We start from the raw sequence: 72089 nt of genomic DNA, 5'->3' as shown, positions 1-72089 counted from the left end.
GCTTGCCATAAAAGGCGACTCAGCTTGTCGTAAGAGGCGACTAACGGGATCGGGTGGTCAGGCTCGCTGACTTGGTTGACACATGTCATCGGTTCCCAATTGCGCAGATCGATGCTCATGTTGTTGATCACTGGATTGTCTGGTCCAGACTCGATTATTTACAGACCGCTGCCATATAGCTGGAATATTGCTGAGTGCGGCGTAAAACTAAACTCACTCACTCACTCACTAAGATTTATCTCTGAAGCAGTGCCCCATGTTTGATGCTAATAGTATAATGAAGAAAACAATTTGTACAGCAAACACGATATTTTCATTATTACACTTGTATGTGGCCCTCAGTCTTTATGATGTATGTGACAATGTGGAGTATATGAGTGTCAGCCCTTGTAGGGTACGTTGCTGTCAAAATCAAGATCAAGATCATTGTGTGTCTCACAGAAACCTTCCTTAGTACAATACCACAGCATTGGTTTGCGGATTTCAATATGTGGTTTGCACCTGCTGTTAAACTGGCAAAATATGGTCGCTTGTGCGGTGGTGTATGCCTATGTATAAAGAAGACATTCAGTAAGCACTTTCAAAGAATTACTACGGGAGTGGATAACCTTGTTTGTATAAAGCTTAGTAAAATGTCTTTGACTTCACCAAGGATATTATACTCATATGTGTGTATATCCCTCCTAAGGGTTCTAGCTATTATCAAACAGTTACTTTCTCCTGTGCACTTGATAAGCTTGAGGAATTCCTATTTGAAAATATTTCTTTCTTTAGAAATTGTGCATTTCTTCTTTGTGGCGATATGAATGCTAGAACAGCAAGTGAGAATAATCCTTGTACACAAGAGGCTGATGCCGAGGCTGACGACATTATTGGTTCTCCCTTTATTGATGGGGATCACCATTCTGTCGGCGAGAGGAAATCCAGTGATGAGGTGATAAACGTTTTTGGCCGAAAATTGTTAAATATATGCTACACATATGGATTTTTCATTGTTAATGGAAGAGCACCTGGCAATGATAATGGTGAATTTACTTACACAAGTGCACTAGGAAGTAGCGTAAATGACTATTTTATCTCTTCAACTGAGGTTTTTGACATCATAGCTATGCTAAATGTTGGACAGCGTATTGAATCTGACCACCAGCTTATGGAACTTTTTTAGTAACTCCCCTAATTTGTCATACAACCAGGTATTGTACTTAATCTCATGGAAACGTACAAGTGGAACAGTGTTCTATTAGGCAACTTTATAACCTGCTTGAAGGATAAAGCTAAGACCTTTTTCTATAGTTTAACCGAATACATAGATATTAATATAGATGGTGCTCTTAACCAATTCGCAAGTCATATATTGGATGCAGCCAAATGCATGAAAGACCTGCAGCTAGATCCCAGATTTTAAGACGCCAACCTTTAAACGACGAGTGTAGGTCCGCAAAACGTGACGCGAGAAGGGCACTTAGGAAATTTAGACTTACACGAAACGACAACGATAGAAAGACTTTTTGTTCTTTGGGAAATAAATATAAAGAATCATGCAGAAAATATAAAAACCACAAAACAGATCTCCGACTGAAAATATTGAGCACTTTCACCCAACATTCTAGTAAGTTTTGGCGGGAGATCCGTTCCCTAAACAGTAAAGATAAGGTGGCCTGTTCTTTAACAACCGACCAGTGGGTGTCACACTTCCGTTCCGTCTTTTCACATTTTTCTGAAGATTCTGATTGTAATGATGCAGCTAGCTTGCTGGAAACTAAGGCTGATTCGGAGACCAGAGGTTATACTGAAGTTGATGCCGAAATCCTTGATTAAAAAATAACAGAAACCGAAATTGTTGATGCTATAGAAAATCTCAAAAGCGGAAAATCACCTGGTCCGGATAAGATTTTAGTTGAGATGCTAAAAGCCTCCCAAGACATAATATTGCCATTTCTACATAAATGTTTTAACTGTGTTTTTAAGACTGGATATTTTCCAAAATCCTGGGCACAGTCTATTATAGTACCTTTACACAAAAAGGGCGACATCAATAACCCTGATAATTACAGAGGCATATCTTTAACGAGTAGTATTGGTAAATTGTTTACATCTATCCTCAACAAAAGACTAAACATGTGGGCAAATATTAGAGACAAAATCCCTGAAACACAGGCTGGCTTCAGGAAAGGCTATTCCACATCTGATCATATTTTCACATTGCATGCAATTGTGCAAAAGTACTTAATAAGAAGAAAACGTAAACTGTATGTAGCATTTATCGACTTTAGGAAACCATTTGACTCGGTTAATCGACCAAAATTCTGGTCTTGTTTAAGGCGGACTGAATTAGAGGGGAAAATGTTATTTTTGTTACAAGGTATTTATGCCAGCGTAAAGGCTTGTGTGCGCAGCAATGTGGGGCTCACTGACTATTTTGAGTGCCCACTGGGTGTGAAGCAAGGACGTTTGTTAAGTCCTATTCTACTCTCCTTCTTCATTAGCGAATTAGAAAATGAAATAATCCATAAAGGGAAACATGGAGTACAACTATACCCTGATATGTTGGAGATTTTAATGCTGCTGTTTGCCGACGACGTGATATTAGTATCGGACACAGTGGTAGGTTTACAGAACCAACTAGACATTTTGGAGAACTACTCGAAAGTATGGAAATTAGATGTCTATCTAGACAAGTCAAATATTGTTGTATTAAGAAGGGGAGGGCATATCGCTTGTGGCGAAAAATGGTACTATAACGGTATTTCAATGCAAATAGTTCCTGAATACAAATATCTTGGAATACTTCTTAATCGTACATTGAATATGGGTAAAACTGCCGTTGCCCTATCGGTAAAAGCGAAATAGGCTCTGGTATATTTACTGTCATCACTCTATCCATTAGCGCCAATAACGCCAAAAATGTTTTTTAAAGTTTTCGATGCACAGATTCAACCAATGCTTTTGTATGGGGCAGAAATATGGGGTTTCCAGACTTTCGAACCGATTGAAAAAAATACATCTGCTAGCATGTAAGAAGTTCCTTAATGTCAATATTACAACACCAAACTATATGGTGTATGGGGAATGTGGAAGATACCCACTATACATAAAGCCTGTGTTGTGTATGTGTTCGCCAGTCTGTCTTTCTGTGTGATGTGTATGACCATCAATCTGTGTGGTGTGTGTGACCATCAGTCTATATGGTGTATGTGGGCATCAGTCTAAGTGGTGTGTTTGTGATTGTCAGTTTACAGCAAAACACGATATTTGTGTATGTGACCGTTAATCTGTGTAGTGTGTATAATCGTTAATTTGTGTAGTGCATGTGAACGTCAGTCTGTGTGGTATGTGTCACCGTCAATGTACATGGCCATCATTCTGTGTTGATGTATTGTATCGTCAGTCTGTGTGATGTATGAACGGCAGTCTGTGTGGTGTATGTGACCATCAATGTATGTGGTGTACGTGGCCTTCAGCTCATGTGTATGTGACTGTCAGTGTGCGTGGCGTATACAACCATAAGTGTATGTGTTGTAGATAGAGAGATAGATATTCTTTATTTCCTCCAGGTGAATGAAGATTACAGTGTGCAGTTATGATATATTATACGTTAAATGATTAAAATGGATTAGTGTTTTAGTCAGGAATGTTCATATACATACAAGTGTTCACCATTTATGTATAAAACGGCTTACAATAATTATTACTTTTGCTTACACATCCCTTTCTAGTTCCATAATACATTCTACTGCACATCCACCAAGTAGAAACGCAAAAATAACATCGTCTTGATCTCAAATCTTAACAAAAGTATGTACATCCAGAATATGACATGCAGTTAAAGAGTTTATTTCGGTCATTCATACTAATCGTACATGACAAAAACACGTGCTTTACACTATCAATGGCGACAGTTTTACAATAATAATCTCTGGAAACGATTTCAGATGATCCATACAATACAAGCCTTGCAATATCAATGAACTGGTAATTCTTCTCTGAGGCGTCAGTGGTTACGTTCTTGAGACGTGCAATATGTTGTGCACGTGCATTCCGGGAGAGAGAAACGGAGCAAATGCCACACAATACTGTCACTTTGGAAAGCTCAACCCCTGCCAATGCGAACGTTAGAAAATTAAACGGCTATTGAAACGCATAGCATACCAAGGTCAACGTCTGCACGGCGTCATGAGGCCATTGAGATGGTCCGTGGGGGAATGTCTGAACGACAAGTGGCTGCACATTTCCACTGTCACCGTAACACCAGTCCTGCGCTGGTGAGACGCCACCAGAACACAAATGACGTCATCGATCAGCCACGTTCTGGACGTCCACGAGTAACAACGCCGAGACAGGAAAGATGAATATGAGTGGCCCGTCTTCGCCACAGGTTTCAGACTGCAGTGATGACTGCCCGGACCATCCCAGGACTTCGCCGTATTCATCCGAACACAGTTCGAAAACGTTTACGTCATCACGGAATCAGACCACGACGTCCCACTATACGACCTATCCTGACACAATGGCATCGACAAGCTCGCCGAATGTGGTGCCGAAATCTTGTCCGCAGACCCCTGTTTTGGTGGAGAAATGTTGTTTTTACAGATGAGTCCAAGCTTAACAATTACCATAGTGATGGACGCCAACGAGGGAGAACCTTATGCACAGGCCTTTGTCTTGGAGATGAAGCGCTTAACTGGTGTGGGCTACAAGGATCAGATTCTTCGACCTGCGGCAATTCCTTTTTCTGCAACGTCAAAGCCCTGGGTTAACATCGGGACAATGCCGGTCCTCATACGACAAGGGTTTCTATGGATTTCTTGGAACACCACAACGCAGACTTACTGCCTTGGCCTGCAAATTCACCGGATCTCTGCCCGATAGAGCTTGTTTGGGACGCCGTCTTCCTCGTCCGCTAGATAACGTCCTTGACCTTGCAACAGAACTTGAGAGAATCCTTGCACATTTGATAGGCTCTATGCGTCGTCGATGCACTGCTGTTCTCAATGCCGATGGTGGACATACCCGTTATTCAGCTTGTGACATGGTCCTTTGATCCCTGTTGCGCTTGTGGGCTTGTGTCGTCGTTGTGATTGACTTTTCAAATAAAATTCTCCCGACATGTTATGGTCTCATGAGCCCTCCATTAACGTTTACATGTACCTTTGACACTGGTATCGTGCTTATCAACTGGGATAACATTTTAACAAAGCACAGTTTCTTTATATGTGGTTAGTATATTAATATATCTTTACATATTAAGTCTTGAGTTAACAGCAATATGTACGGCACTGGAACAGATTCTTTCATTAACAGACTGACTATTATTGACATAGTTAGCCAGTATATCGTTTACGTTATACTTATGTAGATGTAGCCGTGTGTTTATGTCTCGGTTTTATTGAAGCGAAGGATGAAGCTGTTGTTGAGCCACGCCTGAGAAAGGGAAAAGGTGTCTCCAGCTCAACGACAACAAGTAGAATCATACAAAATCAAGTAAATAATTTTAACTAATATTGGATAGTTTTAACATCACAGTAAAGAATGCTAAAATATGTTATCTAAGACATAATATTAATTCAAACACCAGGTTAAAGATATTGCAATTTGGACTACAGTTTAAACACATGGTTTCAGCCATGTTTAAAATTTACACCAGTTTTTCAACTAACACGTTTACTTAATTTATGTAATTGTCAATATTACAATGTAATTGTCAATTAAATATTAGTTTGATTGTTATACTTTTATTATTTTATGAACAATTTACACCTTTTTATAGAGAATAATGAAGTAAAGTGGCAGATGAAAACAGATTAGAAAAATGTCCGTACCTGAGAAAGGGAAAAGGTGTTTCCAGCTCAGCAACAGCAAGTGGAGTGAGGTGGAAAACATGTGGCCAAAGGAAGTAAGGGCAGAGGACACAATGGCCATATTCCTTTGATAAGGAAGTAGGTAACACATCAAAGGAAGTCTTTGATGTGACCTATAAATAGACAAGGGAAAATCCCAAAGAATGGGTTACCTGGCTAAGAATAGAGAGGAAGTTAAGGGAAATCCAGGAAACAGAAGAAAAAGGTGACGATGTATAGAGGCGGCATTCAACGACAAGACTCGGACAACATGGATCAAATGAACATTAACAAAAAATGATGTTTATGAAACATGATGTTTGTTAGGTTTGTGAATTATGATTGAACATATAGGTTACACTATGAATAAACACTGCTACATACAGGTTGCAGCAAATTATAATTTTCTACTACATGCGTTGCATGTAGAACTATCCGAACACATAAACTGACCATGGCGAACTAGCAACATTACTTTGAAATCATAGTTATGCTTTACATTACATAACTTCCCTAATAGGCAGAGGGATCTTTTGTCTATGTAGTACTGTAGTGGTATAATACTTATGGCATCCAGTACAACAATACTGGGAGTGCGTTTGTGTAGTCCCTGAACCTTTTTACACAATTGTCGTTGTTCAATTTCGAGCATTTTATACTCTTTAAGAGAAAGTTTGCCCCATACATTGCATCCATACAGGCCGCATGATAAGATTACCCTCTCCCAGATGCGTGGTGCAGATGGAAGATTAAGACCACAAAATACAATCCTTACTATGATTAGTGTTCATGAGTACTCGTAACGTTTCACAGATTTTGTACGTTCCAGTGATGATTTATCTGTACTTAGATATACGCCCGCATATTTAATAGATGTTCTGTGTGGAACATGCACATTACCAATTGATACATTATTGTTTTAACGTTTATCCTTTGAGCATTCAAAGTTAAGAACCGAAATCTTGCATACATTGTATTTTAGCTGCCCCATGTGAGCATAGTTTTAGGCGGCATCGAGAAGATTTTGCAGGCCTTTGGTAGAGGAACTCATCAAAGTAGTGTCGTCAGCAAGAAGTATTCCAGGGCAGTTACCACGTGACAGGTTTCAGTTTGAATTCCCAAGTTCATACAGGAGGTCATTATCAATAATGTGAAGAGCCAGGCGGACATCACTCTACTTCGGCCTACTCTTTGATTCACTGGGAATGCATCCGATATAAATCCCTCAAAGCGTACAAATGATTTCATGAAGCTATAGGAGAGTCTTAATATTTTCCATGGTTTACCCGTAATTTCAGTATCATACAGTTTAAGAAATAAACCATTAAGCCATACCCGATAAAAATGCCTTTTCGTTATCTAAGAATTCACAACATACAGACGTAATCCTTTCATTGTAATATGCAACATTTTCTTTTAACGTAAGTACGGCCGTTTCAGCACCGTAGTGACCCCTAAACGCAAATGCAGAGGATGGGGGAATTGAATCTTAGAATTTATCCAGGACTTTATTCTTTTAAGGAGAAATCTTTCAAAGAGTTTACTTAATACAGACGTCATGGTTATTCTCCTGTAATCGCCAGGGTCATGTTTTGGTTTACCGTGGCTCTTGTGTGTTGGAAGAATTTGACCTATAGAAAATGATTTCGGAATGTGAGACAATATGGTGCAGCAACGATCTACCAACCTTCCTTATGCGCTCATTCACAATACAGTCAGGACCAAGTGACATTGCAGTGGTGATCCAGCGTCGTTATGTATATCATCCATTGCTACAATAGTTCGCTTTTTCACATTCTGGGCATGTATACAGTCACATTTTACATCTGGGCAAGGGGTAGCTAGTGAATGAAAGTAGCGTCTAAACAGACTGCAAGTATCCTTTCCCTCGTAACAAGTTACCTTTGTAGCGTTTGTAACGTTTTGTAAGTTTGAAAATATCTACTTCTGCTGCTTCGTAGATTTCATCTAATCGGCCTTTAGATACCTGCCATTTTTATAACTATTTTTTTTCAGGAAACAGCCGTTTACTTTCCTCATATTTTGCATATGCAGCAGCGCTTTTGTTTTTCACTTTCCCATTTATAACCCACTGACGTCGACAATTTCGCATTTCGTTATGCAGATTATTTAGACCGTCTTCCTTCCAGTGAGGTTTAAGATAGGGTCTAAAGCGTGTGGATGGAATACTACATGCAGCAGAAGCATGTAAAGAGCCTATGATATGGTCACAATAGTACTCAATGTAATCTTCATTGTTATCGATGTGAGTAATGTTGATTTTGGTGCCAAGAAAGTAGTTTTCTGTTTCGTATAGATATAACGTTAGGTCAGTCTCACTTGTTATGGTCCATTTTAAGTTCTCTCCATGATAGTACCAAACATGCGCTGGAAGAAGTATTGGTAGATGGTCTGATGGAACAGAGGTGGCGTTCGGTAAGCACTCGTAATAAGCATCTAGCACTTATTAGTACCATGACTGGTGTCAGTATTAAAGTCTAATAGAAGGTAAGGTGGGTTTTCTTGAGACAGAATATCATAAAATTCCACACCATAGTACATTTGTTCATAGTACACGATGTCCAGAACATAACTCCGCTGGTGTTGGATAAAGTCACAACTGGATATAGAAAACATTAAAGTTGTCATGTAGTGTTTCCAGAGACTGTGATGTTTCGATGTCAAGTCAGCGCTCTGTATCCAGCGTGACGTCACGTATGTCGAGTTTATTGCATAGCTCAGTCGTTCTATGTTTGATACCATGAATGTGAGCATCAGTATTTGTGGTGTATGTGACCATCAGCCTATGTGGTGTATGTGACCGTCAGTTTGCTTTTTGTATGTGAGCTCCTGAAGCATTTGCTCGAATCGTGTCTGGAAACGTTGCTAAATATTTTTGATTCAATATGGACATCAGGGAATTTCCCACCTTCCCGGCTTAATGCCATTGTAGTCCCAATACCAAAACCTGGCCGGGATCATACAGATCCGCCGAATTACAGACCAATATCTCTCACTAGCTGTGTGTGTAAAACCATGGAACGTATGGTGAATAAAAGATTAGTTTGGTATCTTGAAACCAATAACCTTATCACAAATATGCAGTGTGGTTTCAGGAAAACTAGTACCATTGATCATCTGGTACGCCTAGAATCCTTATACACATGTCTGTAGAAAATACAAACCGCATAAAGACCCAGAATTGTTTTTAAATGGCGCTCCCATCAAAGTTTTTAAGGAGGCTAAGTGCTTGGGTCTGATTTTCCACTCTCATTTAACTCTCACTCTCAATCATTTCTACCTCATATCAAATTCCTAAAAACTAAATGCCTGAAGGCGCTGGATTTATTAAAAGTTTCTAATTTAAAGTGGGGAGGAGATCAAACTACCATCCTTCACCTATACAGATAATTGGTCCGTTTCAAACTTGTTTATGGCTACATCCTATATGGTGGAGCCTGCAAAAGCAACCTGAAACTACTAGATTCTGTCCACCACCACTTTGTCTAGAGTTCTTCAGAACGTCTCCTATAGACAGTCTCTGTGTTGAGGCAGATGAGCCATCTCTTACCCAAAGCCGTATACAATTATCCTTACAATATATTACAAAGTTATATTCTAACGAGTCTAATCCTGCATATAAATGTGTCTTCAATCCTCTCTATGAGGATTTGTATAACAAAAAGTCTTCTCTTGTTCCGCCTCTTGGGCTCAGAATTAAGCTATTTCTTGCTTCTAGCATTGAGCTGGAAAATATAGCTCCTTCCAGGCTTCTTTCCTCTCCTCCTTGGCAATCGGTTAGGTCACGAGTTGACCTAACATTGACCGCATTAAAAAATTCAGAAACTAATGAATTACAATATAGACAAGAATATAATCAATTAAAAACTAAATATAGCAATTACAAACCCTTATTTACAGATGGTTCCAAGGACGGTGGCGAAGTAGCTTGTGCCACTGTCACTGGATCGAGAACAATATCTTCTAGAATACCAGAAAACAGCTCTATTTTTACTGCAGAAGCAAACGTCATATTAACAGCACTTAAATATATTCAAAGACACCCTAAACATAAACAATACATAATCTTTTCTGACTCTCTTTCTTGTCTTCAGACTATTAAACACGTATCGTGTAAACATCTACTTTTAATAGACATTATTGAGCTTTATAATAATCTTGCGACTGGCCAATACGTCATCGTCTTCTGTTGGTCACCCTGCCATGTTGGTATCTCTGGTAGCACTTTGGCTGACCTTGCTTCTAAAGCAGCACTCAACAAATATGTGACACCACTTCTTATTCCTTGCACTGATTATAAAGCTACCATTAGATCTTACATCAGTGATCTGATGGAGAAGAAGTGGGACACCCAGGTAGGTATTAATAAATTACATGCAATCAGACCATATGTCGGTTACACCTACTTGGGTTGTCGGTCCAGATATGAAGAGGTCATTACACGACGGTGTCGTATTGGTCACATCAAGTATACGCATGAACATCTTTTGAAAGGCGAGGATCCTCCGGTCTGCATTCCTTGTGATGCAATAATCACGGTCAAGCATGTCTTGCTTGACTGTGTTGAATATTTCATCACAAGGGACAATTATTTCAAATCAAGAACTATGAAGGGCCTTTTTAGTAACGTAAGTTCTCATTTAATTATTGCATTTTAAAAAGAATTAGATTTGCTGTCTGACTTAAATAAATAAGTATTTTATGATTGAAAGTTGAATTAGAAACTGAGATTGTTAGTGGCTGTACAGTCGAGGGTGTTGAAGTACCGTAAAATTATTGTCCTGAGTCCCAAAACATTTGAAGTCATATTTAATCTTCCATTTTTTGTAGCCGTAGTATTTCTGTCATTTAAATTTGTGGCTAATCTTGCATTCAATCACCAGCAGCTGAGGGGATGGTGTAAATCCAGCTAGAGACCATGCAGCTAGCAGAAGTACTGCTAGGGCCTCTAGTGGCCTCTAGTATGGTGATCCACCTTCAGTTGTTGGCGATCTATAGTCTGTTTTTATATTTTATTGTCTGAATTGTGATATTAGTTTTAACTTTTCACGCTAGTTTTATTTCTTATTGTGATAATATAGTTGTTTTACTGTCCTTCGTCGACAGGTTTTTTACATCAATTCCTTTTTTCAAGAATGTTCTCGTCACGATGTGGCTGGAATACTTACGATGTGACGTTAATATTAACCCACTCCCTTTTGTATGTGACCATCAGTCTGTGTAGTGTATGTGACCGTCAGTCTATGTGGTGTATGTTGCCGTCGGGCTATGTGGTGTATGTGACCGTCAGCCTAGGTGGTGGATTTAACCGTCAGCCTTTATGATGTATGTGACCACCAGTCTATGTTGTGTTTGTGACAATCAGCTTGCTTGTTGTATGTGATCGTCAGTCTACTTGATGTATACGAGAATGTGAGCAAAAGCCGAAAAGAGAGCGACCGGCAGATATTGTTGAAAGTGACACAAATATCCTGTGTTCATTTGTAAGCGATCGATCGATGTGTGTCCCGGGAGCGATGGGTATACGACTCCTACCCAAAAGCGACACGGGTTGTATTCCTCTATGGAGTGTTGTAAGGAAGGCTGGTAATAGATGCCATCCCCTACACTCGCCCCCTCCCTCTGCGCTACCTCCATCCCCTCACCCTGCACTGTCCTACATAAGCGCTAAGCAAACAGACTCAGCTTGAACTCTATCCACCCCCTGCACCCCCACCTCCTCCCAACATACACACGAATGCGCTTCACCTCCCCGCCGCCCACCTCACAGGACTTCTCTGTGCTTATTCAACGCGCTAGTACGCATGATGATCCTGTTCAAGGAACTACTGAGGTTGCGGTGCTCTCTGAAACTGTTTTCCTTCATACAGTGATTAGTGTTTCGACGATGTACTCCGCCACATACTCCACACTCGATGTACAAGTCTCTGATGATCTGATCCGCTCGCTCACTTACGGACATAAATAACTCCGATGTGTGGCGTACCAATGGCTGTTGTGGCAGTCATTACACGAACTTCACAAACGTATCGCTTTCGTGTAATTGAGCTTCTACATGACACAAACATTATTTACCTAACTGCATATATAATATTGTCAATGTGTTTTAGTAACGATTTAGGAGTTCAGTTTCATTTACCAAATAGCATTTACAGGAGTCCAATAAATAATGGGTTAGCTCTGAAAGGCACATGTACATCAGTAAGCCATTTTGACTTTGTTGAAAGTCGTTTCCTGTTGGATTCAGCATTTGTTTCTGTTGTCAGTGATTCCTCGGCCGCTCCGCACCTTATATGGTGTTTGGCGACCCGCAGTTTTGTAACGTTCCAAGCGGTTGAAATAGATTCCAAGCTGACAATGATTTTTGTGTAAGCCTTTGTGAACAATTCGCGACAAGGAGCCAGCTCCTTCCTTCAACTGACATGATTCACTTATCTTTGCGCACGCAGCTACAATAGCTAACAAAAATGACGCGGATTAAGTCCAGATTTGCTCTCACTTGTATAAGCGAGCCCTGGGACCCTGCAACATGCTTTCCCCTTTCAAACCCTTTCATTCTAGCCGTGTGGTTCTTGTGTAGCGAGTGGAGAGAGAGTCGGGCACATATCAGACCCGCCGGGGTCTCTCAGTACTCACGCCCGGTCACCGAGTGTTGCGAGTTGAGCGCACTCACTCCCCCTTCTCAGTAACATGAAACCCAGCCAAAAAATGTCTTTTTCACTCCTTCAGTATGTGCAGAACCAGAGAGTAGCAAAACGACGAAAAGGTTCTGGTGCCAGTTTCCTTCAATACTGAATAAATGGCGTTTGAGTTTTGTGTTAGTATCCCCCAATAAATCTGTTCGAGCCACCTCAAACTCCATCGATCTCGCCCAACTGACAAGCGCAGTCGTCAACGAAAAGCTCCACCAGCGAGGTAGCGAGCTGGAGAGCAACGCGAAAGCGAGGCTGTGCACTGAGTAACCCACCTCGCCCCCCTCCGGTCACAAATGGTATGACTCCTGTACGCTGGGACGACTGTGTACAATATTCTCGTTGGTGTTACACGGCTTAGAATACACAACACTCAAAACGGCTCAAAATTCAAGAATGGTGGCTAACTTCCACCCCCGCCAGACAGAGAGCACGTTGAATGGACTGTACATCCCCAGTATAACCGGTAAGTGTTTGCTGACAACCCTTTGTTTTTCTTTAATGTTTACAAATTGCCGCTGTATTTACTCGTGCATTGAATTTTCTCATGCTTTCGCCTGACCTAATTTGAACAGTGCGAAAAGAGTGTGATTTTATTTGCTACATGCACACTTGACAGTTAGCATTAAACACTTTAAAAATACAAAACATAATTTGATGGGTGTAAATCCCCAAAGCCAATTACAGCAGACTGATGGAGGGCGAACCTGGTGGTCAGAGAGTTTTAGCTGGCAGATGTGTATACTTATTAGTGTGTTTAATTAATCACACTACTGTACTGCATTCCTCGTGTTCAGTAGATAGAAGTCACTTACATTAGTGTTAGATAAATGTTTCAAGTACGAAACGTTTCTCACTTTCTTTGAAGTTTGCAAATCACTTTTCATTTCCTCCCGACTTTAAAGCGACAACGTTAAAAGTTTACGCACTCGCCAAATTTCGAAAGGTTCGAAATAGTGACCATGCGGAAATATATCGTTTTGATAAAGTATACCGCTAATGAGAAACATAGCACCAGGAAGCTCATCCCTGTTTCAAGACTGTCAATATTTCATTATGGCCGTCACATTTTACACTACTTAACCCCTGAGGATGCAAATGATAGCAAGAAGGTATGATGTCATTATTGTGTTAACTCCTTTCCTTGTAACTGACATGTGCCCGCTAAATGGTACACTTTTGCATTTAACTATCTTGTATAGTAAAACTTTGGTGTAGGCGATAATATGTGGCAAAGGAAGTGCAGGAGTTGCGAGGGGAGGTAGTGGGGGAGGGGGTGTCAAGTAGGCCGGATGACGGGTAGAGTGCACAGCTCTCTCCTAGTTTTGTGTTTCCTCTCGCGGTCATGTAATAGATCTGCCGCCTGAAGGCTGCCTCCCTCTCAGCAACAATCGCTCGGTGACGGTGTGGTCGGTCGGTCGTTCGGCCTGCCTGGCGGGGGATGTACCAGATTCCCCTCTCATGTAACTAGTCTCACTTCAGTGACCGCTAACTTCCCGACTTACAACCTACAACTGTCTTTTCATTTACCAAACTACAGTTTTATGTCTGAAGGGCTCTCTTAACGTTCCATTTAATTACGAGACCGTTCAATCTAAACGTTCCTGGTAAATACACTCGACAGGGTTACATGGTATATGAATATGTATATTGAACTGCATATGCTATATATGCATGGAATAACTGCTTCACAATAATCTTCGGAAAAATAAGCACCTAGTTTATCGGTGGTAACTGGCACGGTAGCGTGGGTATAGGATACTTCGCTAAACCAGCCTCTTTAGATCCATGGTTAAAATACATGTAGATCACGCTAAAATATGTAAGCACATATAGTCTGGTTCGTATGTGAGAAATAATGGTATTATCATGAACATTCATCTGTTTCCAAGCTTTGGTTTTCACCAAATGTAAATGTTTTTGTTTGTTTTGTTTTTTTGCATGTCGTTTTCCCCGAGACCAGAGTGTCCATAAGCCTTCGGGATGTGAACTAAACTTTGACAGTGGAAACTTTCAATTCGGGAATGTTATTTGTCCGTGTTCGAGTTTCACCGTCCATGATTGATGTATTAGGAACAAGCCGTGTGCAGATGTTGGCTGCTGGTATAGAGGGTACACATAGGGTGGGCCGAGTATACACCCTATGTGTACACGTATGGCCAACACTCAAGGGCAAAGATGTAAGCAACGTGATCTGGGACGACTTCGTCAAATGAAGCATGTTACAGAAAACTATGCAAGAGTTACATATACCGGCCGGGTGTGCAGGTCACTGGCTCTACTTTGATTATGTAAACGTTTGAGTGATCAGCTATATTCTGATAGGATCAATGTGTAATGTCGTCCGTGTTGATTGATAACTTTGTCATAGACTGGTGTATTTAATGGATGGCCAACACGCAATAGCGGTTGTTCGTGAAGCTGTGGGGACGGGTCGTCCGAGTCCGCTAGCTTCAGCATTGCTCTCGCCGCTCTGTGCTGATACGGTAGACCGCACTGTGACCACAATGGCACAGATACAGTAGACCGCACTGTGACCACAATGGCACAGATACAGTAGACCGCACTGTGACCACGATGGCACAGATACAGTAGACCGCACTGTGACCACAATGGCACAGATACAGTAGACCGCACTGTGACCACAATGGCACCACAATGGCACAGATACAGTAGACCGCACTGTGACCACAATGGCACAGATACAGTAGACTGCACTGTGACCACAATGGTACAGATACAGTAGACTGCACTGTGACCACAATGGCACAGATACAATAGATACAATAGACCGCACTGTAACCACAATCGTACAGATACAATAGACCGCACTGTGACCACGTGGTGCAGATACAGTAAACCACACTGTGACCACAATGGTACAGATACAGTAGACTACACTGTGACTACAAAGGCACAGATACAGTAGACCGCACTATGACCACGGGGTGCAGATACAGTACACCAAACTGGGGCCACGTGGTACAGATACAGAACACCAAACTGGGGCAACGTGGTACGGATACAGTAAACCAAACTTGGACCTTGTGGTACAGATACAGTACACCAAACTGGGGCAACGTGGTACAGATACAGTACACCAAACTGGAGCAGCGTGGTACAGATACAGTACACCAAACTGGGGCCACGTGGTACAGATACAGTACACCAAACTGGGGCCACGTGGTACAGATACAGTACACCAAACTGGGGCAACGTGGTACAGATACAGTACACCAAACTGGAGCAGCGTGGTACAGATACAGTACACCAAACTGGGGCCACGTGGTACAGATACAGTACACTAAACTGGAGCAACGTGGTACAGATACAGTACACCAAACTGGAGCAACGTTGTACAGATACAGTACACCAAATTGAGACCATGTGGTACAGATACAGTACAGCTAACTGAGACCATGTGGTACAGATACACCACACCAAACGCAGACGCACACACACATGCACTAACGGGTCAAGTCAATATCGTAGTGTGTGAGAACTAACACGAGTTGGGGGAGTTTGATATTTGTATTTATCACGATACTTGTAACTGCTCAGTGCGTTTGAACAGAAAAGAAGTTTTACTCGGGATAGTGAAGTACTGTGGTGTCTTATCTTTTACCCGATTTCGTGCAGACACTGGTTGAGTAATCTGTGCATTTACACCAATAAATATCCGATATCCAGTTTGTGCTTTCTTCCCCAATACTAAAATGCTATACAGGAGGACCATTCCTATGATGATGGTAATTGTAATATTTCTTTCCTGGCGCCAATGTCCCTAACAGACCGATACGTATTTCCGATTCACGTCTCAGGCTCCGAAGAGACCTAAGCGTATTTCTGCTTCTCGTCTGATACCTTATGTATAGATCTAGACCTATTTCTGAAGCACGTTTGATGTTTCATGCACCGTATTTCTGTTTCTCGTGGATGCCTCATGTGCAGATCTAGACGTATTTGTTTGCTTCAGGTCTGATGCCTCATGCTCTGTATAGATCTGGACGTTACCAGGGCTTCATTACCGAAAGCCCTGCAAGGACAGTCACATTTACATGTAGCCATTACTTAACGCTACAGTGAGGATAATGTTTTGCGAGTACATAGCAACGTGGAGTAAGTACCCTGTGTGCCTGATACTGGGCAAGAGTTAAACTGTGTGATCCCGATGTTGATGGTGACCTTCCCGCTAGTGGAAAAATTAAAGAAGTACAACAAGCAATTACGCACAATTCCATCCAATCAAAGTCACGTATGTTGTACATTACTCCACAAAGTAGCAATTTCACAAATGTTGAACCGATCTGCGTGAAAACAGGGGAAGATGATATCGTATGGTTTGGCAATTGAGATCGCTTATCATACTCGACTGATCGCACATTGAATTGTGCCGTAGTGCGACTAGACCCTGCATGCTATCTAACTGATAGTTGTTCAACAAAGATTGTTGCCTTGAAATGGGCTCCACAGCTTTCCAATGGGAATTATTAAATAAATAGTCTTCAGTTGCCTGCACGACCGTAGGCGTGACCACAGTGTTTTGAGATCATCATTGGTGTAATCACGGGTTACTTTCATAATTCATAGACAGGTTACCATGACTCGCTCTCGACCAGTTCTGTTCTCTCAGCATCCTGAAAGTATCATCGCATTTGCAACTACATGACAACTATTCACTCGCCCCAAACCCAGACTGTATCCATCCACACAAGGAATCATGCGGTATCTATTACAACTACATGACAACTATTCACTCGCCCCAAATCCAGACTGTATCCATCCACACAAGGAATCATGCGGTATCTATTACTATTTTGCAATAATTTAAAACAGTATGTTAATGAAAATCGATGTGCCATTGCCCCACGAGTCCGATAGCTGTCCACCCACTTGGATGCCTAACTCGAAGTGACTGGAAACCGAACAGGATGTGACGTGCCTTGTACATTAAACTATTTCTACATAGTAGCTCCATACATCCTAACACACACACAGACACACACACTCTCTCTCTCTCTCTGTGTGTGTGTGTGTCGGTGTGTGTATGTGTGTTGAGGGGTGGCTGGCGGAGGGGATGTGTGCTTCGCTAAGATGACATCCTCATGCCTGTGGTATATGTTAGAAACTTTACGCTTGCTGGAACAAATGCAGGAACTTATCTTGGATTATTTATGGATTGAATGTCTGCTGTTCATGTGTTGAAGTTGATAAAATACTGCTGCAGTGGCATTATTGACCAGGATTTTTCATCCGATGTTCATGCTGAATTGTATCTACAATTAGCGAATGATGTTGTGGATAAATGTCGTGGTGTAAAATGTAGGGGAGGGAGAAAGGTGGCCATATTTCCGTGGTATTTATGTAAGAAAACGTTATTTTTATATATGAATAATTTGACTCGAAAGCGAGTGAAGAAATAAAAAGTGACGTCTGGAACGTTCTTCACGGAATATAACGGTGCCCTGTCGTCGCATCTTCTTTGGTGGTCGTCTGTAGGGGCCGAGAGTTTATATACTGAGGTCAAATGTAGAGACAAACATCTATTTATCATCGGGGTCATATGTTACTCTAAGACATTAGAAGCATGTATACTTTAAAATATGATAGTTACTGTTCTTCTCTTGTAGAGGACAATACTGTACAAGGTGATATAGTACGTTAGTACAATGTTGTTAATAATACTGGTAAGTGTTCTTACATGATTGGTTTATTCAATGGGATAGGTACGATTTAATGCGACTCAAGTTTATATGAGAGCGTGTCTCGATTAACCGTTTAATGAACATTACGTTAAAAATATTAATCTTCTTCAAATATTCTGTAATGAAACTGTTTCATATCATTGGGATGAAATCAGTCAAGGACGCTTGTTAGCTAAAACGTCCAGTTACAAGGGTGGCAAGGGGTAAAGAGCCACATCTACAAAATTAAAAACATAAAACTGAATTTGAAAAACCCCAAACAATTAAAAGAATAGGTCAAGTGCCATTGCGGTTGTTGTTACAGATTATTCTAGTTATTTGTTTACCTTGTTATGTACTGATGCACTTTTTCCTGTAATAGTTTACATCCCGCCAGATATATATTTAAGACAGATTTACTTCAATCACGAACGTGTTGAACGTAGGGACATTTGTGTTGCGAACGTTCAAAGGTTGTTATATTAAGTCGAATCAACCCGAAAATTGGGGACGTGTATGAAGAAAGATCAGTTCTTGCTGAGGACAATACTATGAGGTATATTTTTGTTAGAAAAAAAGAATTCCTAACATTCGAGCGGTGATCATTTATTATGTAGCCCATCCGTGGACATAAACTTTAAGATTCAGTCATTGCAAATAGAGCTAGGATGTGTCGTTTAATATATCCTCTGATCAAGATGTGACTATGTGTTGATCGTCTTGATAATAATAATGTTCCTTTTCACTCCACCACTTGCATCAAACTGTTCATCGGTCATTGCTAATGACATTGAGGAAATAACTGTTTACCAGTTGCGGATAATTTTGTGTTTTTCTAATTTCAACAAATAACCACACGTGGTAAACATGATTGTATAAATATTCACCAGAAGCAAGTTTTTCGTGTTTGACAATTTAAAAAATGATTAGCCAAATTTCCAGTAACAATTCCCGAGGCTACTTCTGACATTAGTAGATGCACATAATGAGAGTGAAAGTATTCATTAATCAGATTGTTTGTACTTCGTTCGTTACTACTCTGTGTGAAGTTGCAGCACTGTGTTTCTACTTCACTATCACTAGAGGGGCCTGTGGTGTCAGTGTTTGTGTGTTGTCACGCTCGACGTGACCGCGTTGTTGTCTGAAGATAACCAGTTAAACCACCACAACGAGGAAGCCTGGACGTTTTTGGCCAGTGCACTGGATCACCCCCCGGACGACGACATGGCCACCGCGACATATACTCTTACAATGGATTCCTTTTCTGCTTGTTGTGAAACGACCTCCATTCGACAAAATACGGATGAGTATTCGTTTCATAAGGTTTCTATTGACATCCCGGACTGCTACTGAATCTGACGAACAAGTGCCAAATGGATCTATCAGGTATCAACTGTAATTCGCCAACATTCAATAGTCGGTTAAGCAGTGCGTTTGGAGTATAGAGCTCCTTGACACCTAGACAGGTATTAATCTACCTCCTTTAGGTTAAACTTGTATGGAAGTATATAGCCACTACAATATTTGTTCCTTTTGCCACACGCACTATTGATTTTGATAGGTATCGATTATTGATTTTACTACCGGTGATTTGTTATCATGACATCATAAATCCACCGATGAAGCGATGCACTTGGTGGCGTTAGTGGTGATTGACACCTTCATTTACGTCAACAAGTTGTACATTTTGCAGCTGACTGCGGGATTAACCTGCTTCGGTGGCGAAGGTGAACATATTTGGGTTTGTGACCACTGCGAGTGACAGGATCCACGTGGACGTGAAAGGATCCATAGGGACATGCTACACGCCACCCCTACGAGTACAGGGTCCATATAGACGTATGCTACACGCCATCCCCACGAGCACAGGATCCAATATGGACATGCTACTCGTCATCCCTGTGGGTGACAGGATCCATATGCACATGCTACACGCCAAGCCCGAAGGTGACAGAATCCATATGAACAAGCTACGCGACATCCCCGAAGGGGGATGAACCAAATGGACATGCTACACGTACATTTAGTCCGGCATGGATTTGTGAACTATTCCATGGCAGATCAAACGCAGGTACATGTACTTCTTTGTCTGGCTGGGTAAGATGTCTGCGAATGACTCGTGTGTGCACGTGCGCACGCACTCACGCACGCACATACACTTTTGTGCGTTCAGGAACATAAGTGTGGTTAAAAATCCCATTGGGTTGACCTCGATGTCTTACCGACTTGAGATACCTATTTGCCATCCCTTAATCACTTTGCTGTTTGTGTGGTTTCCATTTCCACAGATGCGTGTTGACATATCGAGGCCATATTCGCACGAGTTGAGCCAAAATAACTGGGATGATTAAGAGGTATTCACGACCATTTCCTTGGACCATGCTGTGCGTCTGAGCTACCTAGAAATACTTTACTGTCTGACGGAATGTTTGTTGAACGGACACAAAAGTGTGCAACACTCATATGACGTATCTGCGATGGCCTAGACAAGCTGAACAGGCACCTGATTGTGTTTTCTACATAACAGTACCGACAAATACCTTGTCACGTGGCCGTGAATGTCTTTCATTTGGCAATATAGAAACATTCCCATTAATGTTGTGTTCGAACTCGAAACTTCGAACTTCGAAAGATATTCCGATTAACAAACCTATATTCTCAAAGCTGTATATTCTTAGAATCCAAATCTATATATAACCTAGTGGTCAATAACTTGTCATATTCAGAGAAAGATTTACTATGGAATGTCGGGAAAAGTAGATGTGACGTGTAAACTGTTGGACACACTAGTGGCCGGCAACTCGGGGATATGTCTGGACTGCAGTCTAGAAGAACAAACCGTCACAAGCTGGGATGTTGGAGTTTACCTACCTGGCTTGCAGTTCAGCTATTGGTTGACATCATGTAGTCAATACCTGTCAAGTCCCCAAGTTGTGCATCATGTTTCGTACTAGTATGTATACATATTTAGACAGGCTGCCTACGTGAACGAGTTGATAGACGGCAAAGGGTGCATGTACATTGTTAGGTAAAGCGTCAACGTGTCGCCACAATCGTACGGATTTAGGTTCCAGTGACAAATATTCATGTTAGAGATGCCAAAGTATGTTATGAATGGTTGATTGCAGAGTAATGCTACTTTACTTTTCGGTCATTAAGTCTCCATCCTGTGATCCTGTGTGTGTGTGTGTGTGTGTGTGTGTGTGTGAGAGAGAGAGAGAGAGAGAGAGAGAGAGAGAGAGAGAGAGAGTGATATTAACTTGCCACCAGTTTCAATACCAGCCTAACACTTGCGCCTATTGATCTTGATCTCGTATTATTTGCCGAGAGTGTCACACACAGCGGTCACTCTGCTAGTTTTAGCTACGGAATCTACGCCCGTCACCCCCTACACTGTCTTCTGTCTCCCTCATATCGACTGGCTTGTGCTCTGGGACGACTACCGCTCCTAACTAGTCCACAAGTACACTGTCTCGACAAATTGCGTGCGATGTGACGTTGTGTTCTAACGCAATGCATATTCCCATGCGCACATAAAATAATGCACTCGAAGTCTCACGGTTTGGTCTTCTTAGTATGCGGTGGCTCTTGCTAAAATATTCAGTTGCATTCCATCTGTGTACCGTTGTTATTTTACTCGACTGGATTGATGACAGGGATACTTTTTCGCATCGGTAGTCTGTTCAATACCGATGTTCATGTTCAAATACTGGTTTGCCATTGCCATTGTTTTCATAAGTTTTCGTCGTCGTCACACATGCCAAAAGTAGCCAGACTCAAGGGCATGCCGTCGCTCCCAGGTCCTAATGTAGCTCTGTAGTTAAATGGTGTCAAAAGCCACATAAAATGTGTGTTGAATCATGGGACCATAACGAAATGTTTGCAGACATCAGTGGAAGCAAAACATGTTTCAAAACGTGATTATACTCAATCTAGAAAATTCGATTTTGAAATGAATTTACAAATATTCTATGTTAATCCAAACAAAAGGTACTGTATTCTTTTTTAAAAGATAATTTTGAAGACAAAAATTAAATGCTCCAGTATATGCCTATGAAGTGTAGCTGGGATATTAACTATAGTAACTATAAAGGGCACTTTGGCATTGATTATTTATTCAAATTACTGGTAGAAGGGTCATCATTGGATTATAGGTTGGGGGTAGCTTGTGTAGATACCAACAACTGATCAATAATTTCCTCTCTTATAGCGCCTGATGATCACTCACTACTGTGACATTTCTCCAGTCTTGTGATGAATATGCATCGTGTGGGTAGTGAGACTGCATAGTTACCATCTTAGGAACGATAACATGGTTTAATGATGATAACGTTATTATACTATGATGAAACGTGTCTGTGGCGATATCGTATACCGTTGTCAAGCATGAATGAAGTATTACAGCACAAAAAAGACTTTTATACACAACCTGGATTAAGAACCAAAACAAAACAAAAATATAATGGATTAAGAACCTATACCGAAACATCATAATTTAAAGAACTTTTCACCAATAAAGTAGCTTACCTTTCTTATTATTTATCAACTTCTAAATTGCTCATCAAACAGAACAGCTGCCGTCGTATTTCCGTCTGTGCAACTGGTTCTTTTTTATAAGATGAGAGAAGTGTTACCGACACTCCTAGTTACTATTTGTGAGGGTCAGAATGTGGTTTCATTTGTCACTAGCTGTATACCAACAATCTACTTTGGAATTTGATGAACAGGCTACAGATGACACAGTAATACGATTCATTGCATAAAGACGCACTGTTTCGTCCAAGCTGTAGCTATGAGTAACAAGAGCGGGTGACGGCATCTTGACAGGATTGCCTTCTGCATAATGTACGACCTCTATTTATAAATCCTAATTGATTAGATACCATGGGAGAAGAGTTTGGTCTAGAGCGCAGTGGTCGTGCTTCCTAAATATCTCCTTACGTTTTTGGTGACTTACATCACAATCTCCGTAGTAATGTGAAAGACATTTACATGAGCCTTTCCGGTTTTGTGGAACCTATACCATTTGCTAACACATAGCGACCATTTGTATGTATCAGCCACTTTTGTAGAACAAAACCACCATGGAGTAACTCATATTGTGGAATGCTATAACACTGTGCTTGCAATAGTTGTAGGTCAACTCATGCACACTTGTCACAATCTTAAGCTGATCTCAAAAATTATTTTTCACGTATCATCAACAGGAGTCTCAAAAACCTCTTTGTATCCAGTGGTACATTCAATCCAACTCAAGCGTGTTCATGGATAGCGTTTGGGCTACAGAAAATTTCTTATCATTTTTGCAAATGTTAGCGAAAATTTAAATCATCCTAAGCTGAGATGGATGTACGACAGTTCAGATATATGAAGTGAGCATTTATAGATTACTCAAAGACTTTCGACAAACAATACACTGTCTTATTTTGTAATTCTTATGACATTTGTCACACAATGTTGTTCTCCATTTACCTTATCAGTTTTCATAAACGAAGAATTTGTCGCAGGTTTCAGGGGAATTATGTGCCGAATATATATGACCGAGAGTCAGGAAATCCCCATGAAATATAAGCTTTCTTATTGTAATATTTGGAAATTTAGATTATCCTTTAAAAGAATTTAGTAATTTGGCGGGGAGGGGTTAGCGGAACGTTTAATTTTTTAATTATATTGTATTTAAAAGAAGTTGTAAATAATTATCCTTATCTGGAGATTTGTTTTCACAAGAACAGATAAGCCCGTCCCCGCTGATAGACACGATGTGGAGATATTGTCTTTTCTTATAAATGGTCTAAATCACCTAATAGAAACAAATCACGTAGTGAACTTCTGGGCATAAAAACCTCCACTGCAGTATATTTTGTGAATTTGGAAGGTATCCAAACAATTCACTTTAAAGGAAAGAAGGTTTCTGAAACTTTCGAATCGAATTTCAGGGACATATCAAATATGTGTACAGTTCTGTCACAGTGTATCATGATAAAAATTTCACTGGTTATGCAAAAACCATTTAGAATTGTGTGTGGTCATATGGGATGTTATCAGTAATAACAAAACAATAGCTGATGTGTTTGAGTCATCCAGACCCACATCCAGACTTTGAGTCAACGACATCCTCGCGCGATTTTAATAAAAATGCTTGTTACTCAACCGCATAGACATTAATATGCATATTCAGTGCATTCAATGTATTTGCACCATCAAGGTGTGTCAGAGTGCTAAATAATTTTGATTGTATACACCTGGAAGACTGCTAATTCGATTGAAATAATCACCGAGCGATCTAGCTGCCGCCATGTTGGGATGCTGGTAAGGCACGTTACCAGCAAGTACAGTGATTGATGTCAGTGCGAACCGAACATCCAGCCTTAATCTACCAGCGGCGATAGGACCGTCGAAAGGTGGTATAACAGAAGAAAGACCTCGACAGTCATTCGTCCATCTATAACCGATTAATTTCACCATCCTTTTAAATGCAGAGCCTTTGCTAAATCCTTTGCTAGATCTCTGAACATACCCGGCATAGTGTAAAGTATGGAATGGATTTTGGAATGGAATTTGGATTGGAATGATGGAATGAAATTTGGAATGGAGTTTGGAGTGACACAAATTTGCTCTTTGTAAACACGTCTTCATTCAAATATGCTGAGACGGTTTATTAACAGTTGGTCACTGATAGGAGCTAGACGACATGAGTGTCAGCTTCTCTCTTCAGCCATGGCCCATCCACCACATGCTCGAAGGCACATGACAAGTTTAAATAATACTTTCCAGGTTAAGTAGATAATAAGAACAAGATGTCCAAAATTAAAATGGTTTACATATAGTGTATATAATTCCTATGTTAGGTTTTTAAGTGAACATAGTGGAAAATAAAACAGTTGAGGGACTGTGAGAAAGGCTGTTGCCACAACTCTGTTTGCCACTAGCCTTATCGTCCATCTGGAGGGGTGTAAGCGGGAGGGAAAGTGTCTCCTGAACTGTTTACTGTCAATTTAGTTTTGGTTTGGAGGCCGTTACAACTCTGGTTTGTTTAGTGTAAGATGAGTATATTCCATTTATTTCCATTCCAAATTTCATTCCATCATTCCAATCCAAACTCCATTCCAAAATCCATCCCATACTTTACACTGTGCCGAACATGCCCCCCTTTCTGTTGTAAATGGCCTTACATAGGTAAACTGTATCCATGACTGAACATGTGTGTCCGTTTATTTCAGTAGTGATAACACACTGTTCAATGTAAAATTTAATAGTTAGTATGATCATGTCAATTGTTATCATATATATATGAGTAAATATATGTTCTTGTACTACCTTTCAAGATTTTTGCTGATTGCTATGTGCATGTGGGTCTCAAGTGCTTTGGGCCAATCAGATTTCTTGATTGTAAATGTCATGTGTCGGTCTCTTAATTCAAATGTGTCTGCTGGCGTGGTTGTGTTGTTGTACGCTGGAGCCGTTGGTGTTGGTCCATAGGCGTCTGACCCGTCCAGCATGAGTAATGTGTCACTGTAATATGTTAATCTGCACTGGAGGCCTTCAACGAAACGGCATTCCTCATTTGCACTACCCATCGCCATGTGTAGTTTATTAGTTCTTTTCTGCGTCATGTCATGCCAACAATATAGGCTTTCATTTATCCACGTCATCGCTATTTGAAGTTCTGGGGTCAGTTTGAACGTCGCTTGCTATCCAGCATACAACAACCTTCGGTGAGATACAGTGTATGGCTGTGGGTTGTGTGCCGTGTCTTTACTGTACAGATGGTCTCCAGTCTGCGTCCTGGTCGTCCTGCATTGCTATCAGCAATTTTGATTTTTAACCATTTTGGGAGGCGGCGTTTCACAGGCCAACAGGCTTCCACCACCGCTGTGGAGGTGTGTCGGAGACGGGCATGAGGAGCCGCTGATATGTACATGCCATGGGGAATCTCTTTTTTTGTACATACAAGTTTAGGGTGGGGATGGGCGACTGAGGTCACTCTCATTGTGCATGTTTCTCCATAAGAATCACCATCACCCAACGAGCACCACCCTAGCCATAAAATGTAAACGCTTCCTTGATCTCTCATTGGACAGTTTTGTTATAAACAAATACGTCCATAACATATTTGAAAGGAGCCCCGCTGAGTTGGCGATTATGACCCTGAACTTAGCATGTCATAACTGGGTAAGCGGAAGGGACAATGATTGAGACAGTTCAGTAAAATGTCATTAATATTCACTGCCATAGTTTTGTTTAAAGTCTCCGGGAAGGCTATCGTAGTGATATCTGTATCGGGACTGTTGGGATAGTGGTGTATGTCGGTTGGCAAAACAGGATCACCGACGTCTATATGCATGTAGACGTTAAGATTGATAGGGTTGCTGATGTTTGACCGTAAGATAGATGGAGTTGGTTGATGTTTAGTGGTATGAGAGATGGAAATGTTTAACAGTAAAAATAGATTGGGATGGTGATTTTTAGTGACAAGATAGATTGGGTGAGTTGATGTTTAGTGGTAAGATGGATGGGGTTGGTCGGTGTTTGACGGTAAGATAAGTGATTTTGGTGATGGTGTACGGTTAGATAAATGGATTTGGTGATCTTTGACGATAAAATAGATGGTGTTGGTGATGTTTGACGGTAAGATAGATGGGGTTGGTGATGTTTGACGGTAAAACAGATGTTGTTTAACGCAAAGATAGATGGGATGGATGTTTGGGAGTTAGGTAAAGTGTGAACTGGCTACAGAAGGCTGGTTGTGTTTAAGCAAACATTTGTGGCAGGTAACCCAAAGTTAGGAAGGTGTATCGCGCACAACTCATCATTAAGGGCATCATCTGCATCTGGGTACCCACGGCAGTATTGTTATATGCTTACGGGTTTAATCGTCGTAATCCCACTCAACAAGCAATATTCTACTGCACTCAGTATCGCAATTTGAAAGTCAAGAGAAAGTGTGACCAAACTGTTTTATCCACGATATTGATTTATCTCGTTACATATGAACATACATTTGAACATTGCATTTGTGTTCTCTTTCACTGCGTGTACACCAACACTGTGTACCTGCGGCATATGCTGTATCTGAGAGCGGGAACTATGGAATCTAAGTCCACATGTCTGAAATCCCCATTTACCGAGTCTCAAGCAGCCAATGGACCGCAGATAACAAAAGAATCTGATTAATAACAACGACGCCAAACATGTGATTTAGGCCGAGTAATTCAGCGCACTTGCACACACCGACACTGTCAGACTGTTCTCAGTGGGAATCACACAAATCTGCAGTTCCTTCCATTCCACGTGATTCCATCTTTTCTGGCTTCCCCATCATTGTTTGATGATTGCTGAAAACAATTAAAGTGATTACAGAGTAAAAAAATCGATGATTGAAGTCCCATCAAAGAGTTCATTAGAAAAGTTTAAAATGTCATTTCGTAGCGTTAAGCGCGCTTCTGTTCGCCACTGCGAGCTTCGGCCTCATGTCGACCCATTGCTTCATATCAAGCGGAATAAACCCATATCGGTCCATTAAATATAACTTTAAAGGATTTACCCGAGATTCAGTGAATACGACCTTTAGTTTGAAATACGAATGTTTTCTAAATGATTATGTTCAGATTACACGTGCATGACACGCTTTTACCATATGTCAGTCAGAAAAGAACCATTTGATTATTGCCCGCAAATTTGTCACAATTGTTTAGCAACAAGACCTCATTCTGTTTGATGTTGGCTGAATGGATCCCCCCTTCAATAAGGATAGTCGACGACATCCAGTACGGGAGCTACGAGAACGGGAGGGTCACGTGTGCACGGTGGGTATTTCACCTATATAGAGCCTCAACTTTTTTCACTCTCTCTCCACTCCGAAACACTGACAAAACACGGATAAAAAAAGAAAAATAATCTGGAAGAATACAAAGCTTGAAAATATTCGAATCTCTGTGGGATATGAGTGTATGTTACCATCATTGTTTTACGCAAGGCCTCACTTTGCGCCAGTGTCATTTCTAGGGATGAGTATTAAATCAAAGGAAACATTTAAGTAAGAGATGTTTTTATCGCCGTAGGAGCGACGGTTAGATTTGATTTTGTTGCATATGGAAAGGGAAGCTGGCTGTGCAAGCCTTCACTCCTCCGCTCGAAAGAGTACGGCTGTAATTGGCTGCATACTTTTGTAATAAGCGGCGCTGATTGGCTGAAAGAAACTTTTGTGCTTTCAATTACGAATGTGTAGTTTGAGTTGCCCTTGTTGGCATGCTTGATCCCCCACCCCTTTTGTCAGAGAAGCGGCAGCTGTCACGGAAAGCTACTCCAGCACCGCCACTGTGTCGGCGCATATTCAGCAGTACGGCACCCTCTCCCTGTGCACAGCTACAATATTGCAGTAGTGTGGAACGTGGTCATAACGTTAGTAGTCGGTAGACTTTTAGTGCGAGGGTGGAAGTTATGTGTGAGGTGCCTCTGCTGGTACTCAGTGTCCCACGGGCTGTACCGAGTGACCTGGGCCGCTCATATACGCTGTATCCTGCAGCAGATATGTGCGACTACTGGAGGTATTCTAGATATTTGGCATATGTTTGGTTAGGCTAGATTTACTGATTACATGCAAATGTGGAGGCAATGGTCGGTTCATCTTGCACGGTTATCTGAGAAGTGATGCCTTTATCAGCCATTAATACCTTCTGCTCAGCTACTTTCCTTCCGATGACGCGAGTGTGTAGTGCAGTCGTCATCGCAACCAGCCGTGCAATAACCCCGTTTCAAGGACCTCGGAACAAGCGGGTTACCACCTTACAAAACACGAAAGAAACAAGTTAATGATGCGATTATTATGTACACTTGCATTTTCCGTGTTCACGACCAGTGTTTCTGTCGTGCATTCAGAGCTAATGAGCGGACATGTTGCGTGAAAATTCTTTGTTCAGAATGATACTGATGGCGTATGTCTGTTTCGTCCATACCGTTATGTGTATTGTCATTATGCGCAATATAACAATGCTCGTTACCTATGCACTACAGACCATGTCACAATGCTGCGTATCGTTGTCTATGCGCTACAGACCACGTCACAATGCTGCGTATAGTTGCCTATGCGCTACAGACCATGTCAAAATGCTGCGTATCGTTGCCTGTGCACTACAGACCATGTCACAATGCTGTATAAAAGTTTCTACGTACCACAGACCATGTCACAATGCTGCATTAAATAGCCTATGTACTACAGACCATGCGACACTGCTGCGTATGATTGCCTGCGTACCACAGACCATGTACCAATGCTGCATGTCATTACCTACGTGCTTCAGACCATGTCGCTATGGTGCATGCCATTGCCCTCATACTACAGAAAATGTCACTATGCAGCAAGTCATTTCCTACATGCTACATGGCATGTCACAGTGATGCATATCATTGTCTGAGTGCTGCAGCAGCAAGGATGCGTACCAATGGCCTGCACAGTGCAGACCATGTCACAATGCTGTGTGTCATTGCTTACATACTGCAAATCATGTCACAATGCTGTGTGTCATTGCCTACATACTACAGAATATATTACATTGTTGCGTGCCATTGCGTACATACTACAAATCATGTCACAATGATGCGTGTCACGGCCAACGTACTACAGACCATGTATGACCATGGAAGATGAAGTACATGCATCAAGGGACGTCAGGCCGTGGACAGAGTGAGAATCTACATCAGGAACATCAGGTCAAGAATGGAAGTGTCTACATTAAGGCAGATCAGGTCATAGATAGAGGATGTCTCCGCCAAGGACTTTGAGTGAAGAATATCAGGATTGTCTACATCTAGGGACATCAGGTCATAGATAGAAGAAGTGTCTGCACCAAGGGATATCAGGTCACAGATATAGGGAGTGTCTACATCAAGGGACATCAGGTCATAGATAGAGGAAGTGTCTGCATCAGGGAGATCAGGTCATAGTTAGAGTGGATGTTTACCTCAAGGGAGATCAGGTCATATACATAGGGAGTGTCTACATCAAGGGAGATCAGGTCATAGACAAATAGAGCGTCTACATTAAGGGAGATCAGGTCATTGATAGAGTGGGTGTTTACCTCAAGGGAGATCAGGTCATAGACATAGGGAGCGTCTACATCAAGGGACATCAGGTCATAGATAGAGGAAGCGTCTGCATCAAGGGAGATCAGGTCATAGTTAGGGCGGGTGTTTACCTCAAGGGAGATCAGGTCATAGACATAGGGAGTGTTTACATCAAGGGACATCAGGACATAGAGAGAATGGGTGTTTACCTCAAGGGAGATCAGGTCATAGACATAGGGAGTGTTTACATCAAGGGACATCAGGTCGTAGATAGAGTGGGTGTTTACCTCAAGGAAGGTCAGGTCATAGTTAGAGTGGGCGTTTACCTCAAGGGAGATCAGGTCATAGACATAGGGAGTGTCTGCATCAAGGGAGATCAGGCCATAGACATAGGGAGCGTCTACATCAAGGGAGATCAGGCCATAGACATAGAGAGCGTCTACATCAAGGGAGATCAGGTCATTGATAGAGTGGGTGATTACCTCAAGGGAGATCAGGTCATAGGTATAGGGAGAGTCTACATCAAGGGAGATCAGGTCATAGACATAGGGAGTGTCTACATCAAGGGAGATCAGGTCATAGATAGAGTGGATGTTTACACCAAGAGAGATCAGATTATAGATAGAGTGGGTGTTTACATTAGGGAAGATCAGGTCATAGATAGGGAGGGTGTCTACATAAAGAGAGATCATGTCATAGACAGAGGAGGTGTTTACCCCAAGGAGATCAGTACCTCCTTTCACAAAGCACGGAGGTGATCGTAAGTCACTAAGGTAATCTTAGCGCATTGTCAAAGAATGGGAGTTAAAGTTCACCTTATTGGAGGTTGCTTCGTGAAAGGAAACCCTGGACATAAATATATTAGTCTACATTAAGGAAGATCACGTCATAGATAATGGGTTGTCTACATCAAGGAAGATAACGTCATAGATGAGTGGGTTGTCTACATCAAGGAAGATCACGTCCTGGCTAATGGGTTGTCAACATCAAAGAAGATCACGTCATAGATAAATGGGTTATCTACATCGTTGAAGATCACGTCATAGGTAAACGGGGTGTCTGCATCTAGGGAGGGGCCATAGAGTAATGGGTTGTCTACATAGAGGAAGACCAGGTCATAGATAAATGAGTTGTCTACACCAAGGAAGATCACACCATAGATATAGATAAAATGGTTGTCTACATCAAGGAAGATTACATAGATAAATGGGTTGTCTACATCGTGGAAGATCACGCCATAGATAAGCGGGGCGTCTGCATCTTGGGAGATCAGGTCATAGATAAATTGGTTGTCTGCATCAAGGAAGATCAAGTCATACATAAATTGGTTGTCTGCATCAAGGAAGATCACGTCATAGATAAGCGGGGTGTCTGAATCTTGGGAGACAGCTAGGCCATGGATAAATTGGGTGTTTACATCAAGGGACGCAGGCCATAGATAAAGGGATGTCTACGTCAATTTAAATAGATCACAATAGGATGCGAGATTCACCAAGAACTTTCAGTAGTCACCTCAACGAGGCAAACGCAGCCATGCAATGCATGTTCATTGTTCATTCTTTTACCAGGTATAGGGTAGTCTGGAACAAAGCGTGAATCTCGCAGCTTATTGTGTTGTATTTCAGTTATGAACATAGTTTAGCCTTACTGCTGTTGGATGTACCTATGAAAACGAACGCAATAAGCAAGACCTGCAAGCTCAGTTATCCCCATCATGTTTTTTGTTGTTTATTCAAGGGGAGAAATGTGAAATGTTATTTGTGTCATAAAAACATTTCACGGACAAAATATGTGTGTTGATGCCTGGCTGGATACTGCAGCTGTTCACGTTGTGTGAGCCGGCTATGGTTCACGCCCATCAGTGAATATACTAACGATGTTTATTGGTTCGTGTTCTTCTAAGTTCGTTACGTACTGTCGGCGTTGGCTGTCTTTATTGTGTGAACCTATGTTGTTTTATCAGAACGTCGATTTCTGCTCTGAAGTTGTTGGTGGATCCTCAGATATGCAATAATACATTTCCTCTATGACATAATCGCTATTAAAATGGTGTGATGTGTACAGTCATGTGCGGGACAACTTGTAAGATGGTGAAGTTACATTTTTCCTCACAGTTACTGTAACCATCATCGATCTGCCCTATGCTGTATGAGTCCTCGCAGCAGGTTCATCAATTAGCATGCTTTTAAATGTAATATTTGATCATGAAGTCTTTCGTCTCAATAACTCGATACCTAAACCTGCATGGAGTCGCTTGTCGAAATATTGTTGGAAACATTGTTGATTGGTTGAAAAAAATACAGTTTTCCTTCAATGACGAGTCATAATATTCATACTTTACACTTTCTAAACAGCATTTGTCAACATACAAGATTTTTTATTGCTGAAATAAATTCTCAGTAGCTGCGCACCAGCTTTGTATTCCACAGTCGCCTCATGCTTAGTTGGTGCGTCGATAAATGAAGCCATAATCATTTCCCTCACCTCCACACAAAGCTTCGCGCAGTGACACTTTCTTTGGCAAAACTATGTCATTAGGCGACATGGACATTTAGATGAGAGTGCATGACGTTTTGATTGCCACCAGCGAAATAAAGGTAAACTTGGTGTCCAATACTTGTGTGTGTGTGTGTGTTTGTGTGTGTGTGCGCGCGCTTTCAGATATATAGCTACCTATGAGCTACGAAAATTCCCTGTCCAAGTCAGCATTCTCCGACACCCGTGACTTAGAGTCAAGAGTATAACAAACATTTGCCGGTTGAAGATGAATTTCGAAAATTCATTTTTATCCCCTCTCTTACATATGTAAATGTGCAATTTGGCTTCAGTTTGCTCCGAGTCGTGTTCTCTTATGGGTCAGTGTGAACTTTGTGTTTACGTCAGTGATCAACTTTGACCCTATGACCTGTTAACACACTCACCCCACTCCGACAGATCCAGATGAATCGCGGAACTCAAGGAGTACTCTTTTGGCGTCATTATCTGTTTTCACCTACTGCGATACTAGGTTATCGAAAATGTACATATTTTGGTCTTAAAACTTTAATTTAAAGAGATGAATTAAGACAGATCGACGTTTGTCGGGCCTACTTTCTGATGCATTGTGGGTAGTTGAAGTCGCATCTGCATGACCGAGGTAATCTAGGCCAGACATTTTTGGAAATCGCGAAGGTTGAAAACGAATCAAAAGTCCATTTCGGGCGATAAATTGTCCAGCAGCCCAATATGGAACACAGCGATATGGGTAAGATAGATAATATCGTTCTAACAATGCATTCTTTTTGACAGTACGTTTTGACGTACTGAAACACGTTAATCAGACAAATACCACATCAACACGCTCTCCGCCATCTTGGAGTCAATAGAGTTCGCGCACTGAGCTACACCGTTGATTTGGTGCAGTTCACCTGCGGCTGCGGGACACATTGTCCGAAATTCACTCGATCGGTTGTCTATACATGTATATCCAAAGTCACTTTCAATCAAGGAAAGAGTGAAAATTGCTCCAAGATCACCCAATACGAAGTTTCACATTGTCTAATCTAGCTCAGCCAGTAGGCTCCTTCGCCTCTTCACAACATCGTGGATCGTGCATGGCCTCATTTCAACAACATTAGTAGTCATTACTGTTAAAATATCCGACAGTACTTATTCAGCGCTTGCAGATATGTTCATATTTTCCCGCAAAGGGACACAATTCTCTCTTTTAATTCTTTTCCGAACTTCATTTTGTTAAAAAACTCCGAGATAGTGACATTGGCCGGTTGGGGATAGTCTACTTCACCACAATGAGTCGTGTTTGTGAAAGTCACATGCATAGATATATGGGTGCATTCGTGGGATGGAAATCTCGAAAATAACGGCACCATTAATGAATTCAATCTGGGTTTAATTCTTAATCTGCTACAGAGCCTACGCTCTGACATTTGCAAGCTTTATTGATCAAGTGAATGTTAATTTTGAAGTGTGGCATGACCACAACTGCTAGAACTAGTCCGATCATCTGGACTAGTTGATTTATCCAATATTGTGTATTTGATGCTGGTTATGGTAACATTTGCCTGTTTTGAATGGTGATCCAGTTGGTTTTAGCTGAATGTGAGAATGTAAGATCTGTCCAATATTTGGACAGGATAATGATAAATGATGCCAGAACCATATTAACATTTAAGGATTTTTTTTATATTTTAATTATGAATGTAATTGAAAAAGTCACTGTTTCTTGTCATAAACAGAAACTTCTGTTGTTTGCAGTATGTCCAATAATGTAACGACATGCAAAGGTCCAGGTTCGAATTGATTCACTTTATTAATGACATATTCCAGATATGCTTTGATTTATGCTATCATGCACATACAGCATATACCCAATCATGTGGAAAAAATATATTTTTTGTCACGGTTATAATATACAGTACAGAAATAGTAAACACATCAAGTGGGTGGAGCTGGTGTATTCTATTTTCTGTCCACTTCGTCTTCAGCAACCTGTGCTTGTCACAAGAATCAGGTGTTCGGTTTCATAACTTTCAATGTCCATGATGTTGATCACAGACTCTATTATTTACAGACTGCTACCATATAGCGGGAATAATGGTGAGTGTGATGTTAAACAACCAAAAATGGCAAGCAAAATGCCAACAGCTGGACTACTAATAGTAATACCACTACATCTGCACAACGAAACCAAAGTGTTTACATAGCTTACGTAAATGATAGGTTGCCCTCTGTATTTTTATACTGTGACACAACTAGCTACCTTGGGGCATCCAACATTAACATGACAAAACAGCCAAAATGTTTATGAACGATGATTATGAACATCATGAACGTGCACCATGAAGAAGTATATGAGCCAAAATGTTTCTTCCTATGAAGTGCAACTGACAAATTTAAACACATTTTACAAAAAATTGATGTTATATCTAGCGTAGTTCGTAATCATCGGCATGACTTCCATGTTCTGATGTAAACAACCTCCAGGGTCATGACTTGTGACACTCTTCTGCAGTGACAATCTTTTCCTAAAAACATAAGCTGTTGCCCCGACAACACCTCATACCTAAACGCATTCAACACGGGTGGTCAAAGATGGATAAGTATAAAATGTAATAGTAGGAACTAAAACCAAAACTCACCGAGACGGGTGCGTCTTCCATCGACGCCAAGGCGACTCAGCTTGTCGTAAGAGGCGACTAACGGGATCGGGTGGTCAGGCTCGCTGACTTGGTTGACGCGTGTCATCGGTTCCCAATTGCGCAAATCGATGCTCATGTTGTTGATCACTGGATTGTCTGGTCCAGACTCGATTATTTACAGACCGCCGCCATATAGCTGTAATATTGCTGAGTGCGGCGTAAAACTAAACTCACTCACTCCATCGACGCCATGTTTTGCTGCACGAGTTTCCGCCAAGCATGTTTCCAATATTACCGACATTGTTTCCGACAGGGGTGATGTGTTTCTGTTATTACCGCTAAACTACTGATATCGCTGCAATTGTCGCGAGTGGGCTGTGTTTGTTTACATTTGAGATGCAGTTCCTTCAAATTTGCTGTAATTCCTTCAATTACTTAGGGGGGCCTGAGGGTAGAATAGGCCTTAAAACCCATGCTTACCATAAATGGTGACTAAGCATTGTCATAAAAGGCAACTAACATGACCTGGTGGTCAGGCTGACTCAGGTCGGTTCCCAATTGTGCAGGTTAATGCTCATGTTGTTGATAACTGGATTGTCTTTTCCTGGCTCGATATTTACAAACTGGTGCCATATATACTGTCAACAAAAATAAGGGAATGTTGAAGTGAAAGGGTGCATTACCGTAGCGAATGCACCATCCAGTGACATTGAAATTCCACATGATGCATCACCAACATGAGACAACATGAAAATTACATTTTTGGCCCAATGCAATAGGTTCAAATCAGCACCTGCCATTAATATGGAATTCTGTACACTCACTACAGTTTGTTTGAGTCAGAAATGGACCGATGAATTACAAATTTTATCATTGTACAAAATTGCAACATAGATGTAAATATTACACAATTATCATTTACTAATAGGCAACAGCTTTCTTATATTTGAACATTTTGCAAACTTCACCAAAAAAGTTATTCAAGAAACTATAATAATTGAAAACACTAAACTTGTCATCTGTCACGGCGGGGTGAAACCGCAGAAACAGAACAGTCACTATCTCGTTGTGCATCGGATACAAATGCCTGATGAAAAATGAAGTTTAATGCTGACATGAAACAGTTGATGATTAAGTGTACAATTTTTTCCATGCTGAAGCCAAAAGGGGCAAACCGTTTTATGCCATCAATAAATTCTTAAGCGGGTATCAAAAGCTTCAGGAGTATCAGCATGGGTACTGAGAAATGTTCTGGAACACAAACGTGAGGGTGATGAGAAGCACATGGGGGGTTTGTCAAAATCACACAATATTTAAACATTTGGACAGCTTTTGAAAGATCCTTGTAATACAATACCTGTTGCTGAAAATTTTAAAAAAGCATTTGAATCAAGAACACAACCTCAGGTATCAAAGTACACACTCTGGCGACTCTTACACGCTTTCAGGTATCGTTACAAGAAAATGTCAGGGGAGAATCATCCTCGATATCTCCAGGGTCTACGTTCCGAAAAGTCTGCACTATACCCTGGACGCATCTACGGGTCGGCCTGATAATTTTATTACCTCCCTTTGCTGACTCCGCTTCCTCACAGTAGCCAATCAGAGTGGTCGCCGTTGTAACCGAATTTGCTAGTGTCAACAAAATTAGCAGTTGCAACTGCGAAGGTTTCCTCGCCGTGTGACTCACAATTTGGGGAAATAATACATGCAACTTTATAGGTCCGAAACCTTTTTTAAAACATATGCAAGAAATCCATCTAATACTTTCAGAGAACCTACGCATGGTTTGTTTGCCAAGTTTAATCGGTTAGAGAATTTAAAAAGCGAAAGTGAGTTGTGATTGGTTCGCTCAAATTCCCAGCGTAGACACGTGATTGGATAAAAAGCCAGCCAAGGGAGGTAATAAATTTATCGGGCTGAGCCGTAGATGCATCCAGGGTATACTGGAGACTTTTCGGAACGTGTACCCTGGAGATATCGAGGATGGGGGAGAATAGGCCAGTACTCTCTGAACGCCCTGATATTGTTCGCTTGAGAAATAATTTTGTCAGGGTTAGAAGCACGAGGAAGGGTTCAAGCCAGTGTTCTTTGATGAAGCCGGGGTCAAAGCCTTGCACACTGCCATCAGTGGGTACGCGGTGAGGGTGATAAGGGGTCACGTGGAAAGCTGCCTCTAGGGAAAGGAGACTAATCATTCTCCTTGCTGGTTGCTCCAGCAAAGGCTTTCTCCCAGGCTGCGACTTATGTATTCAGGGCGAAGTCCACAGATAACAGAGGTTAAAAACAAGTTGGCACCAGCTCTACCAGAGAAGTCTTTATTGTAATGGACAATGTCGCGCAGGTCCCCGACAGTAAAGCCCTGACATGGAACAGTTGAAAAGGTGATATGATGTCATGGCTCGACAATTTCAGATTGCACGGCCTTCAAAGGCAATGAAGCCTCAGCTATTTGAGATCATAAAAAACCACAAAGGTGAACCTTTCTACAAAGTTGACAGTTACATAAAGGTAAGGGTCACAATATTCTGCGACTTCCACTGCGACTTTAGATTGCACGGCATAGAGGTTTTGGTTAAAGAATCCCTTAACAAAATCATGACTGAAACTTGGCAAAACTGTGTCAACAAGGTAGCTGACGTTGTAACTGGTCTTGCGATGGCTTACGACAGGCAACTGTGGCACCACTTGTCATCCCCTTAAAGTCGTGACTGACACTACGACAGACGAGGAAGCGATAGCTCTCCCGGAATAGATTTTGAGATGCTCCGAGCCATGACTGGCTGCTCCGTTTCTGCTGTTTCACCTCAACGCGACAGATAACAACTTTTGCATTTTCAATGATGATAGTTTCTAAAACAACGTTTTGGTGGAGTCTGGAAAATGTTCAAATATAAGAAAGCTGTTGGCTATTAGTAATGATAAACAAGTGTACTATTTATATTAATGTTGCAATTTTGCACAATGATAAAAAGTTGTAATTCACCAGTCCGTTTCCGACTCAAACGGACTGTAGGGGACGAATTTCACACTTAACTGTCAAAGACCAGCTCTGTCAAGCCTGTCTAAAAGCAAGGCAGCCTTTCAAGGGTGTTGCCCTTACAGCTCACCATAGGTGCCGAAGATTTGCGTGGACTAGGCAGCATTAGGGAGTGGCTTTGCGTCATTAGAGTTATACCATGTTATCAGATAAGTTGAGGTTTTGCCTCAGATTCACAAATTACAGCAAATGTTGTTGGCACCATAGCGGTGAGCGGTATGCCAGGGCTGCAGTTATTGACCATGATCGATCCATGAGTGGTGTCATGGTGTGGGGTGTGGTTACACATGTCAGGTGATCAGGTCTGGTCATCTTAAATGGATCCTTAACTGGTCAGCGATACGCAGTGATTCATTTTGCTCTTCATGACCGTGAGTCAGATTGTCTTATGACAACTTGAAACACTGAGTCAGATTTCATCAAAGTGAGTCAGTATAGTTTGCTTTGCTTTAGGAAGAAAAAACTGTTTCAAGTTTTACATGTATCATGAATTCATATATCTGATAGATGTCTGTTAAACGACAGTTCATTTATGGTTAGGTGGGGATGATGTTATTTGTGGAGTTGCATGTACAAAGTCAGTAACACCCCCAAAACATGTATAACCCCCATCCAAAGAAATATAGTGGCAGTTGATTGCAAAATATCATACTCTGTTGGCGCTGATGATTCTTACGAAAACAGTAATGAATTGTGAATACTCGAGTCCTACCACAGGACAACTGGCAGTTACTGATAATGATAACTTCTATCTGGATTATTCACTGAAATCACAATCATTTTGCCTGTACTCATGCTTCTTAAGGAAGTGTAGTTGACAGAAAATGGATACGTTATATTTTGTTTTCGTAAGTGTCATGTTTATTGGAGCAGATGATCACAACAAACTTGCATGTATACAGTGTTCCCAGAAATTATTGAGAAAATCTTTGTTTTTTTTCTAATGATGCTAAGATTGGAAAAAGGGCTTTCACTATGCACTAAGCATACTAAATAAGGGAGACAACTCTTGAAGGCTTAGAAGGCAGCTCATTACATCAAGAGTTACCTCCCTTGTCTGAGCAGACGGCTTCTTGTGTTGACATGGCAGAATTTACAGCAAGAGAGAAAAGAAAGCTCATTCTAGATGATTTTGAAAGGGGTGAGGCTGATGCTAAAGTGTTAGCTTGTAGACATGGTATTCCTCTGTCTACAGTATACAGAACTTTGAAGAATATTCAAACAGGAACCGGGATAGAGCACAAAGCAGGGGCAGGTCGGCCTAGGAAATTCAATGTTGTGGATCGCGGAAGACTTGGGCAGATTGTGAGTAGGGGCAAACTGAAAAGTGTTGAGAACATCAGAAATGAAATGATTAGCAGAGGAAGTCCTCAGGTATGCAATGAAACAGTTAGGCAGGAATTACAGAGACTTAATTGGGTGAAAAAACGTGGAATTCCCTCGCCGTTGATGAAAGATGCACAAAAGGAAAAACGTTTAAACTGGTTTCGGGCTCATAAAAATCAAGATTGGGATAATGTTTTCTTTTCGGATGAAAGTTCTGTTTGGCTTTTCCCTAATTGTGTGAAAATTTGGACCAAAGATACTGTCAAACCTATCTACCAGCTACCAAAACATAGCCTGAAGTTTCACATGTGGGGTGGCATATCGGCTCGCGGAGTGACGCCATTGTGTGTTTTCACGGGAAACTTGACAAAAGAAAGATACGTTGACATTCTAAATGGTCACCTACTTCCGACAACACAAACATTGTATGAAGATGATTGGATTTTCCAGCATGATAATGACCCAAAATACACTGCGTGCTACACAAAACAGTGGTTGTTGGGCGAAAATGTTCAAGTTTTAGACTGGCCCAGTTACAGCCCAGACCTAAATCCAATTGAGAATGTGTGGGGAGTCATGAAGGACAGAATAAACCAAAAGGGACTGAGAAATATTGAAGATATGAAGGTCGAGGTGGTCCAATATTGGGATACCCTGTCACACGATTACCTACAAACTTTGATGGGTAGTGTGCCTAGGCGTATTAAGGCATGCATTGCTGAGCGAGGAGGTCTAACAAAGTACTAAAACAAGACTGAGACTGTAAAAGCATGATGTTTTAACATGTTGATGTAAGTAAAACGCCAGAAGTTAATAAACGTAATGAGTTACATGACGCAACATGATTCTCAATAATTTCTGGGAATACTATATTTCACCTCCTTCAGTGTGAGTACAACTTACGCTTACCATGTTCACAGGGGTACACTTTTTGCTTCACGATGGCAAATTTCACATTATTCTCAAGAAACATGATTATCTCCTCGTCATCCATAGTTAAGGCTCTAGTTTACAGTAAAATTGGCAAAAGCATGTGTGAAATGGCATGTTTATGTCAACTCATTCCGTGTGCATACAACTTCGCTTACCACGTTCAGGAAGGTCTGTAAATCCTTACAGTAGTGGTGATCATACATAGTTTACATTTATAGAGCAAAACCTCTTAGTAAAATTACACAATGCAAGGATTAATTTCTCTTGGTAAACTAGTACTTTTAGATATTATATTGCTCCGATCACTGCGCCAGAATTTGTCATATTGTTGGGTATATTTTAACGAGATTGCCAGGACATTTGTGCACAGCTGAAAGCTATTTCCACGTCTATTTATGAGATGAATACACTCTGCAATCTTAAACATTACATGCGCCCCAAAATTAAACATTATTGAAACACAGTTCTCTCTTATTCATGATATATAAATACATTGCTGGTTAAGATAAAACAAATAAACAGAATTACAAGCGTATAATCGCAAGTCAAAAGTGCAGTATTTTGTACTTGGGTTTACCCTCCTTGAAACGAAGCATCCACGATACTGAACCCAGTCAGAGCCGGTGGGTGTGCACTAATGTGTAACAAAGCCTTTTCATTGGCCACTAAGGGCATATAAGCCCAATAGGTATTAATTTCAAATTGCATGTGGTCAATGATTGAAGTTGTGCACTGCATATTGTCATCAGCAGACAGGCAGGCATATGGGTGTGAATAACCCAGAGATAATGTTTTCTCTGGTCTGCTCATCACAATGATCATGTTTTTTTTCTTATGTAATGTGTAGATTATTTACTTGTTTTTGTACACAACCAAGAATAGACTACTGCTTGTGACCTCATACTCTGGGCAGGCATACTGCTTCAAACTGAGCGAACAAGGATTATAAGCGGAGCTGTTGAAACCACTATTTCCCCCAGCGCTGACAGAATAAAATTAGTGAATCATTTAAAGTCAAATTTCACGGGCGCTTTTCTTCGCTTTTTGTTTTTTCAACGTTATCGGTTGAATTGGCAATTTTGATGATTTGTTTCAGTGAGTACATACTGAAAGGTGTCAGAATCTGAGAAATTGTTTTTTACGTTCATGTGACCTTTAATCCATGCATATGACATTGCCTATCAAAAATGGATTTGAACTGAAAAGGTGTATAATCTTGTCTTGCACATGTGAAGTTTTCACTGACACAGTCGTTTTCTCTTTTTCCTGGAGTGAATTTCACTTGCGTCCCAGGTATGCATGCTAATTGAAATGTTTGCATCATTTGATAACATTTTACGTGATTTGTGCTTGACGCAGGGCAAAATGTCACAGCTTATCTATGACGAGATTGCATACAGACATTGGGCTGGCCGTCTATGTTCCCAGATGTGTCCCCAATTGAACACCTATGGAACATTTTCAGTCGAAGGGACCCTGCACCTGTCAACCAGGCCCAGCTTGGTGCAGCTTATCAGGAGGAATGGCAGGCAATACCACATGCGACCATCCAGATATTAATCAACAGTATGCCATCAAGGTGTCGTGAATGTGTTTTCTGCTGAAATCACTTTCACTTGTTGCCATCTCAGATATGATTCAGTCTTGACCAGAAAATCCAGTGATCAGTACTATGAGATCTTGTGTACCCTGTTGGGATACAAATGACGATGACCAGTGTTTGCCCTGACACAGAAAACCTGCACATTTGACGCACAAATCATCTCAAATACATAGCGAATTTAAAAGCTTCGTCACTGTGGGCACAGTGCTGCTGGGCCATAAGTTCAGATAATCTAAGCTTATAATTTGCTGTTTAGTTTATTTAGTTTATTGTTTGCCATTTAACTGCTCAATTACCTGATCTGCTTTACCTTGTGTCCCCCCAGCATGTAATGCGGGGGGATATAGTCGACGCCTAGTCTGTCCGTCCGTAATCATTTTGTTTCCGGAGCATAACTCGGAAACCGTTCAATAATTTTAGACCAAACTTGATAGATAGAGTAATCTCAGCCTATGGTTGTGCCTTTTGCTATTTACAGATTTTGGCATTTATATTTTTTTTTGTTTTTCCATGGAACATTCAGTCAGAACCTGAAGTGGTGCCTTTTGCTATGTACAGGATCTTGTGATGCATTATTTTCTTGGTTTCCATGGAAATGTTTTGGACATAGTCTCGAAATGGAGGAATGGGCTTCGTTTCCGGAGCAGAACTAAAAAACCATTCAATATTTTTCTGCAAAACTTGGTAGATATATCAATCAAAACCTAAAGTGGTGCCTTTAGGTATATGCAGGATTTGTGATTTATTATTTTCTCGGTTTCCATGGAAGCGTTTCGTACTTACTCTCAAAAGTGAGAGGTGTGTTTGGTTTGCGGAGCAGAACTCAAAAACTTTTTAATATCTGTCAGTGTTACTTGGTAGATATGTGTGGCAGACCCCCACAGTGGTGCCTTTTGCTATTGACATGTTTTTCATATTGATTATTTTCTCCGTTTCCATGGAAATGTTTCGGACTTTGTCTCAAAATGGAGGGATGTGCTATTTTCATGAGCAGAACTCAAAAACCGTTCAATATTTTTCTGCAGAACTTGGTAGATATATCAGTCGGAACCAAAAGTGGTTCATTTTGCTACTTAAAGGTTTTTGTGATTTCTTAGTTTCTCGGTTTCCATGGAAGCGTTTCGTACTTACTCTCAAAAGTGAGAGGTGTGTTTGGTTTCCGGAGCAGAACTCAAAAACTTCTTAATATCTGTCAGTTTTACTTGGTAGATATGTGTGCCAGGTCCCCAAAGTGGTGCCTTTTGCTATTTACAAGTTTTGATGATGTATTATTTTCTCGGTTCCATGAACACGTTGCTGACTTCGTTTCCGGAGCACAACTCGAAAACCATTTCATATCTTTCAAAAGATCTTGGCAGATATACGAGACAGATCTTGAAATTGTGACTTTTTCTGATTACGGATATATGGCATATATATTTTTCATGAATTCCATAGAAACAATTCAGACTTGATCTAAAAGCACAATAAGTAACTGTCAGATAATTTGTCCTTTCAAATATGTGGGGGCCGGGGGGATATGTCATCATCTGATGACTCTTTTTTTTTAATGTTATGAAACAATCACAGTTAATGTCTTGATGAACGTGCCATACCGAAGTTGTCTCCCCAGAACATGTCCATGACTCCCTCTCATGACACCTGGGACTCATGATGGATCCTAAATTTTCATGTCTAGGGCCAACACTGAATTACCACTTGACCAGTGCTGAAGACCAGTTCAAACCCAGTGTTGGTGTTCACGCGGAAACCTGTGTTTTTTACACAAAAGAAAAATATGAACACGCAAAAAATATTTTTAATACGTTTTGGATTCATTGATTCTGATCATCTTAAATTTAAAATAAAGTACCTTCAAAATTAAACATATTGTGAAAAAATAACTTTCGGAATTATTCAAGACTGTAATAAAAATTTCATGCGAAAATATTTGGACTACATATTTTTAATTCTATTTTTGCACGCACTCGTACAGAAGCAACCACGATCACTGAAACCCCAATCTTCATGAGTGAGACAGGTTTACAATTGATAGGGCCTTCAGAGGTTCACTTTGCTCTTCATGGCCATGCATCAAAATGACTCGTCACAACTTGAAACCCTGAGTCAAAGTTGATCAAAGAGAGTCAATATTGGTTGCTTTGAACCCTTGGAAATTTGTTTTGAAGTTATACATGTATCATGATTTTTTTATTTCTGGATGATTCAGGCTGTCAAAGAATTTCTAGCTATTCAGTTACTTGAACACATGAAGAGTGCTATCATTGTACTTGCACATTATGGTTACTCTTCAACCATATGATGCTGAGCTTTCCTGGGTTTTGCATTGAAAATTATTCTGTTTTTGATTTTCTTGAGATGATGTAGGGCTTCTTGTACAAGGTCACTTTTGCACAGAATAGTAGTTTAGTGGTCCTCATCTGATGTTGGACCCGTGAAGGTCCCGGGATAGAATAGGCCTTCAGCAACCCATGCTTGCCATAAAAGGCGACTGTGTTTGTCGCAGGAGGTGACTAACGGGATTGGGTCATATGGTGCATTCTGAAAATACTGACATTAAACAAAAATCTGAAAGGCAACTGTGAGTTTCTTCTCAAGCATCAACTCAAGCGAAACTCAAAAAGAAAGCGTAGTTTAACTGTAACAAAATGTGCTACCTTCCTTGATGGAAGCGAGCTGTTATTGTTTTGAGAACCAAGAATGAAGTCCATCACTTAACACCTCAAATGCAAGCTGTTTCAAATGGCAGTGTGAAGTCTACAAATCTCTGTTATGGAAAATTCAGATGCGCTTTGTAAAAGCAATTCTAACTGGTCAGTTTCTTTGAGTGATCCAATTACTTCGCTTGTAGCAGTTTTATACTTCAGTTGCAATGGGGTCACACCGGTTGTCAAATGGCGAAGACAGTCAAAAATCCTTTCTCTCTTTTTATCTACCCTGCATGTAATGCATGAGGATATAGTCGACGCCTCGTCCATCCATAATCATTTTGTTTCTGGAGCATAATTCAGAAACCGTTCAATATTTTTAAACCAAGCTTGATAGATATAATAATCTCAACCTATAGTTGTGCTATTTACAGAGTTTGTGTTTTTCAGCAAATTTGTACGGATTGCGAATCATCCGGACTACTGAATCAAGTCCCATGTTTCAGCAAGAGTTGCTTTCCTTTACTAGTACAAAAAAGACAGGACTCTGGATGAAACAAATAATCATTTAATGCATGTAAAACTTATAAAATGATCAATAGCAAGCATAACAATAAATAAATTAAAGACATTGCAAAATCTTTCGTGGTTGTTTATCTGATTGAGCTTTCTCATCACATATCATTGTTTGAATCTGAAATACATGTACTGTGCACGTGCATGTATATGACCAGATTTTCCAAGTACATGTGTGTACATTGTATAATGTCACATTTATACCAAAGAGTCCTTAATGGCCGTTTGTGTTTGATTTACCTCCTTAATTGATTGCATGACATCGATGATTTTCCTGAGTGACATCTCATCTCCGACTGTCTCGAAATGCGTCACCAGACTTTCCAGATATTCGTTGCCTCTGTCCAATGAAGGAAATTCCTTCAGGATAAGTCTCAGTTCTGACAATGCAATGTCATCTTCATCACCATCAAAATCTGAATTGCCATCATGAGATATTATGTCCACATGCCTGTAGCAGTTCCTAATTGTTTGCGCACTGACTTAACCCTAACTGGTTTTCACGAAGAGAAGTGCCTGTCTCAGAGTCCTTCCTCAGCACAGATGATATAATGGCTGACAAACGACCTCTTGTAGCATGCTTTGAATGTGCAAATTATTCCTGCATCCATTGGTTAATTGTGAGATGTGGTATTTGGTGGCAAGAAATGCATGGTCACATTTTGGTCACAAGGTGAGCAAAGCACATATATGACTTGCATCATTGTCTAGAGGCAAAATCGCTTTAAGTCCATGTGACCGCATCTGCGTGTCAAAATACTTCAGCCAATCACAAAAGAGATCACTGGTCATCCACGCCTCTGAGTTATGTCTGTATCTCACATAGACTTCTGGGTTAAAATCGCGTCCAAAACATTGCAGTCTCCTTGCTTTACCAATCACAAAAGGCTAAACTTTCACAGTCTACTTGCATTTGCACACAATGCCACAGTTATTCTGTCCTTCGAACGTTTCCCGCCAGACGTAGGTTTAGTTACTAAGGTGTAATTTGGTCCTAATCTGTAAAAAAGTCCCGTTTCATCAATGTTGAAAATTGTTTTGGCTTTGTACTCGCTCAAAACTTTCTTCAGTTCCTCTCTCGATGGCTGAAGTCTTGTCGGCGCTGGCTGCTTTTCCCTGGAGAACTTGCTTCGATATACAGTGTCAAGATTTGAATCTGGCCTGCCATCCACGAGAGTACGCAAAATCCTTAATTGACAACTTGTCACCGAAGTCTTTCGCTTTTAAAATCAACATCTCGTCATTAACAGCTGCATTCTTACTGGTCATTTCATTCATCCATAAAAAGAGCGCCTCCTCCATTATCTGATGTTTGGCGTTGCTTGCTTGAGACAGTGCTGCGGTGTCTTCGAGAATGGTAAGCCATTTCTCCTTGTTCTTCAAGATGTCACCAACTGCAGATCTCCCCACTGAGAGTTCACAAAAGTGTTTACTTAGGACATCTAAACTTGTTTTAGTATGTTCTTTATACCTTGCAATCTCTCTTTTCAAATCTGGTTATCTCGTTTCGTTTTCACTTGGTAGGTTGACCCGCCACATTTGCTTCAGATGTTGTCAAACAAACTGAATGTACAGCATCTTCAGTTAACAACAACCCTTAATTGACATTTCTCAGAAGTTAGCAAGTGTTCAGTTGCGTAAACATCGCCTGGGAGCCGTTGTTGTATGGACATTGAAGCAATTTACTGTATATTTTACTGATTGGTTACAACTATTTAGCATCCGGTTCCGAATTTCCAGATGACCAAGGCAAGTTATATAGGCATTGATAGGTAACAAGCTGAAATTGTCTAGGAGGCAAGGCATCAGGATTATCGGTGTCCAGACTAATGAGGTTTCACTGTAATACATTACTCTATAGAGTCTATATGATGTTTGATGGACATTTGTCATTTCCTGAAGGATAAGGACGTTGTGTGCTGGTACAAGTAAAGGTATTATTTTTGCATAACTTGATAAATACCAGTATGCAGAAGAACTTAACAAGCTATGAACTGATTGTATGATATATTTTATGCATGTAGATGGGTCAAAATAAAAGTTTGATGTATTCATGACTAAAAATTTTAATTATTGTGTATTTTGGTGGTTTTACAGAAAATGAGTCGCTAGCATGAAGACTGTTTCCTGCTTGATTGCTAAAAAAACAAAATCTAACACACTTGCATCCATAGTGCCAGTCGGTACAGACCACAGGTGGAAATCAGATGTTAAGGAAAGTGGCAAATACTTAGAATTTGAAGTGGTGAAAATGATATTTTTCGTGAATAAACTCTTTTGGAACTTATGATAGTTATTCAATATGCATGTATCTGAAAATGGGTGAATGGGAGATGAAAGTATCCTGTTACCAGGTAGGGGATTTTGCTACCTCTTTTTAAACCAGGTAACTTGTACTTGCTGCTTGCTTAGAAAGTTCATTTCGAGCACTGTATCGCTCCTGACTTTCATCCATAGTCTGTGGCTCACGGTACTGGATTTGGGCACCCTATTAATTAAGAAATACAGTTTGTTCTACCCCCATGTATAGTGAAATAAAGCACACTTTCGCCCTGAACTATTATAGTTAAAGCAAGAGGACGCTTGTATTTCTTTTCTAAGATGCGGTATTTAATAATTTCTAAGCCTTATTTCGATTAATCTATGGCAGAAAACAGACGATAGTGTCTGTGACCTAAATTAAGAATCCTCGCACAGGGCTAACTGACACGCTGTTCTTTTGACGTGTCCGCCCCCCTAAGACAAACGTTACTAGAAAAACAAATGATGAACAGTTTGGTGAAGGTTAATGTTTGGGTTAACTATCTTTGTTAGATCATTTTGATTACATCTGTGATTCTCTTAAACCATACAAGGCAAAATGACCGTCTCATTTCTACTACCAACGAAAGTTTAGATTAGTACATTCAGCTGAAGCTGACAAGTAATGCGACATTCCACGATTGCATTGTGGGAATGTAAACATTGCAAACATGACCGTGTCTCTGTAAAGTTTTGAGCCAAACTATGAGGCATTTTATCCTTCGGAAAACATAAACATAATGTTTCCACTGGTGATGTTAGCTGTTTGATGCAACTGCAAACCAAGAAACAGGATGCAACGAAGCTGTTTAATGTGGGAGGCTGTACGAGGCGATAACAACTGACATCCATCGTGTCGTCGGTTACATTGTTACGTAATGCAAAAAAGTTCGATTATGAGGGGGCAGAGTGGATTGGCGCAGTGACGTCAACACATTGTGACGTAATGCAAAAAGTGCACATTATCGTCTGATAAAGTATTGTCGGCGCCTTTGATCTTTCACAGAAGCATCTTAGAATACATCGTAACCAAGGCCTCTGTTTTGCCAACTGATCATAATGTTGTAATTCTTTGAATGTCATTGTATGTTTCGTTTCTCTTTGACTCTACCTGGAAGCTTCAGTTGTTGTAAATCTGCAAATAAAATCTTTGATGACCAAACAGAGCTGTATGGAAAATATTCAGCAATAACAGTTCTTTTTAGCTGATCTGTCAGAACTGAGTGGAAGGGAACAAACTGTATGAATATCAGTGCATTGTTCAAGTTTACATATGTCAATCAAGAAAACTGTTTTAATTCATGCCACAGCTAAGTCTAAAGACAAGCAAGGTGAATTCAGTGAATTAATACTGGATAAGAACTTTGATGTATGTTTCATTTAGGAGATAAACGTACTGTGTTGGGAAATTAGATGAATGTTATGCAGAGTTGATAGTCTCTAAATTTCATTTGGAACTGAACGCGTAGAGAGAGGTTTCAAATGATTAATTTAGAGACTATCAATTCTGCATAACATTCATCTAATTTCCCAACACAGTATGTTTATCTCCATTCTGCCATAACCGATTTAAAATCGAACTCATTCCTTCCGCGTTGGTGGTCAAGCGGAAGAAGTCCGGCAGTGTTGTATACGTTTGCCATGAAAACAGGTGCATTTTCAATCAGAATTGATCGTGTCTATTTTTATTGATTGACCAATCAAATTCAAGCATTTCACATAGCCATGGTAGGATACCAAATCATGGTTTCAGCAAACTGGGGATGAAGCTCTAAATTGCAGCAATAACTATTAACTCCATATGTTTACTTTAGTGTGCTCTCTCCTAGGTCGTCCTCAGCTAGAAGTGGTGTTGTCATCATGCATCATAACTGTCTTAAAGTTACTGCTTTATATGTTGTCACAGTCAACTGTACAAGTCATTTGAATCTCTTTCTGTGAAAGTCAGTGTTGATTCAATATGTGTGAAAGAATTACAAAAAGAATGGACTCAAAAACTCCGACTTCTTTGATGATTTTCCTCAGAATATTTTCTGAGATATTAAATTATACCATTTCCTTATCAACATGACATGGAAGTTGAGCAAGGATAGTGCTGAAAATGAGAGACTATCTGTGAAGGTGTAAAGCGTATCAACACTGAGGATTTCAGATCACATCTTTTGGGCATCAGATTTTTTGCTTTGTGATCAGTCAGCAGATGTGAATGAATTAACTAACCTATACAACATTGCCCAGACTTTACGTCATTGTAAACACGCTTCTGAAGTCAGGATGAACATTAGCATTACGAAGACAGCAGAATGCTACAATGAGGATGTTTTTCAGGCTAAATGTCTGTGTAGTCGACACTGTTAGCGCAAGTCATGGCTTGAAGTATACCGACAAACGTACAAACAAATAATGATCTACATCAAGTCATTCACAAATTCAAATTAGTGTCCAGTACAAGGAGGACAACAGATCTCAGTGGAGACTTATGACCAGCCCATCAGTTCTTGAAATCTTTGCTTGGCAGAAAAGAAGAAACTAGATTACCTGACCTGGAAGATAAACACAAACTTCGAAAGGATTTTTCTGAATTCTTTAATGATAAAACAGTGAAGATTGAGGGTGGTTTCCCATCAACTTCAGACGTGGTAGATGTTGAGGACAGGAGTCAATGTGGATCACATGCTACTCCTGAGCAGACTGTAAGTAAGCCGCTTATTGATGGATTTTAACTTACAGAGACATATGAAGTATTGCTGAAAACCATGAACTGGACTATCCAAATCAAGTCCTGGATGACAGAGAGCGAATGACAGTTCAGTGAAGATAAGACAGATGGAACTGGTTGGTACAAAGTGTGAACTTGAACTGAAGAATTATGACGCTGTCACTGTAGGTCAGTCAACAATCAAGTTCTCCCCAACAGTGAAAGATCTGGGAGTGTTGATAGATCCATAACTATCAGTGGAAGCACAGCTGTCAGCAGTCTATATAGAACTTCCTATTGCTGCCTCAGATACATAAACCTGAACTGTGCTCTCCCTCTCTATATATAGGTCATCTCTTGTTTTACCAGAATAACTGCATTTGAGGCTTTTGTTTAGGAGGAACAGGTTTTACTTTTCACTAGAAAGACCTCTTCCGAGGTTGTACTTTTCGTTAGTAAGACCGCTTCCCAGGTTTCACTTTTCGTACCTTTATATGAACATCAACTTTCAAAATTAATGATACACGAGTATTTGAGATCAATTGAAAAATATCATTCAAGAATAAACTCAAAGTAGAAATGTTTTCCCAAGCAGGAATGGAACTGCAAATCTCTTATTCGAAGGCAGACGCTCTGCCACACAGCCACTGGGCCGACAAAGGTTAGGTGGTGGGGTTAAATTGTCTACTTATAATTACTGCCATTAAATTGACTTTTACACGCACTTCAGTTATTGTTATGTAGCGTCATTAAATGATCATTTAATGTGTAAACCATCGGGGTCTGGAACTCCCGCTGGTTTTACATTGTCTACCAAAACCAAGAAGTGTTTTCTCCTATATGTATTGGCCAAATAAGACATATCATTACAACAAGTGCAGGAAAGACTTGTTCAATCCTTAGTTTTATTGAGGTTAGATTATGCAAATAGTCTCATGTGGTAGATCAGCAGTGCTTCTCTTTAAAGGTTTCAAAAGATATCAAATACAGGGGCATGTTTTGTGTAGAGAACATCAAGGACATCCCACATTACGTCAGTTCTGCTGGGTATAGGCTTGTGTCTAACCTACCACTGTTTCTGTGGACAGGCACAAAACGTATCTGTCAAACCTGATACAGCCTTACAATTTGAAGTACAAACTGAACAGAGTTCTTAAGTCACAGGAATCACAGCAGCTTGTAGTTTAGTCGTAGCACAATTGGCCCCCAACTGTGGAATCATATGTCTGTTCAACGCAGAACTGCCTCCTGCTTACACTCTTATAGACCCGTGAAGGTCCTGGGTAGAATAGGCCTTCAGCAACCCATGCTTATCATAAAAGGCAACTATGCTTGTCATAAGATTCGACTGATGGGATCGGGTAGTCGGGCTCGCTGACTTGGTTGACACATGCCATCAGTTCCCAATTCCCAGTTCCGCAGATTGATGCTCATGTCGTTGATCACTGGATTTTCGGGTCGATACTCGATTACTTACTGACCGCTGCCATGTAGCTGGAATATAGCTGAGTGCGGCGTAAAACTACACTCACTCACTTAACTCACTACACGCTTACGTCCAATCGTGGACATTTCTGATTAGGAAAGCACGTTCCAGCTAAAAAGATTTGTAGTACTTTGAGCATGCACTGGTGCATGGAGTCTGTCAACTTGGATGCTAGGCGTATGTCTTTTCGTATAAAAAGGGAAGGAAAAAGGGAAAATATATTCCAGTTTTCAAATAGTGATCTCTGTTGTGTGATGTTTACATGTTTTATACATCATTGAGTAATGAAAATGTCAATACATAAACATGGAACATGGTGCAGTCAGCATTAGTTGTTTCAACATCATTGAAGTTACATTTATGTAATGCAATCGACCGTCCGTTCGTCTGTCCGTCCGTCCGTCCGTCCGTAATCATTTTGTTTCCGGAGCATAACTCAGAAACCATTCAATATTTTTAGACTAAACTTGATAGATATAGTAATCTCAGCCTAAGGTTGTGCCTTTTGTTATTTACAGATTTTTGGCATTTATATTTTTTTTGTTTTTCCATGGAACATTTTGGTGTTAGTCTTATGGTGGGGTGGGCTTTGTTTCCGGAGCAGAACTCAAAAACCATTCAATATTTTGCCTGCAAAACTTGGTAGATATATCAATCAGAACCTAAAGTGTTGCCTTTTGCTATGTACAGGTTTTTGTGATTTATTATTTTCTCGGTTTCCTTGGAAACGTTTTGGACATAGTCTCAAAATAGAGGGATGTGCTTCGTTTCCGGAGCAGAACTCAAAAACCATTCTATATTTTTCTGCAAAAGTTTGTAGATATCAGAAGCTGCAATGGTGCCTTTTGGTATTTCCAGGGTTTTGTGATTTCTTAGTTTCTTGGTTTCCATGGAAACGATTCAGACTTTGGGGGGATGGACTTCGTTGCCGGAGCAGAACTCAAAAACTTCTTAATATCTGTCAGTGTTACTTGGTAGATATGCGTGGCAGACCCCAAAGTGGTGCCTTTTGCTATGTACAGGTTTTTATGATGTATTATTTTCTCGGTTTCCATGGAAACTTTTCTGACTTTGTCTCAAAATGGAGGGGTGGGCTTCGTTTCCGGAACAGAACTCAAAAACTGTCCAGTATTTTTCTGCAAAACTTGGTAGATATCTGTGGCAGACCCCAAAGTGGTGCTTTTTGCTACTTACAGGTTTTTGTGATTTATGATTTTTTTTGTTTCCATGGAAATGTTTCGGACTTAGTCTCAAAATGGAGGAGAGGGCCTTGTTTTCGGAGCACAACTCGAGAACTATTTAATATCTTTCAACAGATCTTGGCAGATATATGAGACAGATCTTGAAGTGGTGCCTTTTGCTGTTTACAGATATATGGCATTTATGTTTTTCATGATTTCCATGGAAACAATTCAAACGTCTAAAAATCATTATCGCGGCTGTCAGATGATTTGTCCTTTCAGATATATGGGGGCGGGGGGATGTGTCATCTTCTGATAGTTCTTGTTTAATAAAGTATGTGACACTTATTTCAAAAATTTTATTCACACATATTCAGAGCATGTAGAAAGGCCTTTGTCTTCATGCTTATTTCCAACAGTAGGATAGCTATGGTTAAAGTTGTCACTCTGAAGACCAGGGTGACATTCTGGTGTCTGCCATGATATTGCTGGAATATTGCTAAAAGTGGTGTAAAATCAAACCCATGCACTCATGAATGTTTTTCTCTAACATACCTGAGTGGACTACCAGATAAAATCACGAAAATGGATGTACCAGTTTCTTGCAAGGCATGTTTGATAAAAAGGAAGTGGTATTCTCTTGTGATCCCATTTCTCTTTTATCCATGACTACTGAGAGCCAGTGGCCGACTGTCATTTCATATTGTTACATCATAGTGTTTACTTATAGAATAGGAGTACATGATAAGGATTGGAATGTTATCAGTAACAATAAAGCTCAAATGCTTAAGCTGTCAAAAGAAATACTTACCACAGTACAGATCTTTTGCCATTATCCACTGATGTTTAATGAAATGCAAAAACTAATACTAACAGGGGTAATACTGATGTTGCCTGAATTTCAATTTAGTAGTTATCAATTTATTTGTTTTAATCATTGCTAGGTTTCTGTATGACATGGATAAAAAGAGTAAGAATTTTTCTTTAGATTTTGCACCAGGTTAAATGTAAAAAATATTTTCAAATAATTGTTTTGGTTACAGATACGCTGGACAGTAATGTGAATGGTAGTATGCAGGGCAGCATGTCCATGGCACAGATGGGCGGAATGGGTCATCCTCCTGATATCAAGCCTGACATTTCTGCCCTTACTTCACCCACCAGCACACATGGTGGTTTCTATGGCTTCAGTCACGGCATCCCATCCATGCCATCATCAACCCAGCCATCACCTGGCCATCCAGGGCCAATGCACTCACCACCTCTCCACTCCCCTACATCGTCCATGGGATCTCCTCTAGGATCTCCTCCAATGTTGTCACTTGGTGGAGGACCGTCTCCATCACCTCCAGGCATGGGGATGGCTCATTCCTCTCTTACGAATAAACATATCTGTGCCATCTGTGGTGATAGGGCATCTGGGAAACACTATGGTGTGTACAGGTAAGTGTTACTGAAAGAAATTGTGATTGTGGTCATTTGGTCAATATGATTCATTAATGGCTAAGCATTGGCCTGATTCTAGTGATCCAGCTAACAAATACTTCTTACATGTCTCTTTTGAGATCAGATATATCAAATCTTGCTGAAGATGGTTTGCAACAACAGATACTTTAATTTGTGTTCCGTCAGAATAGAGTATGTGGTATATGTTTTAAGAAAGGGTGCAAACAAAAGTAACACAAATCTGTTGTGAAATTGAAATTGTGAAATGAATATTGCTGATGAGTTTCTTAATTTCTGGGTCCTTTGGGTCGATTGTAGTTGATTGAGATGTCAAGTAGATGGATTGGATATCAAGCTCTGATAGTTAATTGCTTTTGTGTCATCACTGGTTTTTCTGCTGCAGAAACTCAGTAAGATTTTGGCAGCATGAAATGAAACATTTGTCACGGTGGTTTCTTTGAAAATTGAACAAGTGAGTTAAGGCATTTTGTAGGAGAATGTTAAATTGTGATCTAAGCTGATTTGATTTTCACAATTTTTGCAGAATACATGTTAATGATTCATTATAGCATTGCAGACACACGTGCATGTTACGTTCCAGTCTTAATCCTGACAATTTTGGATCTTGTATGCTGATGTACCTTTCAGTTGCGAGGGTTGCAAAGGCTTTTTCAAGAGAACTGTCAGAAAAGAACTGACATATGCTTGCCGAGATGACAAGAACTGTATGATAGACAAGCGTCAGCGCAACCGCTGCCAGTATTGCCGATACATGAAGTGTCTCTCCATGGGTATGAAGAGGGAAGGTATGCATTCCATGGTTATGCTGCCATCTAGCTGTTGACATTAAGCTGGGGCTGTCGTAGAGCAAATTAAAGTTTTTTACACCAAATAATTGATGTATTGTCAATTTTCTGGTCATTTCAGTATATTTTTTGTTACCTGAAAACTCTTTCTTGAATTTATTCCATCTCAAGGCATGGAATACATATTTTTGTTTGAGTGTGCTACTGAACGTGCAATTCTTATTGTGTTTGGGTGTGCTACTAAGCGTGCAATTCTTACTGTGCCAAAAACCACTTCAATGTAGACACTTAGAGATTTAAGAATATATGTTTAGTTCATGTAATGCCAGTCCAGTTTTCCAGATAGATGCAACATGAACACTGAGCATTAATCTGCCTTAAGTGTGCAGATCACTTGCTGATATCCACACATTGGGCAGTGCAATTTAGTTTCTACACCTTGTAAATTGAAGGATATTGATCTCCAAACATATGACAATACTAGCAGATATATGGGTTTCGTCACGTCAATGTAAAGTCTCTACATGGATTAATGACATAAGCTTGACCTCCACTGAGGTAATTGTTATTTGCCATCTAAAATGAAATACTGAGGGAGACTGGCTGGCAGATTTTTGAGTTTTATGGAACTGTCTTTGTCGGGGTGATTCCCCACGTCCACTGACTTGGTTAGCTTTGTTGGCAGCTGTCCAGGAGGAGAGACAGCGTGTGAAAGAGAAGGGGGAAGAGGTGGAGAGTACAAGTGGAGCCAACAACGATATGCCTACAGAACAGATTCTGGAGGCTGAACTGGCTGTAGAACCTAAGATTGACACTTATATTGACACACAGGTACTTATACCATGTGTACTTAACTCATTAAGGCCGAGAGACGCGTATGTGCGTATTAGTTAGCTTCTCACAGCGAGAGCCAGGTATGGTTGGTAATAAAAAGCACCTCTTGTTCAGCGAGATATGGTCGTCAGCAGAAAGCACCTCTCATTCATAGTCTCACATGTGCGTTTTACATTTTAACTTTGTACTGTACCTATTATTTCAATCAGTTTAGCAGTACTGATCAAAGATTAGCTTTTCTTACGAGAGGAAGTATTAAAGTGTTTTGATAACAATTTCTAGCTATGTCATGGGCTTATACAGGTAAATGAACACGTCTGCGAAAAAGGGGATTATGAGATGTTGTTACAGGAGGTAAGTGTTTGTTACTCGTCATTGGGAGTGAATACTAAAATACTATTTTAACACATTGATTGAATTAACTGTGACAAGGTTATAAAACCTTCGAAATTAAATCATTCATTCATTCGTTGTACGAGTGTATATAATGAATCATAGAGATAAATAGCAATACTGTATTACATGCATGTTCGTATAAATTTGAAATAAGCCAAGGTACTAATATATTTAGACCATGCAACGGTAAATGGGGCATTTTGTTCAAGCTGTTGAAAGTTTCATGTTGATTTGAAATGTGATTTTTGAATGCAATTTACATAAGCATTGTGGAAGAAATGTTTGTATTTCATCTCTGTAATTATCTTATCCAGTGTAATTATCACATCTATCACATCCATCGTCAATAAAAGGAGGGTAATATATCAGTTACGGAATTGATACCTATGTGGATAATTATTCAGTCAGACAACATTAATTAGATATTTGAACACCCCTTTTAACCTCGAAATAACAGCCACTAGCAGAATGTATGTCCAGGTAAAGTTTTGTCCCGTGACAAGTGTAAAACAAACTAATGCGCTGTTATATTGGACAACCTTTTTTATGGAGTCAATCTTCTGAACCTCGTTTGCATTCAAAACAAATACAGGCATGCCCACAAACTTTTTCATGATAGCTAGAGTTGATAAAGCTGAAATGCAGCATATCAATTGGTCAACGATCTAGCCAATAATCAATCTGTATCCAAGTGTGCTCTTCAGAAATTTAGCCCACGCCCCATCACCTGTCATTTCCTCTGTGACAGGTACCTCATGATATGATTGGTCATAGGTAACAAATCAGCCTATTCGGGAACTTTGATGACTTCCCATCTCATGGTGCTTTGTCTTATATATGTGCAAGGAATAGCATTATACAATATGTATACATGTATGTTCGTATGATAACGCTTATTTCCTGCATTAAATCTAGATGAACCAAAGTGACAAACTGTGAATCTGCTATACGTAAGTCATAGACTAGCTTATTAGTACTTTCCTTGAAATATTCAGTATACACTAGCACTGTGTCGGCTAAAATGCTTCTTTCACAGAAGATTATTAAGCATGTGCGTAAATTCTTCTTTACTGGCATTGACATGGATGTTTTGAACAATTTAACCTCACGCAATGATATGGAAAGGACAATTTGTTTAAGTATGTTTTACATACAAATAATACAAACATGTAATAAGAAAATACATATGTACACGCCATCAAACTTCTACAAGAGAAAGGATAATAAAATCATGTAAAATGTTAGATAAATTGACATGTATTCACACCTGCTTTCTTTCAACATATAACTTTACGATGCAATTAAACAATCAGGACTTACTTGTATGACGAGACAGTTTCCTGTAATCTCTGAAACCTGCCAGGGATATCAGGCGTGAATAGCTCTAATTAGTCTCGCCATAGCCAGCCAGGCAATCAGCAGAGGGTTCCAGTTGTTGAGCAGTGAAGTGGCTCTCGGGCTTGATGAGTTAAATATTGATAATGTATTATTTGTGATAGAACAACTCCGTTCAGTCATGATGATATGCTAGGTTTAAGGTTAGGCTTGTTGACAAGAATTTTTCAGTGCAGACTTGATTACTTACAGATGCCAAATACCCTGGGGTATTGTTTAGTGAAGCGGTAAACAACAAACAGTGATCGAGTTTGCCAGTCTTTCATCAAGAATATAGAATAGTATATCATTATCCCCCGCCGCACGTTTAGCGTAGCAGTAGGCTCTGTCCATACGTATGTTAGATATCTCAAGAACTGTTCACTGGATTTTCCTCACATCCAACACCATGCTTCATCTGGAGAAGGACCTGTATGGGATAGAATAGGCCTTCAGCAACCGATGCTTGCCATAAAAGGCGACTATGCTTGTCGTAAGATTCATTGAACGGATCGGGTGGTGAGGCTTGCTGACTTGGTTGACACATTATCCCAATTGCGCAGATTGATGCTAATCGTGTTGATCACTGAATTGTCTGCTCCAGACTCCATTATTTACAGACCACCGCCATACAGCTGGAATATTGCCGAGTGTGGCGTAAAACTAAACTAAACTCACTCTATGGAAGGTGCAGGGTCCAGTTGATTTTGGCGACCTTCAGCTCATTTTCAAGGTCACAGTCCACTGTTTTTTTAGGAGTTTCATACACTGTTCAAGGTCTAAGTGACTCTTCAAAATATTTTTGTGTTTGAGAACTACAGTGCGAGATATCAAGCGAGTTTGAGAGTAATGTTCTAGTTGACATTTTACTTCATCTTAAGCTACGACCTTTACTTTCATTTTAAGGTTGATTTTATAATATGCGGCGGGGGATTATGTCACCCTCGTGACACTGCTTGTGCATTTCATGAAGAGTTTTCAAAAGTATAGGCCAAGGTTGATATTTTGGGGTAATGGTCTTTAGTGTTGTTAGTTAACGTATTCATACCATCCTGTGGAAGATTGTTGTGATAAACCTTATTATTGACAAAAAATAAAGGAAATAAGACAGTGAATGCAGCAAACATGGAGGTGAAAGGGTGCGTTACCGTTGTGTTGTGTCCGAACGGAACATCCAATGACATTGAAATTCCACATGATGTATTAACAACACGTGGTACATGTGTACACTGAAGTTATAACGCTTTGGAGAACTCACAATCACTAATGCTATAGAGTTGAACACATGCTGAAAAATGCCTCCGAGGCAGTATCTCAGTAAACAAAAAATGGAGATTTGTGGTCATGATAGAGGGAGGACATCCTTGTGTCAAGTTGCCTGAATGTTGGGTATATCAAAAAGTGTAATTTCAAGCATATGGGACAAGTACCATCAAACAGGTGGGGTTGCAATGAGACCTTGGGGATAGTAGACCAAAATCAACAACACCAGGACAGGATCGTCTCATTACATTACTGGCCCTAGGCAGTAGGTTCCAATCAGCACCTGCCATCAATATGGAATTCCAGTATTGTCCACTCACTGGACAATGAATTTCACACTCAACCATTAACAATCAGCACTATCAACCCTGTCTGAAAGTAATGCGGCCTTTCAAGGGTGTTACCCATACAGCTCACCATAGGCACCAAAGATTGGCATGGGCGAGGCAGCATCAGGGATGGGCGCTGCGCCATTGGCAATACACCATGTTCTCAAGGTTTTTGCCTCAGATTCACAGATGGCAGAAAATGTTGGTGGTGCCGTAATGGTGAGCAGTATGCCAGAGTGGCAAATATTTGCCATAATCCATATGGTGGTGGTAGTGTCATGGTGTGGAGCATGGTTACACATGACAGACTATCAGACCCAGTCATCGTTAATGGATCCATGACTGGTCAGTGATATGTGGACGAAACTTTGCACCCTGTCATGGCTCTACCGGGTAGAATCATCAGCGGAAATTTTGAATTCCAAGAGGATAATGCCAGACCACATTGGGCCCAAACTGTCACAGCTGGTCTCCGACGAGAGGGCATACAGACATTGGACTGCCCCTCTATGTCCCCATAACCTGCCCCAAGTGGAACATCTTTTGGACATTCTTGGTCGAAGGGTATATGCACCTCCCAACCTGGCCCAACCTGGTGCAGCTCTTCAGGAGGAATGGTGGGCAATACCATGGGCAACCATCTGGAAATTTATCAACAGTATGCCGTCATGGTGTCATGAATGTGTCACCCAACATTGTGGACACACCAGATATTGATCTTCACACCCAAATTTGATTTAGTGGACATTCAGAGCAGTTTCACATTCACTGTTGTTTCATCAGTTCCCTTATTTGTTGTCGGTAGTATAGAATGTTTGTCTTTTGATAGTCATAAGGATATTTTAAAGCATTATCACAAATTCCTCATTCCAGTTTTCCCTGCACCACAAAGCCATCACCGATAATTGACACCCATTAACTAGCTAATTACTTCAGTCTGCATTGCAAGGGGTATAACTTTCTGACTTTTATGCCATGATGTTGTTTTCATAACTAAAAACATATTTCATGTATGTTTTACAGAAGGATCCAGTGACTAATATTTGCCAAGCAGCAGACAAACAGCTGTTTACATTAGTGGAGTGGGCTAAGCGCATACCTCACTTTACAGAATTACCCCTTGAGGACCAGGTGATTCTCCTTCGTGCAGGTAAGAAGTGTATTGCATCCTACCTATAGATGACTGGTTGCCAGATTTCAGTTATTTCCAACAACCAAGTTACAGGGTTCGTACGTAGCACAGGGATTCTGGTTGATGTTCACCTGTCCATCATTCTAGAATTCATCTGAATTGGGAAAGTTGGATATGAGTGGGTCTTGTGTCCAAGCACCACTGCCCAACAGGGTGCCACCCCAAAACAATGTTGTTAGGTAAGTTATGGGATGGGCCTGTCCACCACCTATCTTTGAGCTCATTACGTGTGCCTCCCTACAGAGTCAGAAATTAACATGCAATGGAGTCTGAGAAATAAAAAAATTCATAGAATTGTGTTTATAATATATTCGGAGAAGTTGTGTGGAGCAAGTCACTGTTATTAACAGAAACCATATTCAGATAGACACTATTGAAGTCTTGAAAATAACTTCAATCAACTGAAAATGGATGTATTTATCATAAATGGGAAACATTGCTTATTTTTTAAAGTTAAACTATGTCATCATTACATTTTTTATCCCCCCCGACATGTCAGGGGAATATAGTCGATGCCTCGTCGTCCAATCCGTCCGTCTGTTCGTCCGTAATCATTTTGTTTCGGGGAATAACTTAGAAACCGTTCAGTATTTTTAGACCAAACTTGATAGATATAGTAATCTCAGCCTATGTTTGTGCCTTTTGCTATTTACAGATTTTTGGCATTTATATTGTTTTTGTTTTTCCATGGAACATTTTGGTGTTAGTCTTATGGTGGGGTGGGCTTTGTTTCCGGAGCAGAACTCAAAAACCATTCAATATTTTCCTGCAAAACTTGGTAGATATATCAGTCAGAAGCTGAAGTGTTGCCTTTTGCTATGTACAGGTTTTTGTGATTTATTATTTTCTCGGCTTCCATGGAAATGTTTTGGACATAGCCTCAAAATGGAGGAATGGGCTTCGTTTCCGGAGGAGAACTCAAAAACCATTCAATGTTTTTCTGAAAAACTTTGTAGATATATCAGTCTGAACCTATAGTGGTGCCTTTTGGTGTTTATAGGTTTTGTGATTTATTATTTTCTTGATTTCCATAGAAATGTTTCAAAAGTGAGAGGTGTGTTTTGTTTCCAGAGCAGAACTCAGAAACTTCTTAGTATCTGTCAGTTTTACTTGGTAGATATGTGTGGCAGACCTCAAAAACCATTCAATATTTTTTCTGCAAAACTAGGTAGATATATCGATCAGAACCTATAGTGGTGCCTTTTGCTAGGTACAGGATCTTTTGATTTATTATTTTCTTCCCATGGAAACGTTTTGGACCTAGTCTGAAAAGTGAGAGGTGTGTTTCATTTCTGGCGCAGAACTCAAAAACTTCCCAATATCTGTTGGTAAAACTTTCTAGATATGTGTAGCAGACCCCGAAGTGGTGCCTTTTGGTTTTTAAACGCTTTTGTGATGTATTATTTTCTTGGTTTCCATGGAAACACTTTGGTCTTTGTCTCAAAATGGAGGTATGAGCTTCGTTCCCGGGGCACAACTTGAAAACCATTTCATATCTTTCAACACATCTTGGCAGATATATGAGACAGATCTTGAAAATGTAACTTTGCTGGTTACAGATATATGGCATTTATAATTTTCATGAATTCCATGGAAACAATTCAAACTTAGTCTGAAAAAACCGAGTAACTCTCAGATTATTTGTCCTTTCAAACATGGGGGCACCGGGGGGGATATGTCATCTTCTGATGACTTGTTATTTTCTTGGTTTCCATGGAAATGTTTCGGACATAGTCTCAATGGAGGGATGGGCTTCCATTTCCGGAGCAGAACTGAAAAAGCATTCAATGTTTTGGACCTAGTCTGAAAAGTGAGAGGTGTGTTTCATTTCTGGCGCAGAACTCAAAAGTTTCTTAATATCTGTTAGTAAAACTTTCTAGATATGTGTTGCAGACCCCAAAGTGGTGCCTTTTGGTTTTTAAAGGCTTTTGTGATGTATTATTTTCTTGGTTTCAATTGAAACGTTTTGGACTTAGTCTCAAAATGGAGGGATGGGCTTCTTTTCCGGAGCAGAACTCAAAAACTGTTCTATATTTTTCTGCAAAACTTGGTAGATATGTGTGACAGACCCCAAAGTAGTGCCTTTTGGTATATACAGATTTTTGTGATTAATTATTTTCTTGGTTTCCATGGAAACGTTTTGGACTTAGTCTCAAAATGGAGGAATGGGCTTCGTTTCCGGAGCAGAACTCAAAAACCATTCAATATTTTTCTGCAGAACTTGGTAGATATATCAGTCGGAACCTAAAGTAGTGCCTTTTGATACTTACAGGTTTTTGTGATTTCTTAGTTTCTCGGTTTCCATGGAAGCGTTTCGTATTTAGTCTCAAAAGTGAGAGGTGTGTTTTGTTCCCAGACCAGAACTCAAAAACTTTTTAATATCTGTCAGTGTTACTTGGTAGATATGTGTGCCAGGTCCCCAAAGTGGTGCCTTTTTCTATTTACAGGTTTTTATGATGTATTATTTTCTCTTTTCCATAAACATGTTGCTGACTTCGTTTCCGGAGCACAACTCGAAAACCATTTCATATCTTTCAAAGATCTTGGCAGACACATGAGACAGATCTTGAAATTGTGACTTTTTCTGATTACAGATATATGGCATTTATAATTTTTTCATGAATTCCATAGAAACAATTCAAACTTGGTCTAAAAACACAATAAGTAATGGTCTCATCATTTGTCCTTTAAAATATGTAGGGACCGGGGGGATATGCCGTCTTCTGATGACTCTTGTCTTCTAATGTTGTTTCCACACTTACGTACTATGTGTATTTTAGTATTTATATAGCTGTTTATTGTCGTTTGTCTGTGTTCCTACCTAATTGTTATTTGTATTTATAATCTGTTAACTTATACAATATACAACAAATTTCCCTTATCTCTTAATATGAAATATAGTCGACACCTCGTCCTTCCGTCTGTCCGCAATCATTTTGTTTCCCGAGCATAACTCAGAAACCGTTTAATATTTTTAGACCAAACTTAATAGATGTAATGATCTCAACCTATAGTTGTGCCTTTTGCTGTTTACAGAGTTTTGGCATTTCTATTTTTTCTGTTTTTCCATGGAACATTTTCGTGTTAGTCGAATGGTGGGGTGGGCTTCGTTTCTGGAGCATAACTCAAAAAACGTTTAATATTTTTCCTCAAAACTTGGTAGATATTTGAGGCAGACCACAGAGTGGTGCCTTTTGCTATTTACAGGTTTTTATGATGTATTATTTTCTCGGTTCCATGCTGCTGACTTCGTTTCCGGAGCATAACTCGAAAACCATTTCATATCTTTCAAAAGATCTTGGCAGATATATGAGACAGATCTTGAAATGGTGACTTTTTCTGATTACAGATGGCTTACATATTTTTCATGAATTCCATGGAAAAATTCCAGACTTGGTCGAAAAACACAATAAGTAACTGTCAGATGATTTGTCCTTTCAAATATGTGGGGGCCGGGGAGATATGTCATCTTCTGATGACTCTTGTGCTATCTACAGGTTTGTGTGATTTTGTACTTTCTCAGTTTCCCTGGAAATGGTTCGGACTTTGTCTCAAAATGGAGGGATGGGCTTCGTTTCCAGAGCAGAACTCAAAATCCATTCTTTGTTTTTCTGTAGAACTTGGTAGATATACCAATCAGTAGCTAAAATGGTGCCTTTTGCTATTTACAGGTTTTGTGATTTCTTAGTTTCTCGATTCAGACTTTGTCTCAAAAGTGAGAGGGGTGTTTCTTTTCCAGAGCACATCTCAAAAAGTTCCTAATATCTGTCAGTAAAACTTGGCAGATATATATGTGGCAGACCCCAAAGTGGTGCCTTTTGCTTCGTTTCCGGAGCAGAACAAAAACTTCTACATATCTTTCTGCAAGACTTGATAGATATGTAGGGGAGACCCTAAAGTGGTGCCTTTTGCTATTTACAGACTTTTGTAATTCATCATTTTCCCAGTTTCCATGGAAACGATTCTGACTTAGTCTCAAAATGGAGAGATGGGCTTTGTGTTCGGAGCACAACTCGAAAATTATTCAAGATCTTACAGCAAAATGTGGCAGATATTTGAGGCAGACCACAGAGTGGTGCCTTTTGCTATTTACAATGTTTTGGCATATTTATTTTTGACTAATTCTGACTTAGGCTTCTTTTCCGGACCACAAGTCGAAAACTATTTAATATCTTGCAGCATAACTTGGCAGATATTTGAGACAGACCACAGCATGGTGCCTTTTGCTATTTACAAATGTTTGGCATTTTAATTTTTCCTGGTTTCCATAGAAACAGTTTGGACTTGTTCTCAAAAGGAAGGGATGGGCTTCTCTTTTGGAGCACAACTCGCAAGTCATTTGATTTCGTTCAACAGGTCTTGGCAGATGTATGAGACAGATCTTGAAGTGGTGCCTTTTGCTATTTACAGATATATGGCATTTATATTTTTCATGACTCATGGAATCGATTCAAACTTACTGTAAGAAAACATCAAGTAACTCTCAGATGATTTGTCCTTTCAAATATGTGGGGGCGGGTGGGATATGTCATCTTCTGATGACTCTTGTCTTAAGAGGCAACTAGCAGACTTGCTGACTTGGTCTACAAATGCCACCAGTTCCCGAATGTGCAGATGGATGCTCATGCTGTTGATTACTGGATTATCTGGTTCAGACTTGCTTATTAACAGATCAAATATTGCTGTGTGTAGTGTAAAAACCAAACTCATTCAAATTTTTCATTAACCAAGTTTGTTAATACTTGTACGTTTGTGGTATAATTTTCGGAATGGACTTGGAGGAAATATATTCCCTTTCGTCCATACCAAATCAAGAAAGAGAAGGTTGATGATTGGTATACTAATGAGAGTGTAATTTATCTCATATTTTTATCAGGGCCCAGATGTTAAATTGTATTGCACCATGTGCACCTGATGGTGTTCATGAAATGTGCCATTTCATGTGCCCTTACTTCTATGACGCAAAGTTATCCCTGATATTTTAGTGTGGATACTTTTTATCTTTTTCTTGGGGGAAAAACATGGCTTCAGATATGAGGATGGAATTTGGATACATATTTGCGGATAAATGTGTTGTTCTAACAGCAGCATTGATTTGTACTTTCGTTTTGTTTTTACCCCTATTTATCCCTTTGGACAATGGTGCACATGGCCCTAAATGGGAAGACAGTGTTTTGGATACTGTCTGTTTAGATAGTACAGTTAAATTTGAAAACATGCAACAAAAAGTAATAATTTTCTGACTTTATTGCTAGTTAGAAAACAAGTTATGATTAGGGTCCTTCTTGGTCCACATGAGCTGCTTAATTTTTTAAAAAAAGATGCTCCAGTCAAGGGCCTGTACTTTGGTACAGTTGCATCATCAAGATGTTTTCTGTGCAAATCATTTTTCATGTCCCTTTGCAGAAGAAAACAAAAATGCAACAGCTTGAAATGTCAGCAGAAGGCACATGAATGGAAATATTTATCTTCTCATCAGGGATATTTTTCTGTTTCAGGATGGAATGAATTACTGATTGCTGGATTTTCACATCGATCTATTGCTGTAAAAGATGGCATCCTGTTGGCAACTGGCCTTCATGTACATCGCAGTTCTGCACATCAGGCAGGGGTTGGGACAATCTTTGACCGAGTGCTTACAGAGCTGGTGGCCAAGATGAGAGAGATGAAGATGGATAAGACAGAACTTGGCTGCCTGCGAGCCATTGTTCTCTTCAATCCTGGTAAGCTGTGTAACACTTATTTTTTCCTTTGCATGAATAACCGACCATTAAGGTCAAATTAGATTCTGTTAGATTCACGGCCTATTTTGTTACATATGTTTTCTTCTCTATTTCTTTCAGATGCTAAGGGTCTGTCTGCAGTGCAAGAGGTCGAACAACTGAGAGAAAAGGTTTATGCATCTCTGGAAGAGTATTGTAAAACTCGCTATCCTGATGAGCCAGGCCGCTTTGCCAAACTCTTACTCAGGTTGCCTGCTTTGCGCAGCATTGGACTTAAATGCCTGGAGCACCTGTTCTTCTTTAAACTAATTGGAGACACACCAATTGACACTTTCCTGATGGAGATGCTTGAAAATCCTAGTCCTGCTACATAGCCAGCATGCTGAACCACTGTCAGGCGGAGTCGGTGTGAGCAGTAGGTGGGGTGAGGGATTATTGTCTGTCAGTCTGAAGGAGAGACTTGCCATCATAATATTGAGCTGTGAATACCATCCAGCTGACTGGCTTGAGGACAGGCACTCATCATAATGGGGAATTGACTTGAATCTTAAATACTGAAGTGCTAGTATTGTGATGGATCCTTTGCAACCTTCAGAATATATTGGGACGTCGTTGTATCAAACTAAAGGGGTACAAAGTACCACACATTAGGCAAGAATGACCATAGTTATTAAACAATGTTGATCCCTTTCTGAAATACAGTAATGTTCACATTAGATTTTGTCCTGATCAGTTACTGCCAATATGGACAAAATGTTTTGCCTTCTGGTGCAGTTAAAAAGCACATTAAATATTTTGAACGATGTAAGATATTAGATTTTATTCAGATCCATAATTAAGTTAACAAATATGTCCAGTCAAACAAGCAAAGCCATTTTATTTTCTAATGATTCACTTGAATTGTTCCCTGTATTTTCAAGGTTATATGTTTCAATTTTCTCTTTTTATCTTTTTCTGTGTCTGGTCATTTTACAGTGTAGTGTTATTTAGTTTTATTGTATGTGTATTGTCTCTGTATTTGTGAGCAAGACACTTATTACATTGTAAATACCATGTCTGTATAGTTGTATTATTGATTTCTCTTTGTACATACATATATCTATGTAGAAACTATAGTTTCAGTTCAGTTAATATGTCATACTGACTATTTGGTGGATGGGGGATGGTGTCATAATTCACAAAGTTCCAAGGTTACATACCCTGTCAACCGGCATGTTTATGTGCTATCAAAAATCTGTTATGCAATGTTTAGGGCACCTGTGTACTATAACCATTATAGGAGAACTAACTGCTTCATATGATAGATTTAAGTATATGTCTGTCTGTTGATGGCAACACTTAGAGTTCAGTTATATGAAGAGAAAACATTTTGTCAATCTGTGAGATACAAGAGTAATCTTAGCTTGGATTTAATTTTGCATATTGCGAAATTTTTTAGTTCTTAATTTCCAATATGATGAGCACATGTAGTAATCTGTATGCATGGGCAAGTTTAGTAAGTTGAATTTTGGGATCATCTCACATGTAGATTTCTTTTAATGGAAATACATATAGTCTGAGAAATGGCACTTATATACAAGACAAAGCGCTGCAGTTTGATTTTGACACAGCAATAGGTGTGAGCTTCTATGGTGAGTAATTAAATCACTGACTGCAAGAGGTGGGTGAATTACCCTATGCTATACTTATTCCTGGGTACTACTCTGTATTTTGAAACAATGGTTGTTGTTCTTTTGGAGCTTGTTTGTGGTACATAGAAAGATTTTTGCATATTGTTTTGTTTACTGCTTGGAGAAGTACATCAGCTTGTTAAGACGTCCTTATATATGTCATTTACATTAAGTGTCTCTTGTCAGTCACTTACAAAAAAAAAAAATATCATGATTGCTGCTTATGCTTTTTGTTGATGATGAGGCTATAACAGCATATAAGTTCGTTTTATAACACATTGAAGGAATATATCTAAACACAGGTGTTCTGCTTCTACTTTGTTGTATTCGGCTGGTTACCCCGAAGACTTGTGTTGTGTTTGACAGCTTTTAAGCAGTCATACACAGTTATTGTTAGTTCAAGTAACTGATCCATCTTTTTAAACCATAAGGCAAGTTATCTTCAAGTTGGTGCTTTGCAGGAAGTACTTTTAGAATGTGTATGTTGGAACTTTTGTGCAAGTAGATCCTCTGCTGAAATGGGAATCATAGATATGTGTCCTGTTAATCACTGGAGCCATATCCAGCAGCACTGAGTGCATTTCAACGGGTACATTGCACAAACCTTTGGATTTGTGATATTCAAGGTGATCTAGATTCATGATAGCCCAGATATGCATAATATGGAAATGATGAAATTCTTACTCAACACTGCATGTTTTCCTCACTGATACATTGTCAAGTTTTTATTAATGTAAAGGAGTATGATAGTATAGTGAGATGTGCATGAATGGTTCTATGCCATACTTGACCTCAAGTAGGTCATGTCACCCTTGTCAGCTGCATACATTGTCACAATCACCAACAATAAAATCATGAAGAAAAACCTCTTTGTCTTTCATTCACTTAGATTCCTCTTTGGATCTTGTTTCATCTCAGGAATGATATTTGTAGGGTTATACACCATTTACTGTTTATCAGTGTATAAGATATATTAATTGAATATAGGTAGCTAATAGAACATTTCAAAGTGTATTGAGTAGTCTCATTAAATAGGAGGTTAACTTGAGGAAGAAAGCCTCTTGGAAGGAGTTAACGGAGACACCTTGATAAGAGGTTTGTTTGGTGAACTCTGAGTTAACTCAGTATTATTAAAGGATTTGTCTGCTGAACAATTACAGGTGTTCAGTGTGATCACCAGTACTTTGGATTTGGTATTTTCATGTTGATCATCCCCGTTCCGAATGGAAATAAGAAAGGTTGTGTCAGTATGTTTTGTAAATTTTGTACCTGTTTTGTAAATTTTGTACCGTGTTAGCAACACAGTACAAAATTGGACTTTGGTAACAGTTGTTATGGTTCAAAATTTTGCCATTCCAAAAGTGTAAGAAATCCCCTGTGAACCATCAAAACAGAACAAAGATAAGTCTAAAACATTAAATTGATGTATTATTAAGCAAAGAGAGCAAGTTATACAAAGTCAGGAATCATCCACTTGAATCAGGACAGCACCTTCACCAACATTACTTGCATCAATTTGCAACTTATATGCTTTCTCAAAATTTGGAGCCTTGCAATACTGGAGAAGTCATGAGTATGGCTTTGACTTTTTCAAATGCAGTCTGACAATTGCCATCCCACTTGAATTTTACCTTTTTCCCCAAAAGGTTGGTAAGTGGAGATACAACATCTGAGAAGTTTTGACGAAACTTTCTGTAGTAGCCTGCCATACCCAAGAATCTCATGAGTTCTCTCTTAGACTGAGGTGCTGGAAAATGTACAATTGCTTCAACTTTAGCATGAACTGGTTGTACCTGGCCATGCCCTACAACATGACCTAAAAATTCTTGTGCCTTCCTGAATTCACACTTGGCGAGATTCACAGTCAACTTTGCCTCAGACAGTCTTTCGAAGAAAGCACAAGTTCTTTTCAGATGGTCATCCCACTCCATGTCGTAATCGATGACATCATCCATTTAAGCCTCGACACGATCAAGGCTTGATGTGACATTGTTGATGAGTCTCTGGAACATTGCTGGTGCGTTCTTCAGACTAAATGGCATCACCTTGTATTGATACATTTCATCTGGTGTAGCGAATGCTGATATTTTCTTTGCATGGCCTGTAAGGTGAAGCTGCCAGAAGCCCTTCAGTAAGTCAAACTTACTTGTATATATAGTTTGACCAATGCGATCAATGCAATCGTCCACTCTCAGAATAGGATACAAATCATTTTGTTAGAGTACATTGACAGCTTTCATGTCAGCACAGTAGCGCCAACCACCTCCACCACACTTCGGCACAAGAACACATGGTGAACTCCACGGACTGTCACTTGGTTCAACAATGTCATTGTCCATCATGTATTTCTCCTCGTTCCGCAGAATTTCACATTTCACTGGATTCATCCAATATGGGTGTTGTTTTACAGGCACAGCGTCACCTACAACTATATCATGACTAAGAACATCAGTTCAACCAGGCATATCATGAAATAAGTGAGAGAACTCAGGAATCAAATCTGACATTTGAACTTTCTGCTTAGGGGGATAAATGTGATAGTTTCTCAATCAAGGTGAGCTAACAATCAGAATTTCTCAACTTTGGTGAAACATTATCACTAAGAACATCAAACTTCACATTGCTAACACAGTTATCAATGTTGTCAACATTTTCACATTTGTCTTTCGTACAATCGGTACATTGTGAGAGTGAATCAATACAATTGACATGTTTGGTTTCTGACCTGTCATTATATTTCTTAACCATGTTTACATAACACAATCTCTTTTTGTTCACGACAACCGGGCGTCAGGATGACATAGTCTGAGTCGCTAACCTCTGTGTTAACAACATAGGGACTTTGATATCTTGCTCTCAGTGGCTGACGAGGAATGGGAAGCAAAACTAACACTTTCTCACCACAAGTAAAATTTCTCTTTTGACTTTCTGTCATAATTTTGCTTCATTATTGCTTGTGAAACTATCAAGTTTTTTCTGGCCAATTCACTTGCATTTGAAAGTCTGTCCTTAAATGTAGACACACAGTCTAAGAGATTGATCTCAAGTCTGTCATTGAGCCATTGTTCTTCTAAAGGGGCACTGATGCAGAGCAATTTCCATGGACTGGTTGTTTCTTTTGTGATTGATTTTCTCTCGTGAGTCCCTGGATGATGTCCCAGAATTTGTGACTGGTTCGTGATCTCTGCTGCACCACCCATATGCGCAATTGATAGTTTATGTGTAGACTGATCAACAAAGATGAAGTCATTTTACTTCCTTATTATGAAAACAAATGAAACACCTTGAAGTTTACTCATCTGCCAGTGGTATAAAAAAAATAAGGACTGAAAAATAACGAAGTCAGTGTACGTCTTTATATTTTGCCTTCTAAACCTAATTAGCTCCTTGTCACATTTGTATGCATTTTGAATGTTAATCCTTTGATCCATGTTTGTTTTAGTAACTGATAAACCCTCTTGCATCACTTACATGCACATATTACACAACATGCAATACATTTGCCACTACAGACTTCCATTTATAATGTTGAGTAATTACTCCAGACAAGAGAAAAGCTAAATGGGAACCTTTGTCGAGTAATTTTAGTGGTGATACCACTAATTATACCATTATAAATTCATTAACTGACCATCAAGTGAATGATGACAAATAAGGTTTATACTACTATCCAGATATAAAAGTTTGCAATTGTTCGGACTTATATGAAACAAATGGCATGCTACGTGTAGGTAGACATCATATCACTAAGGACATGATTAAGTATGGAGGTAAAAACACAGAAATAGGATCAAATTGGATCAGTCACTATACCATCAAGGCATCAGAA

At 40.0% G+C, this 72089-nt stretch overlaps 1 protein-coding gene across 4 annotated transcripts; it reads left to right on the top strand.

Moving 5' to 3' along the window:
• Nucleotides 1–12809: 12809 nt before the first annotated feature.
• On the top strand, nucleotides 12810–69125 carry LOC137273696 (retinoic acid receptor RXR-like). Of its 4 annotated transcripts, none has more exons than XM_067806495.1 (7): nucleotides 12810–13016; nucleotides 54271–54670; nucleotides 55322–55479; nucleotides 56165–56310; nucleotides 60699–60825; nucleotides 66366–66590; nucleotides 66711–69125. In XM_067806495.1, the coding sequence occupies exons 1-7, from the start codon at nucleotides 12947–12949 to the stop codon at nucleotides 66962–66964; spliced, it is 1380 nt and encodes a 459-aa protein (XP_067662596.1). In that variant the 5' UTR covers nucleotides 12810–12946; the 3' UTR covers nucleotides 66965–69125. The 4 variants fall into 4 exon arrangements, with proteins under 4 accessions (XP_067662596.1, XP_067662595.1, XP_067662598.1 ...); XM_067806494.1 differs by having other exon boundaries at nucleotides 12849–13016; nucleotides 56153–56310; XM_067806497.1 differs by lacking the exon at nucleotides 12810–13016 and adding an exon at nucleotides 33228–33541.
• Nucleotides 69126–72089: the final 2964 nt, after the last annotated feature.

This window comes from Haliotis asinina, chromosome 2 (assembly GCF_037392515.1).
Source record: "Haliotis asinina isolate JCU_RB_2024 chromosome 2, JCU_Hal_asi_v2, whole genome shotgun sequence".
Taxonomy (NCBI): domain Eukaryota; kingdom Metazoa; phylum Mollusca; class Gastropoda; order Lepetellida; family Haliotidae; genus Haliotis; species Haliotis asinina.
Note: the sequence above shows the minus strand (reverse complement) of the source record. Positions and strands in the feature narration are given on the sequence as shown.

What these genes read in the sequence shown, in the direction of transcription:
- LOC137273696 (XM_067806494.1), top strand. Translation starts at nt 12,947, where the DNA reads ATGGTGGCTAACTTCCACCCCCGCCAGACAGAGAGCACGTTGAATGGA. An exon ending in GGTGATTCTCCTTCGTGCAG is followed by an intron (nt 60,826 to 66,365) that starts GTAAGAAGTGTA and finishes TTTCTGTTTCAG; the next exon opens with GATGGAATGAATTACTGATT. An exon ending in CATTGTTCTCTTCAATCCTG is followed by an intron (nt 66,591 to 66,710) that starts GTAAGCTGTGTA and finishes TATTTCTTTCAG; the next exon opens with ATGCTAAGGGTCTGTCTGCA.